Source organism: Euprymna scolopes, chromosome 12 (genome assembly GCF_053919585.1).
Source record: "Euprymna scolopes isolate OS-2025 chromosome 12, ASM5391958v1, whole genome shotgun sequence".
In the NCBI taxonomy this organism is placed as follows: domain Eukaryota; kingdom Metazoa; phylum Mollusca; class Cephalopoda; order Sepiida; family Sepiolidae; genus Euprymna; species Euprymna scolopes.
Window position 1 is genome coordinate 33789473 of NC_136493.1, and position 72089 is coordinate 33861561.

Below are 72089 nucleotides of genomic sequence, written 5' to 3' on the forward strand. Positions count from 1 at the left end.
TCAGCAAAAAATACCTAAGAATGACATTAAAAGCCTTGGATTTTATAGGAAACATTGAAAATAGACGATAAAAGAAGATACCAGTATATGCACATTCTATAAGGTCCGCGGTCATGAAAATTTGCCAATTTTTCAAGGTATTAATTTTGTCTTTATTTTATGTCTAAATCAAAGAAAGTCAGCCAAAAATACCTAAGAATAACATTAAAAGCTTTGGATTTGATAGGAAACATTGAAAATAGACAACAAAAGAAGATACCACAATACGCACATTCTGTAAGGTCCGCGGTCATGAAAATTTGCCAATTTTTCAAGGTAATAATTTTGTCTTTATTTTATGTCTAAATCAAAGAAAGTCAGCCAAAAATACCTAAGAATAACATTAAAAGCCTTTGATTTGATAGGAAACATTGAAAATAGACGATAAAGGAAGATACCAGTATCCGCACATTCTGTAAGATCCGTGGTCATGAAAATTTGCCAATTTTTCAAGGTATTAATTTTGTCTTTATTTTATGTCTAAATCAAAGAAAGTCAGCCAAAATTACCTAAGAATAACATTAAAAGCCTTTGATTCGATAGGAAACATTGAAAATAGACGATAAACGAAGATACCAGAATCAGCACATTCTGTAAGATCCGCGGTCATGAAAATTTGCCAATTTTTCAAGGTATTAATTTTGTCTTTATTTTATGTCTTAATCAAAGAATGTCAGCAAAAAATACCTAAGAATAACATTAAAAGCCTTGGATTTTATAGGAAACATTGAAAATAGACAATAAAAGAAGATACCAGTATCCGCACATTCTATAAGGTCCGCGGTCATGAAAATTTGCCAATTTTTCAAGGTATTAATTTTGTCTTTATTTTATGTCTAAATCAAAGAAAGTCAGCCAAAAATACCTAAGAATAACATTAAAAGCCTTTGATTTGATAGGAAACATTGAAAATAGACGATAAACGAAGATACCAGAATCCGCACATTCTGTAAGATCCGCGGTCATGAAAATTTGCCAATTTTTCAAGGTATTAATTTTGTCTTTATTTTATGTCTAAATCAAAGAAAGTCAGCGAAAAGTACCTAAGAATAACATTAAAAGCCTTTGATTCGATAGGAAACATTGAAAATAGACGATAAACGAAGATACCAGAATCCGCACATTCTGTAAGATCCGCGGTCATGAAAATTTGACAATTTTTCAAGGTATTAATTTTGTCTTTATTTTATGTCTAAATCAAAGAATGTCAGCGAAAAATACCTAAGAATAACATTAAAAGCCTTGGATTTTATAGGAAACATTGAAAATAGACGATAAAAGAAGATACCAGTATCCGCACATTCTATAAGGTCCGCGGTCATGAAAATTTGCCAATTTTTCAAGGTATTAATTTTGTCTTTATTTTATGTCTAAATCAAAGAAAGTCAGCCAAAAATACCTAAGAATAACATTAAAAGCCTTTGATTTGATAGGAAACATTGAAAATAGACAATAAAAGAAGATACCACAATACGCACATTCTGTAAGGTCCGCGGTCATGAAAATTTGCCAATTTTTCAAGGTATTAATTTTGTCTTTATTTTATGTCTAAATCACAGAAAGTCAGCCAAAAATACCTAAGAATAACATTAAAAGCCTTTGATTTTATAGGAAACATTGAAAATAGACGATAAAGGAAGATACCAGAATCCGCACATTCTGTAAGATCCGCGGTCATGAAAATTTGCCAATTTTTCAAGGTATTAATTTTGTCTTTATTTTATGTCTTAATCAAAGAATGTCAGCAAAAAATACCTAAGAATAACATTAAAAGCCTTGGATTTTATAGGAAACATTGAAAATAGACGATAAAAGAAGATACCAGTATCCGCACATGCTATAAGTCCACGGTCATGAAAATTTGCCAATTTTTCAAGGTATTAATTTTGTCTTTATTTTATGTCTTAATCAAAGAAAGTCAGCCAAAAATACCTAAGAATAACATTAAAAGCCTTTGATTTGATAGGAAACATTGAAAATAGACGATAAAAGAAGATACCAGAATCCGCACATTCTGTAAGATCCGCGGTCATGAAAATTTGCCAATTTTTCAAGGTATTAATTTTGTCTTTATTTTATGTCTTAATCAAAGAATGTCAGCAAAAATTGCCTAAGAATAACATTAAAAGCCTTGAATTTTATAGGAAACATTGAAAATAGACGATAAAAGAAGATACCAGTATCCGCACATTCTATAAGGTCCGCGGTCATGAAAATTTGCCAATTTTTCAAGGTATTAATTTTGTCTTTATTTTATGTCTAAATCAAAGAAAGTCAGCCAAAAATACCTAAGAATAACATTAAAAGCCTTTGATTCGATAGGAAACATTGAAAATAGACAACAAAAGAAGATACCACAATACGCACATTCTGTAAGATCCGCGGTCATGAAAATTTGCCAATTTTTCAAGGTAATAATTTTGTCTTTATTTTATGTCTAAATCAAAGAAAGTCAGCCAAAAATACCTAAGAATAACATTAAAAGCCTTTGATTTGATAGGAAACATTGAAAATAGACGATAAAGGAAGATACCAGAATCCGCACATTCTGTAAGATCCGTGGTCATGAAAATTTGCCAATTTTTCAAGGTATTAATTTTGTCTTTATTTTATGTCTAAATCAAAGAAAGTCAGCCAAAAATACCTAAGAATAACATTAAAAGCCTTTGATTTGATAGGAAACATTGAAAATAGACAACAAAAGAAGATACCACAATACGCACATTCTGTAAGGTCCGCGGTCATGAAAATTTGCCAATTTTTCAAGGTAATAATTTTGTCTTTATTTTATGTCTAAATCAAAGAAAGTCAGCCAAAAATACCTAAGAATAACATTAAAAGCCTTTGATCTGATAGGAAACATTGAAAATAGACGATAAAGGAAGATACCAGAATCCGCACATTCTGTAAGATCAGTGGTCATGAAAATTTGCCAATTTTTCAAGGTATTAATTTTGTCTTTATTTTATGTCTAAATCAAAGAAAGTCAGCCAAAATTACCTAAGAATAACATTAAAAGCCTTTGATTCGATAGGAAACATTGAAAATAGACGATAAACGAAGATACCAGAATCCGCACATTCTGTAAGATCCGCGGTCATGAAAATTTGCCAATTTTTCAAGGTATTAATTTTGTCTTTATTTTATGTCTTAATCAAAGAATGTCAGCAAAAAATACCTAAGAATAACATTAAAAGCCTTGGATTTTATAGGAAACATTGAAAATAGACAATAAAAGAAGATACCAGTATCCGCACATTCTATAAGGTCCGCGGTCATGAAAATTTGCCAATTTTTCAAGGTATTAATTTTGTCTTTATTTTATGTCTAAATCAAAGAAAGTCAGCCAAAAATACCTAAGAATAACATTAAAAGCCTTTGATTTGATAGGAAACATTGAAAATAGACGATAAACGAAGATACCAGAATCCGCACATTCTGTAAGATCCGCGGTCATGAAAATTTGCCAATTTTTCAAGGTATTAATTTTGTCTTTATTTTATGTCTAAATCAAAGAAAGTCAGCCAAAAGTACCTAAGAATAACATTAAAAGCCTTTGATTCGATAGGAAACATTGAAAATAGACGATAAACGAAGATACCAGAATCCGCACATTCTGTAAGATCCGCGGTCATGAAAATTTGCCAATTTTTCAAGGTATTAATTTTGTCTTTATTTTATGTCTTAATCAAAGAATGTCAGCAAAAATTGCCTAAGAATAACATTAAAAGCCTTGAATTTTATAGGAAACATTGAAAATAGACGATAAAAGAAGATACCAGTATCCGCACATTCTATAAGGTCCGCGGTCATGAAAATTTGCCAATTTTTCAAGGTATTAATTTTGTCTTTATTTTATGTCTAAATCAAAGAAAGTCAGCCAAAAATACCTAAGAATAACATTAAAAGCCTTTGATTCGATAGGAAACATTGAAAATAGACAACAAAAGAAGATACCACAATACGCACATTCTGTAAGATCCGCGGTCATGAAAATTTGCCAATTTTTCAAGGTAATAATTTTGTCTTTATTTTATGTCTAAATAAAAGAAAGTCAGCAAAAATACCTAAGAATAACATAAAAAGCCTTCGATTTGATAGGAAACTTGAAAATAGACGATAAAAGAGGTTACCAGAATCCGCACATTCTGTAAGGTCCGCGGTCATGAAAATGTGCCAATTTTTCAAGGTATTAATTTTGTCTTTATTTTATGTCTAAATCAAAGAAAGTCAGCCAAAAATACCTAAGAATAACATTAAAAGCCTTTGATTTGATAGGAAACATTGAAAATAGACGATAAAAGAAGATACCAGAATCCGCACATTCTGTAAGATCCGCGGTCATGAAAATTTGCCAATTTTTCAAGGTATTAATTTTGTCTTTATTTTATGTCTTAATCAAAGAATGTCAGCAAAAAATACCTAAGAATGACATTAAAAGCCTTGGATTTTATAGGAAACATTGAAAATAGACGATAAAAGAAGATACCAGTATCCGCACATTCTATAAGGTCCGCGGTCATGAAAATTTGCCAATTTTTCAAGGTATTAATTTTGTCTTTATTTTATGTCTAAATCAAAGAAAGTCAGCTAAAAATACCTAAGAATAACATTAAAAGCCGTTGATTTGATAGGAAACATTGAAAATAGACAACAAAAGAAGATACCACAATACGCACATTCTGTAAGGTCCGCGGTCATGAAAATTTGCCAATTTTTCAAGGTAATAATTTTGTCTTTATTTTATGTCTAAATCAAAGAAAGTCAGCCAAAAATACCTAAGAATAACATTAAAAGCCTTTGATTTGATAGGAAACATTGAAAATAGACGATAAAGGAAGATACCAGAATCCGCACATTCTGTAAGATCCGTGGTCATGAAAATTTGCCAATTTTTCAAGGTATAAATTTTGTCTTTATTTTATGTCTAAATCAAAGAAAGTCAGCCAAAAGTACCTAAGAATAACATTAAAAGCCTTTGATTCGATAGGAAACATTGAAAATAGACGATAAACGAAGATACCAGAATCCGCACATTCTGTAAGATCCGCGGTCATGAAAATTTGGCCAATTTTTCAAGGTATTAATTTTGTCTTTATTTTATGTCTTAATCAAAGAATGTCAGCAAAAAATACCTAAGAATAACATTAAAAGCCTTGGATTTTATAGGAAACATTGAAAATAGACGATAAAAGTTGATACCAGTATCCCCACATTCTATAAGGTCCGCGGTCATGAAAATTTGCCAATTTTTCAAGGTATTAATTTTGTCTTTATTTTATGTCTAAATCAAAGAAAGTCAGCCAAAAATACCTAAGAATAACATTAAAAGCCTTTGATTTGATAGGAAACATTGAAAATAGACAACAAAAGAAGATACCACAATACGCACATTCTGTAAGGTCCGCGGTCATGAAAATGTGCCAATTTTTCAAGGTAATAATTTTGTCTTTATTTTATGTCTAAATCAAAGAAAGTCAGCAAAAAATACCTAAGAATAACATTAAAAGCCTTTGATTTGATAGGAAACATTGAAAATAGACGATAAAGGAAGATACCAGAATCCGCACATTCTGTAAGATCCGTGGTCATGAAAATTTGCCAATTTTTCAAGGTATTAATTTTGTCTTTATTTTATGTCTAAATCAAAGAAAGTCAGCCAAAATTACCTAAGAATAACATTAAAAGCCTTTGATTCGATAGGAAACATTGAAAATAGACGATAAACGAAGATACCAGAATCCGCACATTCTGTAAGATCCGCGGTCATGAAAATTTGCCAATTTTTCAAGGTATTAATTTTGTCTTTATTTTATGTCTTAATCAAAGAATGTCAGCAAAAAATACCTAAGAATAACATTAAAAGCCTTGGATTTCATAGGAAACATTGAAAATAGACGATAAAAGAAGATACCAGTATCCGCACATTCTATAAGGTCCGCGGTCATGAAAATTTGCCAATTTTTCAAGGTATTAATTTTGTCTTTATTTTATGTCTAAATCAAAGAAAGTCAGCCAAAAATACCTAAGAATAACATAAAAAGCCTTCGATTAGATAGGAAACATTGAAAATAGACAATAAAAGAAGATACCACAATACGCACATTCTGTAAGATCCGCGGTCATGAAAATTTTCCAATTTTTCAAGGAATTAATTTTGTCTTTATTTTATGTCTAAATCACAGAAAGTCAGCAAAAAATACCTAAGAATAACATTAAAAGCCTTTGATTTTATAGGAAACATTGAAAATAGACGATAAAGGAAGATACCAGAATCCGCACATTCTATAAGGTCCGCGGTCATGAAAATTTGCCAATTTTTCAAGGTATTAATTTTGTCTTTATTTTATGTCTAAATCAAAGAAAGTCAGCCAAAAATACCTAAGAATAACATTAAAAGCCTTTGATTCGATAGGAAACATTGAAAATAGACAACAAAAGAAGATACCACAATACGCACATTCTGTAAGATCCGCGGTCATGAAAATTTGCCAATTTTTCAAGGTAATAATTTTGTCTTTATTTTATGTCTAAATAAAAGAAAGTCAGCAAAAATACCTAAGAATAACATAAAAAGGCTTTGATTTGATAGGAAACTTGAAAATAGACGATAAAAGAGGTTACCAGAATCCGCACATTCTGTAAGGTCCGCGGTCATGAAAATGTGCCAATTTTTCAAGGTATTAATTTTGTCTTTATTTTATGTCTAAATCAAAGAAAGTCAGCCAAAAATACCTAAGAATAACATTAAAAGCCTTTGATTTGATAGGAAACATTGAAAATAGACGATAAAAGAAGATACCAGAATCCGCACATTCTGTAAGATCCGCGGTCATGAAAATTTGCCAATTTTTCAAGGTATTAATTTTGTCTTTATTTTATGTCTTAATCAAAGAATGTCAGCAAAAAATACCTAAGAATGACATTAAAAGCCTTGGATTTTATAGGAAACATTGAAAATAGACGATAAAAGAAGATACCAGTATCCGCACATTCTATAAGGTCCGCGGTCATGAAAATTTGCCAATTTTTCAAGGTATTAATTTTGTCTTTATTTTATGTCTAAATCAAAGAAAGTCAGCCAAAAATACCTAAGAATAACATTAAAAGCCTTTGATTTGATAGGAAACATTGAAAATAGACAACAAAAGAAGATACCACAATACGCACATTCTGTAAGGTCCGCGGTCATGAAAATTTGCCAATTTTTCAAGGTAATAATTTTGTCTTTATTTTATGTCTAAATCAAAGAAAGTCAGCCAAAAATACCTAAGAATAACATTAAAAGCCTTTGATTTGATAGGAAACATTGAAAATAGACGATAAAGGAAGATACCAGAATCCGCACATTCTGTAAGGTCCGCGGTCATGAAAATGTGCCAATTTTTCAAGGTATTAATTTTGTCTTTATTTTATGTCTAAATCAAAGAAAGTCAGCCAAAAATACCTAAGAATAACATTAAAAGCCTTTGATTTGATAGGAAACATTGAAAATAGACGATAAAAGAAGATACCAGAATCCGCACATTCTGTAAGATCCGCGGTCATGAAAATTTGCCAATTTTTCAAGGTATTAATTTTGTCTTTATTTTATGTCTAAATCAAAGAAAGTAAGCCAAAAGTACCTAAGAATAACATTAAAAGCCTTTGATTCGATAGGAAACATTGAAAATAGACGATAAACGAAGATACCAGAATCCGCACATTCTGTAAGATCCGCGGTCATGAAAATTTGCCAATTTTTCAAGGTATTAATTTTGTCTTTATTTTATGTCTTAATCAAAGAATGTCAGCAAAAAATACCTAAGAATAACATTAAAAGCCTTGGATTTTATAGGAAACATTGAAAATAGACGATAAAAGAAGATACCAGTATCCGCACATTCTATAAGGTCCGTGGTCATGAAAATTTGCCAATTTTTCAAGGTATTAATTTTGTCTTTATTTTATGTCTAAATCAAAGAAAGTCAGCCAAAAATACCTAAGAATAACATTAAAAGCCTTTGATTTGATAGGAAACATTGAAAATAGACAACAAAAGAAGATACCACAATACGCACATTCTGTAAGGTCCGCGGTCATGAAAATTTGCCAATTTTTCAAGGTATTAATTTTGTCTTTATTTTATGTCTAAATCAAAGAAAGTCAGCAAAAATACCTAAGAATAACATAAAAAGCCTTCGATTAGATAGGAAACATTGAAAATAGACGATAAAAGAGGTTACCAGAATCCGCACATTCTGTAAGGTCCGCGGTCATGAAAATGTGCCAATTTTTCAAGGTATTAATTTTGTCTTTATTTTATGTCTAAATCAAAGAAAGTCAGGCAAAAATACCTAAGAATAACATTAAAAGCCTTTGATTTGATAGGAAACATTGAAAATAGACAATAAAAGAAGATACCACAATACGCACATTCTGTAAGGTCCGCGGTCATGAAAATTTGCCAATTTTTCAAGGTATTAATTTTGTCTTTATTTTATGTCTAAATCAAAGAAAGTCAGCCAAAAATACCTAAGAATAACATTAAAAGCCTTTGATTTGATAGGAAACATTGAAAATAGACGATAAAAGAAGATACCAGAATCCGCACATTCTGTAAGATCCGCGGTCATGAAAATTTGCCAATTTTTCAAGGTATTAATTTTGTCTTTATTTTATGTCTAAATCAAAGAATGTCAGCAAAAAATACCTAAGAATAACATTAAAAGCCTTGGATTTTATAGGAAACATTGAAAATAGACGATAAAAGAAGATACCAGTATCCGCACATTCTATAAGGTCCGCAGTCATGAAAATTTGCCAATTTTTCAAGGTATTAATTTTGTCTTTATTTTATGTCTAAATCAAAGAAAGTCAGCCAAAAATACCTAAGAATAACATTAAAAGCCTTTGATTTGATAGGAAACATTGAAAATAGACAATAAAGGAAGATAACAGAATCCGCACATTCTGTAAGATCCGCGGTCATGAAAATTTGCCAATTTTTCAAGGTATTAATTTTGTCTTTATTTTATGTCTAAATCAAAGAAAGTCAGCCAAAAGTACCTAAGAATAACATTAAAAGCCTTTGATTCGATAGGAAACATTGAAAATAGACGATAAACGAAGATACCAGAATCCGCACATTCTGTAAGATCCGCGGTCATGAAAATTTGCCAATTTTTCAAGTTAATAATTTTGTCTTTATTTTATGTCTTAATCAAAGAATGTCAGCAAAAAATACCTAAGAATAACATTAAAAGCCTTGGATTTTATAGGAAACATTGAAAATAGACGATAAAAGAAGATACCAGTATCCGCACATTCTATAAGGTCCACGGTCATGAAAATTTGCCAATTTTTCAAGGTATTAATTTTGTCTTTATTTTATGTCTAAATCAAAGAATGTCAGCCAAAAATACCTAAGAATAACATTAAAAGCCTTTGATTTGATAGGAAACATTGAAAATAGACAATAAAAGAAGATACCACAATACGCACATTCTGTAAGGTCCGCGGTCATGAAAATTTGCCAATTTTTCAAGGTAATAATTTTGTCTTTATTTTATGTCTAAATCAAAGAAAGTCAGCCAAAAATACCTAAGAATAACATTAAAAGCCTTTGATTTGATAGGAAACATTGAAAATAGACGATAAAGGAAGATACCAGAATCCGCACATTCTGTAAGATCCGCGGTCATGAAAATTTGCCAATTTTTCAAGGTATTAATTTTGTCTTTATTTTATGTCTAAATCAAAGAAAGTCAGCCAAAAATACCTAAGAATAACATTAAAAGCCTTTGATTTGATAGGAAACATTGAAAATAGACAATAAAAGAAGATACCAGAATCCGCAAATTCTGTAAGATCCGCGGTCATGAAAATTTGCCAATTTTTAAAGGTATTAATTTTGTCTTTATTTTATGTCTAAATCAAAGAAAGTCAGCCAAAAGTACCTAAGAATAACATTAAAAGCCTTTGATTCGATAGGAAACATTGAAAATAGACGATAAACGAAGATACCAGAATCCGCACATTCTGTAAGGTCCGCGGTCATGAAAATTTGCCAATTTTTCAAGGTATTAATTTTGTCTTATTTTATGTCTTAATCAAAGAAAGTCAGCAAAAAATACCGAAGAATAACATTAAAAGCCTTGGATTTGATAGGAAACATTGAAAATAGACGATAAACGAAGATACCAGAATCCGCACATTCTGTAAGGTCCGCGGTCATGAAAATTTGCCAATTTTTCAAGGTATTAATTTTGTCTTTATTTTATGTCTAAATAAAAGTAAGTCAGCCAAAAATACCTAAGAATAACATTAAAAGCCTTTGATTTGATAGGAAACATTGAAAATAGACGATAAAGGAAGATACCAGAATCCGCACATTCTGTAAGATCCGCGGTCATGAAAATTTGCCAATTTTTCAAGGTATTAATTTTGTCTTTATTTTATGTCTAAATCAAAGAAAGTAAGCCAAAAGTACCTAAGAATAACATTAAAAGCCTTTGATTCGATAGGAAACATTGAAAATAGACGATAAACGAAGATACCAGAATCCGCACATTCTGTAAGATCCGCGGTCATGAAAATTTGCCAATTTTTCAAGGTATTAATTTTGTCTTTATTTTATGTCTTAATCAAAGAATGTCAGCAAAAAATACCTAAGAATAACATTAAAAGCCTTGGATTTTATAGGAAACATTGAAAATAGACGATAAAAGAAGATACCAGTATCCGCACATTCTATAAAGTCCGCGGTCATGAAAATTTGCCAATTTTTCAAGGTATTAATTTTGTCTTTATTTTATGTCTAAATCAAAGAAAGTCAGCCAAAAATACCTAAGAATAACATTAAAAGCCTTTGATTTGATAGGAAACATTGAAAATAGACGATAAAAGAAGATACCAGAATCCGCACATTCTGTAAGATCCGCGGTCATGAAAATTTGCCAATTTTTCAAGGTATTAATTTTGTCTTTATTTTATGTCTAAATCAAAGAATGTCAGCAAAAAATACCTAAGAATAACATTAAAAGCCTTTGATTTGATAGGAAACATTGAAAATAGACAATAAAAGAAGATACCACAATACGCACATTCTGTAAGGTCCGCGGTCATGAAAATTTGCCAATTTTTCAAGGTATTAATTTTGTCTTTATTTTATGTCTAAATCAAAGAAAGTCAGCCAAAAATACCTAAGAATAACATTAAAAGCCTTTGATTTGATAGGAAACATTGAAAATAGACGATAAAAGAAGATACAAGAATCCGCACATTCTGTAAGATCCGCGGTCATGAAAATTTGCCAATTTTTCAAGGTATTAATTTTGTCTTTATTTTATGTCTAAATCAAAGAATGTCAGCAAAAAATACCTAAGAATAACATTAAAAGCCTTGGATTTTATAGGATACATTGAAAATAGACGATAAAAGAAGATACCAGTATCCGCACATTCTATAAGGTCCGCGGTCATGAAAATTTGCCAATTTTTCAAGGTATTAATTTTGTCTTTATTTTATGTCTAAATCAAAGAAAGTCAGCCAAAAATACCTAAGAATAACATTAAAAGCCTTTGATTTGATAGGAAACATTGAAAATAGACAATAAAGGAAGATACCAGAATCCGCACATTCTGTAAGATCCGCGGTCATGAAAATTTGCCAATTTTTCAAGGTATTAATTTTGTCTTTATTTTATGTCTAAATCAAAGAAAGTCAGCCAAAAGTACCTAAGAATAACATTAAAAGCCTTTGATTCGATAGGAAACATTGAAAATAGACGATAAACGAAGATACCAGAATCCGCACATTCTGTAAGATCCGCGGTCATGAAAATTTGCCAATTTTTCAAGTTAATAATTTTGTCTTTATTTTATGTCTTAATCAAAGAATGTCAGCAAAAAATACCTAAGAATAACATTAAAAGCCTTGGATTTTATAGGAAACATTGAAAATAGACGATAAAAGAAGATACCAGTATCCGCACATTCTATAAGGTCCACGGTCATGAAAATTTGCCAATTTTTCAAGGTATTAATTTTGTCTTTATTTTATGTCTAAATCAAAGAAAGTCAGCCAAAAATACCTAAGAATAACATTAAAAGCCTTTGATTTGATAGGAAACATTGAAAATAGACAATAAAAGAAGATACCACAATACGCACATTCTGTAAGGTCCGCGGTCATGAAAATTTGCCAATTTTTCAAGGTAATAATTTTGTCTTTATTTTATGTCTAAATCAAAGAAAGTCAGCCAAAAATACCTAAGAATAACATTAAAAGCCTTTGATTTGATAGGAAACATTGAAAATAGACGATAAAGGAAGATACCAGAATCCGCACATTCTGTAAGATCCGCGGTCATGAAAATTTGCCAATTTTTCAAGGTATTAATTTTGTCTTTATTTTATGTCTAAATCAAAGAAAGTCAGCCAAAAATACCTAAGAATAACATTAAAAGCCTTTGATTTGATAGGAAACATTGAAAATAGACGATAAAAGAAGATACCAGAATCCGCACATTCTGTAAGATCCGCGGTCATGAAAATTTGCCAATTTTTCAAGGTATTAATTTTGTCTTTATTTTATGTCTAAATCAAAGAATGTCAGCAAAAAATACCTAAGAATAACATTAAAAGCCTTGGATTTTATAGGATACATTGAAAATAGACGATAAAAGAAGATACCAGTATCCGCACATTCTATAAGGTCCGCGGTCATGAAAATTTGCCAATTTTTCAAGGTATTAATTTTGTCTTTATTTTATGTCTAAATCAAAGAAAGTCAGCCAAAAATACCTAAGAATAACATTAAAAGCCTTTGATTTGATAGGAAACATTGAAAATAGACAATAAAGGAAGATACCAGAATCCGCACATTCTGTAAGATCCGCGGTCATGAAAATTTGCCAATTTTTCAAGGTATTAATTTTGTCTTTATTTTATGTCTAAATCAAAGAAAGTCAGCCAAAAGTACCTAAGAATAACATTAAAAGCCTTTGATTCGATAGGAAACATTGAAAATAGACGATAAACGAAGATACCAGAATCCGCACATTCTGTAAGATCCGCGGTCATGAAAATTTGCCAATTTTTCAAGTTAATAATTTTGTCTTTATTTTATGTCTTAATCAAAAAATGTCAGCAAAAAATACCTAAGAATAACATTAAAAGCCTTGGATTTTATAGGAAACATTGAAAATAGACGATAAAAGAAGATACCAGTATCCGCACATTCTATAAGGTCCACGGTCATGAAAATTTGCCAATTTTTCAAGGTATTAATTTTGTCTTTATTTTATGTCTAAATCAAAGAAAGTCAGCCAAAAATACCTAAGAATAACATTAAAAGCCTTTGATTTGATAGGAAACATTGAAAATAGACAATAAAAGAAGATACCACAATACGCACATTCTGTAAGGTCCGCGGTCATGAAAATTTGCCAATTTTTCAAGGTAATAATTTTGTCTTTATTTTATGTCTAAATCAAAGAAAGTCAGCCAAAAATACCTAAGAATAACATTAAAAGCCTTTGATTTGATAGGAAACATTGAAAATAGACGATAAACGAAGATACCAGAATCCGCACATTCTGTAAGATCCGCGGTCATGAAAATTTGCCAGTTTTCAAGGTATTAATTTTGTCTTTATTTTATGTCTAAATCAAAGAAAGTTAGCCAAAAATACCTAAGAATAACATTAAAAGCCTTTGATTTGATAGGAAACATTGAAAATAGACAATAAAAGAAGATACCACAATACGCACATTCTGTAAGGTCCGTGGTCATGAAAATTTGCCAATTTTTCAAGGTAATAATTTTGTCTTTATTTTATGTCTAAATCAAAGAAAGTCAGCCAAAAATACCTAAGAATAACATTAAAAGCCTTTGATTTGATAGGAAACATTGAAAATAGACGATAAAGGAAGATACCAGAATCCGCACATTCTGTAAGATCCGCGGTCATGAAAATTTGCCAATTTTTAAAGGTATTAATTTTGTCTTTATTTGATGTCTAAATCAAAGAAAGTCAGCCAAAAGTACCTAAGAATAACATTAAAAGCCTTTGATTCGATAGGAAACATTGAAAATAGACGATAAACGAAGATACCAGAATCCGCACATTCTGTAAGATCTGCGGTCATGAAAATTTGCCAATTTTTCAAGGTATTAATTTTGTCTTTATTTTATGTCTTAATCAAAGAAAGTCAGCCAAAAGTACCTAAGAATAACATTAAAAGCCTTTGATTCGATAGGAAACATTGAAAATAGACGATAAACGAAGATACCAGAATCCGCACATTCTGTAAGATCCGCGGTCATGAAAATTTGCCAATTTTTCAAGGTATTAATTTTGTCTTTATTTTATGTCTTAATCAAAGAATGTCAGCAAAAAATACCTAAGAATAACATTAAAAGCCTTGGATTTTATAGGAAACATTGAAAATAGACGATAAAAGAAGATACCAGTATCCGCACATTCTATAAGGTCCACGGTCATGAAAATTTGCCAATTTTTCAAGGTATTAATTTTGTCTTTATTTTATGTCTAAATCAAAGAAAGTCAGCCAAAAATACCTAAGAATAACATTAAAAGCCTTTGATTTGATAGGAAACATTGAAAATAGACAATAAAAGAAGATACCACAATACGCACATTCTGTAAGGTCCGCGGTCATGAAAATTTGCCAATTTTTCAAGGTATTAATTTTGTCTTTATTTTATGTCTAAATCAAAGAAAGTCAGCCAAAAATACCTAAGAATAACATTAAAAGCCTTTGATTTGATAGGAAACATTGAAAATTGACGATAAAGGAAGATACCAGAATCCGCACATTCTGTAAGATCCGCGGTCATGAAAATTTGCCAATTTTTCAAGGTATTAATTTTGTCTTTATTTTATGTCTAAATCAAAGAAAGTCAGCCAAAAATACCTAAGAATAACATTAAAAGCCTTTGATTTTATAGGAAACATTGAAAATAGACAATAAAAGAAGATACCACAATATGCACATTCTGTAAGGTCCGCGGTCATGAAAATTTGCCAATTTTTCAAGGTAATAATTTTGTCTTTATTTTATGTCTAAATCAAAGAAAGTCAGCCAAAAATACCTAAGAATAACATTAAAAGCCTTTGATTTGATAGGAAACATTGAAAATAGACGATAAAGGAAGATACCAGAATCCGCACATTCTGTAAGATCCGCGGTCATGAAAATTTGCCAATTTTTAAAGGTATTAATTTTGTCTTTATTTGATGTCTTAATCAAAGAAAGTCAGCCAAAAGTACCTAAGAATAACATTAAAAGCCTTTGATTTGATAGGAAACATTGAAAATAGACGATAAACGAAGATACCAGAATCCGCACATTCTGTAAGGTCCGCGGTCATGAAAATTTGCCAATTTTTCAAGGTATTAATTTTGTCTTATTTTATGTCTTAATCAAAGAAAGTCAGCAAAAAATACCTAAGAATAACATTAAAAGCCTTTGATTTGATAGGAAACATTGAAAATAGACGATAAAGGAAGATACCAGAATCCGCACATTCTGTAAGGTCCGCGGTCATGAAAATTTGCCAATTTTTCAAGGTAATTATTTTGTCTTTATTTTATGTCTAAATAAAAGAAAGTCAGCCAAAAATACCTAAGAATAACATTAAAAGCCTTTGATTTGATAGGAAACATTGAAAATAGACGATAAAGGAAGATACCAGAATCCGCAAATTCTGTAAGATCCGCGGTCATGAAAATTTGCCAATTTTTCAAGGTATTAATTTTGTCTTTATTTTATGTCTAAATCAAAGAAAGTAAGCCAAAAGTACCTAAGAATAACATTAAAAGCCTTTGATTTGATAGGAAACATTGAAAATAGACGATAAACGAAGATACCAGAATCCGCACATTCTGTAAGATCCGCGGTCATGAAAATTTGCCAATTTTTCAAGGTATTAATTTTGTCTTTATTTTATGTCTTAATCAAAGAATGTCAGCAAAAAATACCTAAGAATAACATTAAAAGCCTTGGATTTTATAGGAAACATTGAAAATAGACGATAAAAGAAGATACCAGTATCCGCACATTCTATAAGGTCCACGGTCATGAAAATTTGCCAATTTTTCAAGGTATTAATTTTGTCTTTATTTTATGTCTTAATCAAAGAATGTCAGCAAAAAATACCTAAGAATAACATTAAAAGCCTTGGATTTTATAGGAAACATTGAAAATAGACGATAAAAGAAGATACCAGTATCCGCACATTCTATAAGGTCCGCGGTCATGAAAATTTGCCAATTTTTCAAGGTATTAATTTTGTCTTTATTTTATGTCTAAATCAAAGAAAGTCAGCCAAAAATACCTAAGAATAACATTAAAAGCCTTTGATTCGATAGGAAACATTGAAAATAGACAACAAAAGAAGATACCACAATACGCACATTCTGTAAGATCCGCGGTCATGAAAATTTGCCAATTTTTCAAGGTATTAATTTTGTCTTTATTTTATGTCTAAATCAAAGAAAGTCAGCCAAAAATACCTAAGAATAACATTAAAAGCCTTTGATTTGATAGGAAACATTGAAAATAGACAATAAAAGAAGATACCACAATACGCACATTCTGTAAGGTCCGCGGTCATGAAAATTTGCCAATTTTTCAAGGTAATAATTTTGTCTTTATTTTATGTCTAAATCAAAGAAAGTCAGCCAAAAATACCTAAGAATAACATTAAAAGCCTTTGATTTTATAGGAAACATTGAAAATAGACGATAAAGGAAGATACCAGAATCCGCACATTCTGTAAGATCCGCGGTCATGAAAATTTGCCAATTTTTAAAGGTATTAATTTTGTCTTTATTTGATGTCTAAATCAAAGAAAGTCAGCCAAAAGTACCTAAGAATAACATTAAAAGCCTTTGATTCGATAGGAAACATTGAAAATAGACGATAAACGAAGATACCAGAATCCGCACATTCTGTAAGGTCCGCGTTCATGAAAATTTGCCAATTTTTCAAGGTATTAATTTTGTCTTATTTTATGTCTTAATCAAAGAAAGTAAGCAAAAAATACCTAAGAATAACATTAAAAGCCTTGGATTTGATAGGAAACATTGAAAATAGACGATAAACGAAGATACCAGAATCCGCACATTCTGTAAGGTCCGCGGTCATGAAAATTTGCCAATTTTTCAAGGTATTAATTTTGTCTTTATTTTATGTCTAAATCAAAGAAAGTCAGCCAAAAATACCTAAGAATAACATTAAAAGCCTTTGATTTGATAGGAAACATTGAAAATAGACGATAAAGGAAGATACCAGAATCCGCACATTCTGTAAGATCCGCGGTCATGAAAATTTGCCAATTTTTCAAGGTATTAATTTTGTCTTTATTTTATGTCTAAATCAAAGAAAGTCAGCCAAAAATACCTAAGAATAACATTAAAAGCCTTTGATTTGATAGGAAACATTGAAAATAGACAATAAAAGAAGATACCACAATACGCACATTCTGTAAGGTCCGCGGTCATGAAAATTTGCCAATTTTTCAAGGTAATAATTTTGTCTTTATTTTATGTCTAAATCAAAGAAAGTCAGCCAAAAGTACCTAAGAATAACATTAAAAGCCTTTGATTTGATAGGAAACATTGAAAATAGACGATAAAGGAAGATACCAGAATCCGCACATTCTGTAAGATCCGCGGTCATGAAAATTTGCCAATTTTTCAAGGTATTAATTTTGTCTTTATTGTATGTCTAAATCAAAGAAAGTCAGCAAAAATACCTAAGAATAACATAAAAAGCCTTCGATTAGATAGGAAACATTGAAAATAGACGATAAAAGAGGTTACCAGAATCCGCACATTCTGTAAGGTCCGCGGTCATGAAAATTTGCCAATTTTTCAAGGTATTAATTTTGTCTTTATTTTATGTCTAAATCAAAGAAAGTCAGCAAAAATACCTAAGAATAACATAAAAAGCCTTCGATTAGATAGGAAACATTGAAAATAGACGATAAAAGAGGTTACCAGAATCCGCACATTCTGTAAGGTCCGCGGTCATGAAAATGTGCCAATTTTTCAAGGTATTAATTTTGTCTTTATTTTATGTCTAAATCAAAGAAAGTCAGCAAAAAATACCTAAGAATAACATTAAAAGCCTTTGATTTGATAGGAAACATTGAAAATAGACAATAAAAGAAGATACCACAATACGCACATTCTGTAAGGTCCGCGGTCATGAAAATTTGCCAATTTTTCAAGGTATTAATTTTGTCTTTATTTTATGTCTAAATCAAAGAAAGTCAGCCAAAAATACCTAAGAATAACATTAAAAGCCTTGGATTTTATAGGAAACATTGAAAATAGACGATAAAAGAAGATACCAGAATCCGCACATTCTGTAAGATCCGCGGTCATGAAAATTTGCCAATTTTTCAAGGTATTAATTTTGTCTTTATTTTATGTCTAAATCAAAGAATGTCAGCAAAAAATACCTAAGAATAACATTAAAAGCCTTGGATTTTATAGGAAACATTGAAAATAGACGATAAAAGAAGATACCAGTATCCGCACATTCTATAAGGTCCGCGGTCATGAAAATTTGCCAATTTTTCAAGGTAATAATTTTATCTTTATTTTATGTCTTAATCAAAGAATGTCAGCAAAAAATACCTAAGAATAACATTAAAAGCCTTGGATTTTATAGGAAACATTGAAAATAGACGATAAAAGAAGATACCAGTATCCGCACATTCTATAAGGTCCGCGGTCATGACAATTTGCCAATTTTTCAAGGTATTAATTTTGTCTTTATTTTATGTCTAAATCAAAGAAAGTCAGCCAAAAATACCTAAGAATAACATTAAAAGCCTTTGATTTCATAGGAAACATTGAAAATAGACAATAAAAGAAGATACCACAATACGCACATTCTATAAGGTCCGCGGTCATGAAAATTTGCCAATTTTTCAAGGTAATAATTTTGTCTTTATTTTATGTCTAAATCAAAGAAAGTCAGCCAAAAATACCTAAGAATAACATTAAAAGCCTTTGATTTGATAGGAAACATTTAAAATAGACGATAAAGGAAGATACCAGAATCCGCACATTCTGTAAGATCCGCGGTCATGAAAATTTGCCAATTTTTAAAGGTATTAATTTTGTCTTTATTTTATGTCTAAATCAAAGAAAGTAAGCCAAAAGTACCTAAGAATAACATTAAAAGCCTTTGATTCGATAGGAAACATTGAAAATAGACGATAAACGAAGATACCAGAATCCGCACATTCTGTAAGGTCCGCGGTCATGAAAATTTGCCAATTTTTCAAGGTATTAATTTTGTCTTATTTTATGTCTTAATCAAAGAAAGTCAGCAAAAAATACCTAAGAATAACATTAAAAGCCTTGGATTTGATAGGAAACATTGAAAATAGACGATAAACGAAGATACCAGAATCCGCACATTCTGTAAGGTCCGCGGTCATGAAAATTTGCCAATTTTTCAAGGTATTAATTTTGTCTTTATTTTATGTCTAAATCAAAGAAAGTCAGCCAAAAATACCTAAGAATAACAGTAAAAGCCTTGGATTTTATAGGAAACATTGAAAATAGACGATAAAAGAAGATACCAGTATCCGCACATTCTATAAGGTCCGCGGTCATGAAAATTTGCCAATTTTTCAAGGTAATAATTTTATCTTTATTTTATGTCTTAATCAAAGAATGTCAGCAAAAAATACCTAAGAATAACATTAAAAGCCTTGGATTTTATAGGAAACATTGAAAATAGACGATAAAAGAAGATACCAGTATCCGCACATTCTATAAGGTCCGCGGTCATGACAATTTGCCAATTTTTCAAGGTATTAATTTTGTCTTTATTTTATGTCTTAATCAAAGAAAGTCAGCCAAAAATACCTAAGAATAACATTAAAAGCCTTTGATTTCATAGGAAACATTGAAAATAGACAATAAAAGAAGATACCACAATACGCACATTCTATAAGGTCCGCGGTCATGAAAATTTGCCAATTTTTCAAGGTAATAATTTTGTCTTTATTTTATGTCTAAATCAAAGAAAGTCAGCCAAAAATACCTAAGAATAACATTAAAAGCCTTTGATTTGATAGGAAAAATTTAAAATAGACGATAAAGGAAGATACCAGAATCCGCACATTCTGTAAGATCCGCGGTCATGAAAATTTGCCAATTTTTAAAGGTATTAATTTTGTCTTTATTTTATGTCTAAATCAAAGAAAGTCAGCCAAAATTACCTAAGAATAACATTAAAAGCCTTGGATTTTATAGGAAACATTGAAAATAGACGATAAAAGAAGATACCAGTATCCGCACATTCTATAAGGTCCACGGTCATGAAAATTTGCCAATTTTTCAAGGTATTAATTTTGTCTTTATTTTATGTCTAAATCAAAGAAAGTCAGCCAAAAATACCTAAGAATAACATTAAAAGCCTTTGATTTGATAGGAAACATTGAAAATAGACAATAAAAGAAGATACCACAATACGCACATTCTGTAAGGTCCGCGGTCATGAAAATTTGCCAATTTTTCAAGGTATTAATTTTGTCTTTATTTTATGTCTAAATCAAAGAAAGTCAGCCAAAAATACCTAAGAATAACATTAAAAGCCTTTGATTTGATAGGAAACATTGAAAATTGACGATAAAGGAAGATACCAGAATCCGCACATTCTGTAAGATCCGCGGTCATGAAAATTTGCCAATTTTTCAAGGTATTAATTTTGTCTTTATTTTATGTCTAAATCAAAGAAAGTCAGCCAAAAATACCTAAGAATAACATTAAAAGCCTTTGATTTGATAGGAAACATTGAAAATAGACAATAAAAGAAGATACCACAATACGCACATTCTGTAAGGTCCGCGGTCATGAAAATTTGCCAATTTTTCAAGGTAATAATTTTGTCTTTATTTTATGTCTAAATCAAAGAAAGTCAGCCAAAAATACCTAAGAATAACATTAAAAGCCTTTGATTTGATAGGAAACATTGAAAATAGACGATAAAGGAAGATACCAGAATCCGCACATTCTGTAAGATCCGCGGTCATGAAAATTTGCCGATTTTTAAAGGTATTAATTTTGTCTTTATTTGATGTCTAAATCAAAGAAAGTCAGCCAAAAGTACCTAAGAATAACATTAAAAGCCTTTGATTTGATAGGAAACATTGAAAATAGACGATAAACGAAGATACCAGAATCCGCACATTCTGTAAGGTCCGCGGTCATGAAAATTTGCCAATTTTTCAAGGTATTAATTTTGTCTTATTTTATGTCTTAATCAAAGAAAGTCAGCAAAAAATACCTAAGAATAACATTAAAAGCCTTTGATTTGATAGGAAACATTGAAAATAGACGATAAAGGAAGATACCAGAATCCGCACATTCTGTAAGGTCCGCGGTCATGAAAATTTGCCAATTTTTCAAGGTATTAATTTTGTCTTTATTTTATGTCTAAATAAAAGAAAGTCAGCCAAAAATACCTAAGAATAACATTAAAAGCCTTTGATTTGATAGGAAACATTGAAAATAGACGATAAAGGAAGATACCAGAATCCGCAAATTCTGTAAGATCCGCGGTCATGAAAATTTGCCAATTTTTCAAGGTATTAATTTTGTCTTTATTTTATGTCTAAATCAAAGAAAGTCAGCCAAAAGTACCTAAGAATAACATTAAAAGCCTTTGATTTGATAGGAAACATTGAAAATAGACGATAAACGAAGATACCAGAATCCGCACATTCTGTAAGATCCGCGGTCATGAAAATTTGCCAATTTTTCAAGGTATTAATTTTGTCTTTATTTTATGTCTTAATCAAAGAATGTCAGCAAAAAATACCTAAGAATAACATTAAAAGCCTTGGATTTTATAGGAAACATTGAAAATAGACGATAAAAGAAGATACCAGTATCCGCACATTCTATAAGGTCCGTGGTCATGAAAATTTGCCAATTTTTCAAGGTATTAATTTTGTCTTTATTTTATGTCTAAATCAAAGAAAGTCAGCCAAAAATACCTAAGAATAACATTAAAAGCCTTTGATTTGATAGGAAACATTGAAAATAGACAATAAAAGAAGATACCACAATACGCACATTCTGTAAGGTCCGCGGTCATGAAAATTTGCCAATTTTTCAAGGTAATAATTTTGTCTTTATTTTATGTCTAAATCAAAGAAAGTCAGCCAAAAATACCTAAGAATAACATTAAAAGCCTTTGATTCGATAGGAAACATTGAAAATAGACGATAAACGAAGATACCAGAATCCGCACATTCTGTAAGATCCGCGGTCATGAAAATTTGCCAATTTTTCAAGGTATTAATTTTGTCTTTATTTTATGTCTAAATCAAAGAAAGTCAGCCAAAAGTACCTAAGAATAACATTAAAAGCCTTTGATTCGATAGGAAACATTGAAAATAGACGATAAACGAAGATACCAGAATCCGCACATTCTGTAAGATCCGCGGTCATGAAAATTTGCCAATTTTTCAAGTTAATAATTTTGTCTTTGTTTTATGTCTTAATCAAAGAATGTCAGCAAAAAATACCTAAGAATAACATTAAAAGCCTTGGATTTTATAGGAAACATTGAAAATAGACGATAAAAGAAGATACCAGTATCCGCACATTCTATAAGGTCCGCGGTCATGAAAATTTGCCAATTTTTCAAGGTATTAATTTTGTCTTTATTTTATGTCTAAATCAAAGAAAGTCAGCCAAAAATACCTAAGAATAACATTAAAAGCCTTTGATTCGATAGGAAACATTGAAAATAGACAACAAAAGAAGATACCACAATACGCACATTCTGTAAGATCCGCGGTCATGAAAATTTGCCAATTTTTCAAGGTATTAATTTTGTCTTTATTTTATGTCTAAATCAAAGAAAGTCAGCCAAAAATACCTAAGAATAACATTAAAAGCCTTTGATTTGATAGGAAACATTGAAAATAGACAATAAAAGAAGATACCACAATACGCACATTCTGTAAGGTCCGCGGTCATGAAAATTTGCCAATTTTTCAAGGTAATAATTTTGTCTTTATTTTATGTCTAAATCAAAGAAAGTCAGCCAAAAATACCTAAGAATAACATTAAAAGCCTTTGATTTTATAGGAAACATTGAAAATAGACGATAAAGGAAGATACCAGAATCCGCACATTCTGTAAGATCCGCGGTCATGAAAATTTGCCAATTTTTAAAGGTATTAATTTTGTCTTTATTTGATGTCTAAATCAAAGAAAGTCAGCCAAAAGTACCTAAGAATAACATTAAAAGCCTTTGATTCGATAGGAAACATTGAAAATAGACGATAAACGAAGATACCAGAATCCGCACATTCTGTAAGGTCTGCGTTCATGAAAATTTGCCAATTTTTCAAGGTATTAATTTTGTCTTATTTTATGTCTTAATCAAAGAAAGTAAGCAAAAAATACCTAAGAATAACATTAAAAGCCTTGGATTTGATAGGAAACATTGAAAATAGACGATAAACGAAGATACCAGAATCCGCACATTCTGTAAGGTCCGCGGTCATGAAAATTTGCCAATTTTTCAAGGTATTAATTTTGTCTTTATTTTATGTCTAAATCAAAGAAAGTCAGCCAAAAATACCTAAGAATAACATTAAAAGCCTTTGATTTGATAGGAAACATTGAAAATAGACGATAAAGGAAGATACCAGAATCCGCACATTCTGTAAGATCCGCGGTCATGAAAATTTGCCAATTTTTCAAGGTATTAATTTTGTCTTTATTTTATGTCTAAATCAAAGAAAGTCAGCCAAAAATACCTAAGAATAACATTAAAAGCCTTTGATTTGATAGGAAACATTGAAAATAGACAATAAAAGAAGATACCACAATACGCACATTCTGTAAGGTCCGCGGTCATGAAAATTTGCCAATTTTTCAAGGTAATAATTTTGTCTTTATTTTATGTCTAAATCAAAGAAAGTCAGCCAAAAGTACCTAAGAATAACATTAAAAGCCTTTGATTTGATAGGAAACATTGAAAATAGACGATAAAGGAAGATACCAGAATCCGCACATTCTGTAAGATCCGCGGTCATGAAAATTTGCTAAATTTTCAAGGTATTAATTTTGTCTTTATTGTATGTCTAAATCAAAGAAAGTCAGCAAAAATACCTAAGAATAACATAAAAAGCCTTCGATTAGATAGGAAACATTGAAAATAGACGATAAACGAAGATACCAGAATCCGCACATTCTGTAAGATCCGCGGTCATGAAAATTTGCCAATTTTTCAAGGTATTAATTTTGTCTTTATTTTATGTCTTAATCAAAGAATGTCAGCAAAAAATACCTAAGAATAACATTAAAAGCCTTGGATTTCATAGGAAACATTGAAAATAGACGATAAAAGAAAATACCAGTATCCGCACATTCTATAAGGTCCGTGGTCATGAAAATTTGCCAATTTTTCAAGGTATTAATTTTGTCTTTATTTTATGTCTAAATCAAAGAAAGTCAGCCAAAAATACCTAAGAATAACATTAAAAGCCTTTGATTTGATAGGAAACATTGAAAATAGACAATAAAAGAAGATACCACAATACGCACATTCTGTAAGGTCCGCGGTCATGAAAATTTGCCAATTTTTCAAGGTATTAATTTTGTCTTTATTTTATGTCTAAATCAAAGAAAGTCAGCAAAAATACCTAAGAATAACATAAAAAGCCTTCGATTAGATAGGAAACATTGAAAATAGACGATAAAAGAGGTTACCAGAATCCGCACATTCTGTAAGGTCCGCGGTCATGAAAATGTGCCAATTTTTCAAGGTATTAATTTTGTCTTTATTTTATGTCTAAATCAAAGAAAGTCAGCCAAAAATACCTAAGAATAACATTAAAAGCCTTTGATTTGATAGGAAACATTGAAAATAGACAATAAAAGAAGATACCACAATACGCACATTCTGTAAGGTCCGCGGTCATGAAAATTTGCCAATTTTTCAAGGTATTAATTTTGTCTTTATTTTATGTCTAAATCAAAGAAAGTCAGCCAAAAATACCTAAGAATAACATTAAAAGCCTTGGATTTTATAGGAAACATTGAAAATAGACGATAAAAGAAGATACCAGAATCCGCACATTCTGTAAGATCCGCGGTCATGAAAATTTGCCAATTTTTCAAGGTATTAATTTTGTCTTTATTTTATGTCTAAATCAAAGAATGTCAGCAAAAAATACCTAAGAATAACATTAAAAGCCTTGGATTTTATAGGAAACATTGAAAATAGACGATAAAAGAAGATACCAGTATCCGCACATTCTATAAGGTCCGCGGTCATGAAAATTTGCCAATTTTTCAAGGTAATAATTTTATCTTTATTTTATGTCTTAATCAAAGAATGTCAGCAAAAAATACCTAAGAATAACATTAAAAGCCTTGGATTTTATAGGAAACATTGAAAATAGACGATAAAAGAAGATACCAGTATCCGCACATTCTATAAGGTCCGCGGTCATGACAATTTGCCAATTTTTCAAGGTATTAATTTTGTCTTTATTTTATGTCTAAATCAAAGAAAGTCAGCCAAAAATACCTAAGAATAACATTAAAAGCCTTTGATTTCATAGGAAACATTGAAAATAGACAATAAAAGAAGATACCACAATACGCACATTCTATAAGGTCCGCGGTCATGAAAATTTGCCAATTTTTCAAGGTAATAATTTTGTCTTTATTTTATGTCTAAATCAAAGAAAGTCAGCCAAAAATACCTAAGAATAACATTAAAAGCCTTTGATTTGATAGGAAACATTTAAAATAGACGATAAAGGAAGATACCAGAATCCGCACATTCTGTAAGATCCGCGGTCATGAAAATTTGCCAATTTTTAAAGGTATTAATTTTGTCTTTATTTTATGTCTAAATCAAAGAAAGTAAGCCAAAAGTACCTAAGAATAACATTAAAAGCCTTTGATTCGATAGGAAACATTGAAAATAGACGATAAACGAAGATACCAGAATCCGCACATTCTGTAAGGTCCGCGGTCATGAAAATTTGCCAATTTTTCAAGGTATTAATTTTGTCTTTTTTTATGTCTTAATCAAAGAAAGTCAGCAAAAAATACCTAAGAATAACATTAAAAGCCTTGGATTTGATAGGAAACATTGAAAATAGACGATAAACGAAGATACCAGAATCCGCACATTCTGTAAGGTCCGCGGTCATGAAAATTTGCCAATTTTTCAAGGTATTAATTTTGTCTTTATTTTATGTCTAAATCAAAGAAAGTCAGCCAAAAATACCTAAGAATAACAGTAAAAGCCTTGGATTTTATAGGAAACATTGAAAATAGACGATAAAAGAAGATACCAGTATCCGCACATTCTATAAGGTCCGCGGTCATGAAAATTTGCCAATTTTTCAAGGTAATAATTTTATCTTTATTTTATGTCTTAATCAAAGAATGTCAGCAAAAAATACCTAAGAATAACATTAAAAGCCTTGGATTGTATAGGAAACATTGAAAATAGACGATAAAAGAAGATACCAGTATCCGCACATTCTATAAGGTCCGCGGTCATGACAATTTGCCAATTTTTCAAGGTATTAATTTTGTCTTTATTTTATGTCTTAATCAAAGAAAGTCAGCCAAAAATACCTAAGAATAACATTAAAAGCCTTTGATTTCATAGGAAACATTGAAAATAGACAATAAAAGAAGATACCACAATACGCACATTCTATAAGGTCCGCGGTCATGAAAATTTGCCAATTTTTCAAGGTAATAATTTTGTCTTTATTTTATGTCTAAATCAAAGAAAGTCAGCCAAAAATACCTAAGAATAACATTAAAAGCCTTTGATTTGATAGGAAAAATTTAAAATAGACGATAAAGGAAGATACCAGAATCCGCACATTCTGTAAGATCCGCGGTCATGAAAATTTGCCAATTTTTAAAGGTATTAATTTTGTCTTTATTTTATGTCTAAATCAAAGAAAGTCAGCCAAAAGTACCTAAGAATAACATTAAAAGCCTTTGATTCGATAGGAAACATTGAAAATAGACGATAAACGAAGATACCAGAATCCGCACATTCTGTAAGGTCCGCGGTCATGAAAATTTGCCAATTTTTCAAGGTATTAATTTTGTCTTATTTTATGTCTTAATCAAAGAAAGTCAGCCAAAAATACCTAAGAATAACATTAAAAGCCTTGGATTTGATAGGAAACATTGAAAATAGACGATAAACGAAGATACCAGAATCCGCACATTCTGTAAGATCCGCGGTCATGAAAATTTGCCAATTTTTCAAGGTATTAATTTTGTCTTTATTTTATGTCTAAATCAAAGAAAGTAAGCCAAAAGTACCTAAGAATAACATTAAAAGCCTTTGATTCGATAGGAAACATTGAAAATAGACGATAAACGAAGATACCAGAATCCGCACATTCTGTAAGATCCGCGGTCATGAAAATTTGCCAATTTTTCAAGTTAATAATTTTGTCTTTATTTTATGTCTTAATCAAAGAATGTCAGCAAAAAATACCTAAGAATAACATTAAAAGCCTTGGATTTTATAGGAAACATTGAAAATAGACGATAAAAGAAGATACCAGTATCCGCACATTCTATAAGGTCCGTGGTCATGAAAATTTGCCAATTTTTCAAGGTATTAATTTTGTCTTTATTTTATGTCTAAATCAAAGAAAGTCAGCCAAAAATACCTAAGAATAACATTAAAAGCCTTTGATTTGATAGGAAACATTGAAAATAGACAATAAAAGAACATACCACAATACGCACATTCTGTAAGGTCCGTGGTCATGAAAATTTGCCAATTTTTCAAGGTATTAATTTTGTCTTTCTTTTATGTCTAAATCAAAGAAAGTCAGCAAAAATACCTAAGAATAACATAAAAAGCCTTCGATTAGATAGGAAACATTGAAAATAGACGATAAAAGAGGTTACCAGAATCCGCACATTCTGTAAGGTCCGCGGTCATGAAAATGTGCCAATTTTTCAAGGTATTAATTTTGTCTTTATTTTATGTCTAAATCAAAGAAAGTCAGCCAAAAATACCTAAGAATAACATTAAAAGCCTTTGATTTGATAGGAAACATTGAAAATAGACAATAAAAGAAGATACCACAATACGCACATTCTGTAAGGTCCGCGGTCATGAAAATTTGCCAATTTTTCAAGGTATTAATTTTGTCTTTATTTTATGTCTAAATCAAAGAAAGTCAGCCAAAAATACCTAAGAATAACATTAAAAGCCTTTGATTTGATAGGAAACATTCAAAATAGACGATAAAAGAAGATACCAGAATCCGCATATTCTGTAAGATCCGCGGTCATGAAAATTTGCCAATTTTTCAAGGTATTAATTTTGTCTTTATTTTATGTCTAAATCAAAGAATGTCAGCAAAAAATACCTAAGAATAACATTAAAAGCCTTGGATTTTATAGGAAACATTGAAAATAGACGATAAAAGAAGATACCAGTATCCGCACATTCTATAAGGTCCGCGGTCATGAAAATTTGCCAATTTTTCAAGGTATTAATTTTGTCTTTATTTTATGTCTAAATCAAAGAAAGTCAGCCAAAAATACCTAAGAATAACATTAAAAGCCTTTGATTTGATAGGAAACATTGAAAATAGACGATAAAGGAAGATACCAGAATCCGCACATTCTGTAAGATCCGCGGTCATGAAAATTTGCCAATTTTTCAAGGTATTAATTTTGTCTTTATTGTATGTCTAAATCAAAGAAAGTCAGCAAAAATACCTAAGAATAACATAAAAAGCCTTCGATTAGATAGGAAACATTGAAAATAGACGATAAACGAAGATACCAGAATCCGCACATTCTGTAAGATCCGCGGTCATGAAAATTTGCCAATTTTTCAAGGTATTAATTTTGTCTTTATTTTATGTCTTAATCAAAGAATGTCAGCAAAAAATACCTAAGAATAACATTAAAAGCCTTGGATTTGATAGGAAACATTGAAAATAGACGATAAAAGAAAATACCAGTATCCGCACATTCTATAAGGTCCGTGGTCATGAAAATTTGCCAATTTTTCAAGGTATTAATTTTGTCTTTATTTTATGTCTAAATCAAAGAAAGTCAGCCAAAAATACCTAAGAATAACATTAAAAGCCTTTGATTTGATAGGAAACATTGAAAATAGACAATAAAAGAAGATACCACAATACGCACATTCTGTAAGGTCCGCGGTCATGAAAATTTGCCAATTTTTCAAGGTATTAATTTTGTCTTTATTTTATGTCTAAATCAAAGAAAGTCAGCAAAAATACCTAAGAATAACATAAAAAGCCTTCGATAAGATAGGAAACATTGAAAATAGACGATAAAAGAGGTTACCAGAATCCGCACATTCTGTAAGGTCCGCGGTCATGAAAATGTGCCAATTTTTCAAGGTATTAATTTTGTCTTTATTTTATGTCTAAATCAAAGAAAGTCAGCCAAAAATACCTAAGAATAACATTAAAAGCCTTTGATTTGATAGGAAACATTGAAAATAGACAATAAAAGAAGATACCACAATACGCACATTCTGTAAGGTCCGCGGTCATGAAAATTTGCCAATTTTTCAAGGTATTAATTTTGTCTTTATTTTATGTCTAAATCAAAGAAAGTCAGCCAAAAATACCTAAGAATAACATTAAAAGCCTTGGATTTTATAGGAAACATTGAAAATAGACGATAAAAGAAGATACCAGAATCCGCACATTCTGTAAGATCCGCGGTCATGAAAATTTGCCAATTTTTCAAGGTATTAATTTTGTCTTTATTTTATGTCTAAATCAAAGAATGTCAGCAAAAAATACCTAAGAATAACATTAAAAGCCTTGGATTTTATAGGAAACATTGAAAATAGACGATAAAAGAAGATACCAGTATCCGCACATTCTGTAAGGTCCGCGGTCATGAAAATTTGCCAATTTTTCAAGGTAATAATTTTATCTTTATTTTATGTCTTAATCAAAGAATGTCAGCAAAAAATACCTAAGAATAACATTAAAAGCCTTGGATTTTATAGGAAACATTGAAAATAGACGATAAAAGAAGATACCAGTATCCGCACATTCTATAAGGTCCGCGGTCATGACAATTTGCCAATTTTTCAAGGTATTAATTTTGTCTTTATTTTATGTCTAAATCAAAGAAAGTCAGCCAAAAATACCTAAGAATAACATTAAAAGCCTTTGATTTCATAGGAAACATTGAAAATAGACAATAAAAGAAGATACCACAATACGCACATTCTATAAGGTCCGCGGTCATGAAAATTTGCCAATTTTTCAAGGTAATAATTTTGTCTTTATTTTATGTCTAAATCAAAGAAAGTCAGCCAAAAATACCTAAGAATAACATTAAAAGCCTTTGATTTTATAGGAAACATTGAAAATAGACGATAAAAGAAGATACCAGTATCCGCACATTCTATAAGATCCGCGGTCATGAAAATTTGCCAATTTTTCAAGGTATTAATTTTGTCTTTATTTTATGTCTAAATCAAAGAAAGTCAGCAAAAAATACCTAAGAATAACATTAAAAGCCTTTGATTTGATAGGAAACATTGAAAATAGACAACAAAAGAAGATACCACAATACGCACATTCTGTAAGATCCGCGGTCATGAAAATTTGCCAATTTTTCAAGGTATTAATTTTGTCTTTATTTTATGTCTAAATCAAAGAAAGTCAGCCAAAAATACCTAAGAATAACATTAAAAGCCTTTGATTTGATAGGAAACATTGAAAATAGACAATAAAAGAAGATACCACAATACGCACATTCTGTAAGGTCCGCGGTCATGAAAATTTGCCAATTTTTCAAGGTAATAATTTTGTCTTTATTTTATGTCTAAATCAAAGAAAGTCAGCCAAAAATACCTAAGAATAACATTAAAAGCCTTTGATTTGATAGGAAACATTGAAAATAGACGATAAAGGAAGATACCAGAATCCGCACATTCTGTAAGATCCGCGGTCATGAAAATTTGCCAATTTTTAAAGGTATTTATTTTGTCTTTATTTGATGTCTAAATCAAAGAAAGTCAGCCAAAAGTACCTAAGAATAACATTAAAAGCCTTTGATTCGATAGGAAACATTGAAAATAGACGATAAACGAAGATACCAGAATCCGCACATTCTGTAAGGTCCGCGGTCATGAAAATTTGCCAATTTTTCAAGGTATTAATTTTGTCTTATTTTATGTCTTAATCAAAGAAAGTCAGCAAAAAATACCTAAGAATAACATTAAAAGCCTTGGATTTGATAGGAAACATTGAAAATAGACGATAAACGAAGATACCAGAATCTGCACATTCTGTAAGGTCCGCGGTCATGAAAATTTGCCAATTTTTCAAGGTATTAATTTTGTCTTTATTTTATGTCTAAATCAAAGAAAGTCAGCCAAAAATACCTAAGAATAACATTAAAAGCCTTTGATTTGATAGGAAACATTGAAAATAGACGATAAAGGAAGATACCAGAATCCGCACATTCTGTAAGATCCGCGGTCATGAAAATTTGCCAATTTTTCAAGGTATTAATTTTGTCTTTATTTTATGTCTAAATCAAAGAAAGTCAGCCAAAAATACCTAAGAATAACATTAAAAGCCTTTGATTTGATAGGAAACATTGAAAATAGACAATAAAAGAAGATACCACAATACGCACATTCTGTAAGGTCCGCGGTCATGAAAATTTGCCAATTTTTCAAGGTAATAATTTTGTCTTTATTTTATGTCTAAATCAAAGAAAGTCAGCCAAAAATACCTAAGAATAACATTAAAAGCCTTTGATTTGATAGGAAACATTGAAAATAGACGATAAAGGAAGATACCAGAATCCGCACATTCTGTAAGATCCGCGGTCATGAAAATTTGCCAATTTTTAAAGGTATTAATTTTGTCTTTATTTGATGTCTAAATCAAAGAAAGTCAGCCGAAAGTACCTAAGAATAACATTAAAAGCCTTTGATTCGATAGGAAACATTGAAAATAGACGATAAACGAAGATACCAGAATCCGCACATTCTGTAAGGTCCGCGGTCATGAAAATTTGCCAATTTTTCAAGGTATTAATTTTGTCTTATTTTATGTCTTAATCAAAGAAAGTCAGCAAAAAATACCTAAGAATAACATTAAAAGCCTTGGATTTGATAGGAAACATTGAAAATAGACGATAAACGAAGATACCAGAATCCGCACATTCTGTAAGGTCCGCGGTCATGAAAATTTGCCAATTTTTCAAGGTATTAATTTTGTCTTTATTTTATGTCTAAATAAAAGAAAGTCAGCCAAAAATACCTAAGAATAACATTAAAAGCCTTTGATTTGATAGGAAACATTGAAAATAGACGATAAAGGAAGATACCAGAATCCGCACATTCTGTAAGATCCGCGGTCATGAAAATTTGCCAATTTTTCAAGGTATTAATTTTGTCTTTATTTTATGTCTAAATCAAAGAAAGTAAGCCAAAAGTACCTAAGAATAACATTAAAAGCCTTTGATTCGATAGGAAACATTGAAAATAGACGATAAACGAAGATACCAGAATCCGCACATTCTGTAAGATCCGCGGTCATGAAAATTTGCCAATTTTTCAAGGTATTAATTTTGTCTTTATTTTATGTCTTAATCAAAGAATGTCAGCAAAAAATACCTAAGAATAACATTAAAAGCCTTGGATTTTATAGGAAACATTGAAAATAGACGATAAAAGAAGATACCAGTATCCGCACATTCTATAAGGTCCGTGGTCATGAAAATTTGCCAATTTTTCAAGGTATTAATTTTGTCTTTATTTTATGTCTAAATCAAAGAAAGTCAGCCAAAAATACCTAAGAATAACATTAAAAGCCTTTGATTTGATAGGAAACATTGAAAATAGACAATAAAAGAAGATACCACAATACGCACATTCTGTAAGGTCCGCGGTCATGAAAATTTGCCAATTTTTCAAGGTATTAATTTTGTCTTTATTTTATGTCTAAATCAAAGAAAGTCAGCAAAAATACCTAAGAATAACATAAAAAGCCTTCGATTAGATAGGAAACATTGAAAATAGACGATAAAAGAGGTTACCAGAATCCGCACATTCTGTAAGGTCCGCGGTCATGAAAATGTGCCAATTTTTCAAGGTATTAATTTTGTCTTTATTTTATGTCTAAATCAAAGAAAGTCAGCCAAAAATACCTAAGAATAACATTAAAAGCCTTTGATTTGATAGGAAACATTGAAAATAGACAATAAAAGAAGATACCACAATACGCACATTCTGTAAGGTCCGCGGTCATGAAAATTTGCCAATTTTTCAAGGTATTAATTTTGTCTTTATTTTATGTCTAAATCAAAGAAAGTCAGCCAAAAATACCTAAGAATAACATTAAAAGCCTTTGATTTGATAGGAAACATTCAAAATAGACGATAAAAGAAGATACCAGAATCCGCATATTCTGTAAGATCCGCGGTCATGAAAATTTGCCAATTTTTCAAGGTATTAATTTTGTCTTTATTTTATGTCTAAATCAAAGAATGTCAGCAAAAAATACCTAAGAATAACATTAAAAGCCTTGGATTTTATAGGAAACATTGAAAATAGACGATAAAAGAAGATACCAGTATCCGCACATTCTATAAGGTCCGCGGTCATGAAAATTTGCCAATTTTTCAAGGTATTAATTTTGTCTTTATTTTATGTCTAAATCAAAGAAAGTCAGCCAAAAATACCTAAGAATAACATTAAAAGCCTTTGATTTGATAGGAAACATTGAAAATAGACGATAAAGGAAGATACCAGAATCCGCACATTCTGTAAGATCCGCGGTCATGAAAATTTGCCAATTTTTCAAGGTATTAATTTTGTCTTTATTGTATGTCTAAATCAAAGAAAGTCAGCAAAAATACCTAAGAATAACATAAAAAGCCTTCGATTAGATAGGAAACATTGAAAATAGACGATAAACGAAGATACCAGAATCCGCACATTCTGTAAGATCCGCGGTCATGAAAATTTGCCAATTTTTCAAGGTATTAATTTTGTCTTTATTTTATGTCTTAATCAAAGAATGTCAGCAAAAAATACCTAAGAATAACATTAAAAGCCTTGGATTTGATAGGAAACATTGAAAATAGACGATAAAAGAAAATACCAGTATCCGCACATTCTATAAGGTCCGTGGTCATGAAAATTTGCCAATTTTTCAAGGTATTAATTTTGTCTTTATTTTATGTCTAAATCAAAGAAAGTCAGCCAAAAATACCTAAGAATAACATTAAAAGCCTTTGATTTGATAGGAAACATTGAAAATAGACAATAAAAGAAGATACCACAATACGCACATTCTGTAAGGTCCGCGGTCATGAAAATTTGCCAATTTTTCAAGGTATTAATTTTGTCTTTATTTTATGTCTAAATCAAAGAAAGTCAGCAAAAATACCTAAGAATAACATAAAAAGCCTTCGATTAGATAGGAAACATTGAAAATAGACGATAAAAGAGGTTACCAGAATCCGCACATTCTGTAAGGTCCGCGGTCATGAAAATGTGCCAATTTTTCAAGGTATTAATTTTGTCTTTATTTTATGTCTAAATCAAAGAAAGTCAGCCAAAAATACCTAAGAATAACATTAAAAGCCTTTGATTTGATAGGAAACATTGAAAATAGACAATAAAAGAAGATACCACAATACGCACATTCTGTAAGGTCCGCGGTCATGAAAATTTGCCAATTTTTCAAGGTATTAATTTTGTCTTTATTTTATGTCTAAATCAAAGAAAGTCAGCAAAAAATACCTAAGAATAACATTAAAAGCCTTGGATTTTATAGGAAACATTGAAAATAGACGATAAAAGAAGATACCAGTATCCGCACATTCTATAAGGTCCGCGGTCATGAAAATTTGCCAATTTTTCAAGGTAATAATTTTATCTTTATTTTATGTCTTAATCAAAGAATGTCAGCAAAAAATACCTAAGAATAACATTAAAAGCCTTGGATTTTATAGGAAACATTGAAAATAGACGATAAAAGAAGATACCAGTATCCGCACATTCTATAAGGTCCGCGGTCATGACAATTTGCCAATTTTTCAAGGTATTAATTTTGTCTTTATTTTATGTCTAAATCAAAGAAAGTCAGCCAAAAATACCTAAGAATAACATTAAAAGCCTTTGATTTCATAGGAAACATTGAAAATAGACAATAAAAGAAGATACCACAATACGCACATTCTATAAGGTCCGCGGTCATGAAAATTTGCCAATTTTTCAAGGTAATAATTTTGTCTTTATTTTATGTCTAAATCAAAGAAAGTCAGCCAAAAATACCTAAGAATAACATTAAAAGCCTTTGATTTGATAGGAAACATTGAAAATAGACAATAAAAGAAGATACCACAATACGCACATTCTGTAAGGTCCGCGGTCATGAAAATTTGCCAATTTTTCAAGGTTATAATTTTGTCTTTATTTTATGTCTAAATCAAAGAAAGTCAGCCAAAAATACCTAAGAATAACATTAAAAGCCTTTGATTTGATAGGAAACATTAAAAATAGACGATAAAGGAAGATACCAGAATCCGCACATTCTGTAAGATCCGCGGTCATGAAAATTTGCCAATTTTTCAAGGTATTAATTTTGTCTTTATTTTATGTCTAAATCAAAGAAAGTCAGCCAAAAATACCTAAGAATAACATTAAAAGCCTTTGATTTGATAGGAAACATTGAAAATAGACAATAAAAGAAGATACCACAATACGCACATTCTGTAAGGTCCGCGGTCATGAAAATTTGCCAATTTTTCAAGGTAATAATTTTGTCTTTATTTTATGTCTAAATCAAAGAAAGTCAGCCAAAAATACCTAAGAATAACATTAAAAGCCTTTGATTTGATAGGAAACATTGAAAATAGACGATAAAGGAAGATACCAGAATCCGCACATTCTGTAAGATCCGCAGTCATGAAAATTTGCCAATTTTTAAAGGTATTAATTTTGTCTTTATTTGATGTCTAAATCAAAGAAAGTCAGCCAAAAGTACCTAAGAATAACATTAAAAGCCTTTGATTCGATAGGAAACATTGAAAATAGACGATAAACGAAGATACCACAATACGCACATTCTGTAAGGTCCGCGGTCATGAAAATTTGCCAATTTTTCAAGGTATTAATTTTGTCTTATTTTATGTCTTAATCAAAGAAAGTCAGCAAAAAATACCTAAGAATAACATTAAAAGCCTTTGATTTGATAGGAAACATTGAAAATAGACGATAAAAGAAGATACCAGAATCCGCACATTCTGTAAGGTCCGCGGTCATGAAAATTTGCCAATTTTTCAAGGTATTAATTTTGTCTTTATTTTATGTCTAAATCAAAGAAAGTCAGCCAAAAATACCTAAGAATAACATTAAAAGCCTTTGATTTGATAGGAAACATTGAAAATAGACGATAAAGGAAGATACCAGAATCCGCACATTCTGTAAGATCCGCGGTCATGAAAATTTGCCAAATTTTCAAGGTATTAATTTTGTCTTTATTGTATGTCTAAATCAAAGAAAGTCAGCAAAAATACCTAAGAATAACATAAAAAGCCTTCGATTAGATAGGAAACATTGAAAATAGACGATAAACGAAGATACCAGAATCCGCACATTCTGTAAGATCCGCGGTCATGAAAATTTGCCAATTTTTCAAGGTATTAATTTTGTCTTTATTTTATGTCTTAATCAAAGAATGTCAGCAAAAAATACCTAAGAATAACATTAAAAGCCTTGGATTTGATAGGAAACATTGAAAATAGACGATAAAAGAAAATACCAGTATCCGCACATTCTATAAGGTCCGTGGTCATGAAAATTTGCCAATTTTTCAAGGTATTAATTTTGTCTTTATTTTATGTCTAAATCAAAGAAAGTCAGCCAAAAATACCTAAGAATAACATTAAAAGCCTTTGATTTGATAGGAAACATTGAAAATAGACAATAAAAGAAGATACCACAATACGCACATTCTGTAAGGTCCGCGGTCATGAAAATTTGCCAATTTTTCAAGGTATTAATTTTGTCTTTATTTTATGTCTAAATCAAAGAAAGTCAGCAAAAATACCTAAGAATAACATAAAAAGCCTTCGATTAGATAGGAAACATTGAAAATAGACGATAAAAGAGGTTACCAGAATCCGCACATTCTGTAAGGTCCGCGGTCATGAAAATGTGCCAATTTTTCAAGGTATTAATTTTGTCTTTATTTTATGTCTAAATCAAAGAAAGTCAGCCAAAAATACCTAAGAATAACATTAAAAGCCTTTGATTTGATAGGAAACATTGAAAATAGACAATAAAAGAAGATACCACAATACGCACATTCTGTAAGGTTCGCGGTCATGAAAATTTGCCAATTTTTCAAGGTATTAATTTTGTCTTTATTTTATGTCTAAATCAAAGAAAGTCAGCCAGAAATACCTAAGAATAACATTAAAAGCCTTTGATTTGATAGGAAACATTGAAAATAGACGATAAAAGAAGATACCAGAATCCGCACATTCTTTAAGATCCGCGGTCATGAAAATTTGCCAATTTTTCAAGGTATTAATTTTGTCTTTATTTTATGTCTAAATCAAAGAATGTCAGCAAAAAATACCTAAGAATAACATTAAAAGCCTTGGATTTTATAGGAAACATTGAAAATAGACGATAAAAGAAGATACCAGTATCCGCACATTCTATAAGGTCCGCGGTCATGAAAATTTGCCAATTTTTCAAGGTAATAATTTTATCTTTATTTTATGTCTTAATCAAAGAATGTCAGCAAAAAATACCTAAGAATAACATTAAAAGCCTTGGATTTTATAGGAAACATTGAAAATAGACGATAAAAGAAGATACCAGTATCCGCACATTCTATAAGGTCCGCGGTCATGACAATTTGCCAATTTTTCAAGGTATTAATTTTGTCTTTATTTTATGTCTAAATCAAAGAAAGTCAGCCAAAAATACCTAAGAATAACATTAAAAGCCTTTGATTTCATAGGAAACATTGAAAATAGACAATAAAAGAAGATACCACAATACGCACATTCTGTAAGGTCCGCGGTCATGAAAATTTGCCAATTTTTCAAGGTAATAATTTTGTCTTTATTTTATGTCTAAATCAAAGAAAGTCAGCCAAAAATACCTAAGAATAACATTAAAAGCCTTTGATTTGATAGGAAACATTGAAAATAGACGATAAAGGAAGATACCAGAATCCGCACATTCTGTAAGATCCGCGGTCATGAAAATTTGCCAATTTTTCAAGGTATTAATTTTGTCTTTATTTTATGTCTAAATCAAAGAAAGTCAGCCAAAAATACCTAAGAATAACATTAAAAGCCTTTGATTTGATAGGAAACATTGAAAATAGACAATAAAAGAAGATACCACAATACGCACATTCTGTAAGGTCCGCGGTCATGAAAATTTGCCAATTTTTCAAGGTTATAATTTTGTCTTTATTTTATGTCTAAATCAAAGAAAGTCAGCCAAAAATACCTAAGAATAACATTAAAAGCCTTTGATTTGATAGGAAACATTAAAAATAGACGATAAAGGAAGATACCAGAATCCGCACATTCTGTAAGATCCGCGGTCATGAAAATTTGCCAATTTTTCAAGGTATTAATTTTGTCTTTATTTTATGTCTAAATCAAAGAAAGTCAGCCAAAAATACCTAAGAATAACATTAAAAGCCTTTGATTTGATAGGAAACATTGAAAATAGACAATAAAAGAAGATACCACAATACGCACATTCTGTAAGGTCCGCGGTCATGAAAATTTGCCAATTTTTCAAGGTAATAATTTTGTCTTTATTTTATGTCTAAATCAAAGAAAGTCAGCAAAAAATACCTAAGAATAACATTAAAAGCCTTTGATTTGATAGGAAACATTGAAAATAGACGATAAAGGAAGATACCAGAATCCGCACATTCTGTAAGATCCGCGGTCATGAAAATTTGCCAATTTTTAAAGGTATTAATTTTGTCTTTATTTGATGTCTAAATCAAAGAAAGTCAGCCAAAAGTACCTAAGAATAACATTAAAAGCCTTTGATTCGATAGGAAACATTGAAAATAGACGATAAACGAAGATACCACAATACGCACATTCTGTAAGGTCCGCGGTCATGAAAATTTGCCAATTTTTCAAGGTATTAATTTTGTCTTATTTTATGTCTTAATCAAAGAAAGTCAGCAAAAAATACCTAAGAATAACATTAAAAGCCTTTTATTTGATAGGAAACATTGAAAATAGACGATAAAAGAAGATACCAGAATCCGCACATTCTGTAAGGTCCGCGGTCATGAAAATTTGCCAATTTTTCAAGGTATTAATTTTGTCTTTATTTTATGTCTAAATAAAAGAAAGTCAGCAAAAAATACCTAAGAATAACATTAAAAGCCTTTGATTTGATAGGAAACATTGAAAATAGACGATAAAGGAAGATACCAGAATCCGCACATTCTGTAAGATCATCGGTCATGAAAATTTGCCAATTTTTCAAGGTATTAATTTTGTCTTTATTTTATGTCTAAATCAAAGAAAGTCAGCAAAAAATACCTAAGAATAACATTAAAAGCCTTTGATTCGATAGGAAACATTGAAAATAGACGATAAACGAAGATACCAGAATCCGCACATTCTGTAAGATCCGCGGTCATGAAAATTTGCCAATTTTTCAAGGTATTAATTTTGTCTTTATTTTATGTCTTAATCAAAGAATGTCAGCAAAAAATACCTAAGAATAACATTAAAAGCCCTGGATTTTATAGGAAACATTGAAAATAGACGATAAAAGAAGATACCAGTATCCGCACATTCTATAAGGTCCGTGGTCATGAAAATTTGCCAATTTTTCAAGGTATTAATTTTGTCTTTATTTTATGTCTAAATCAAAGAAAGTCAGCCAAAAATACCTAAGAATAACATTAAAAGCCTTTGATTTGATAGGAAACATTGAAAATAGACAACAAAAGAAGATACCACAATACGCACATTCTGTAAGGTCCGCGGTCATGAAAATTTGCCAATTTTTAAAGGTATTAATTTTGTCTTTATTTTATGTCTAAATCAAAGAAAGTCAGCCAAAAGTACCTAAGAATAACATTAAAAGCCTTTGATTTGATAGGAAACATTGAAAATAGACGATAAAAGAAGATACCAGAATCCGCACATTCTGTAAGGTCCGCGGTCATGAAAATTTGCCAATTTTTCAAGGTATTAATTTTGTCTTTATTTTATGTCTAAATAAAAGAAAGTCAGCCAAAAATACCTAAGAATAACATTAAAAGCCTTTGATTTGATAGGAAACATTGAAAATAGACGATAAAGGAAGATACCAGAATCCGCACATTCTGTAAGATCATCGGTCATGAAAATTTGCCAATTTTTCAAGGTATTAATTTTGTCTTTATTTTATGTCTAAATCAAAGAAAGTCAGCCAAAAATACCTAAGAATAACATTAAAAGCCTTTGATTTGATAGGAAACATTGAAAATAGACAATAAAAGAAGATACCACAATACGCACATTCTGTAAGGTCCGCGGTCATGAAAATTTGCCAATTTTTCAAGGTAATAATTTTGTCTTTATTTTATGTCTAAATCAAAGAAAGTCAGCCAAAAATACCTAAGAATAACATTAAAAGCCTTTGATTCGATAGGAAACATTGAAAATAGACGATAAACGAAGATACCAGAATCCGCACATTCTGTAAGGTCCGCGGTCATGAAAATGTGCCAATTTTTCAAGGTATTAATTTTGTCTTATTTTATGTCTTAATCAAAGAAAGTCAGCAAAAAATACCTAAGAATAACATTAAAAGCCTTTGATTTGATAGGAAACATTGAAAATAGACGATAAAAGAAGATACCAGAATCCGCACATTCTGTAAGGTCCGCGGTCATGAAAATTTGCCAATTTTTCAAGGTATTAATTTTGTCTTTATTTTATGTCTAAATAAAAGAAAGTCAGCCAAAAATACCTAAGAATAACATTAAAAGCCTTTGATTCGATAGGAAACATTGAAAATAGACGATAAACGAAGATACCAGAATCCGCACATTCTGTAAGATCCGCGGTCATGAAAATTTGCCAATTTTTCAAGGTATTAATTTTGTCTTTATTTTATGTCTTAATCAAAGAATGTCAGCAAAAAATACCTAAGAATAACATTAAAAGCCTTTGATTTGATAGGAAACATTGAAAATAGACAATAAAAGAAGATACCACAATACGCACATTCTGTAAGGTCCGCGGTCATGAAAATTTGCCAATTTTTCAAGGTAATAATTTTGTCTTTATTTTATGTCTAAATCAAAGAAAGTCAGCCAAAAATACCTAAGAATAACATTAAAAGCCTTTGATTCGATAGGAAACATTGAAAATAGACGATAAACGAAGATACCAGAATCCGCACATTCTGTAAGGTCCGCGGTCATGAAAATTTGCCAATTTTTCAAGGTATTAATTTTGTCTTATTTTATGTCTTAATCAAAGAAAGTCAGCAAAAAATACCTAAGAATAACATTAAAAGCCTTTGATTTGATAGGAAACATTGAAAATAGACGATAAAAGAAGATACCAGAATCCGCACATTCTGTAAGGTCCGCGGTCATGAAAATTTGCCAATTTTTCAAGGTATTAATTTTGTCTTTATTTTATGTCTAAATAAAAGAAAGTCAGCCAAAAATACCTAAGAATAACATTAAAAGCCTTTGATTCGATAGGAAACATTGAAAATAGACGATAAACGAAGATACCAGAATCCGCACATTCTGTAAGATCCGCGGTCATGAAAATTTGCCAATTTTTCAAGGTATTAATTTTGTCTTTATTTTATGTGTTAATCAAAGAATGTCAGCAAAAAATACCTAAGAATAACATTAAAAGCCCTGGATTTTATAGGAAACATTGAAAATAGACGATAAAAGAAGATACCAGTATCCGCACATTCTATAAGGTCCGTGGTCATGAAAATTTGCCAATTTTTCAAGGTATTAATTTTGTCTTTATTTTATGTCTAAATCAAAGAAAGTCAGCCAAAAATACCTAAGAATAACATTAAAAGCCTTTGATTTGATAGGAAACATTGAAAATAGACAACAAAAGAAGATACCACAATACGCACATTCTGTAAGGTCCGCGGTCATGAAAATTTGCCAATTTTTAAAGGTATTAATTTTGTCTTTATTTTATGTCTAAATCAAAGAAAGTCAGCCAAAAGTACCTAAGAATAACATTAAAAGCCTTTGATTTGATAGGAAACATTGAAAATAGACGATAAACGAAGATACCAGAATCCGCACATTCTGTAAGATCCGCGGTCATGAAAATTTGCCAATTTTTCAAGGTATTAATTTTGTCTTATTTTATGTCTTAATCAAAGAATGTCAGCAAAAAATACCTAAGAATAACATTAAAAGCCTTGGATTTGATAGGAAACATTGAAAATAGACAACAAAAGAAGATACCACAATATGCACATTCTGTAAGGTCCGCGGTCATGAAAATTTGCCAATTTTTCAAGGTAATAATTTTGTCTTTATTTTATGTCTAAATCAAAGAAAGTCAGCCAAAAATACCTAAGAATAACATTAAAAGCCTTTGATTTGATAGGAAACATTGAAAATAGACGATAAAAGAAGATACCAGAATCCGCACATTCTGTAAGATCCGCGGTCATGAAAATTTGCCAATTTTTCAAGGTATTAATTTTGTCTTTATTTTATGTCTTAATCAAAGAATGTCAGCAAAAAATACCTAAGAATAACATTAAAAGCCTTTGATTTGATAGGAAACATTGAAAATAGACGATAAAAGAAGATACCAGAATCCGCACATTCTGTAAGGTCCGCGGTCATGAAAATTTGCCAATTTTTCAAGGTATTAATTTTGTCTTTATTTTATGTCTAAATCAAAGAAAGTCAGCCAAAAATACCTAAGAATAACATTAAAAGCCTTTGATTTGATAGGAAACATTGAAAATAGACAATAAAAGAAGATACCACAATACGCACATTCTGTAAGGTCCGCGGTCATGAAAATTTGCCAATTTTTCAAGGTAATAATTTTGTCTTTATTTTATGTCTAAATCAAAGAAAGTCAGCCAAAAATACCTAAGAATAACATTAAAAGCCTTTGATTCGATAGGAAACATTGAAAATAGACGATAAACGAAGATACCAGAATCCGCACATTCTGTAAGGTCCGCGGTCATGAAAATGTGCCAATTTTTCAAGGTATTAATTTTGTCTTATTTTATGTCTTAATCAAAGAAAGTCAGCAAAAAATACCTAAGAATAACATTAAAAGCCTTTGATTTGATAGGAAACATTGAAAATAGACGATAAAAGAAGATACCAGAATCCGCACATTCTGTAAGGTCCGCGGTCATGAAAATTTGCCAATTTTTCAAGGTATTAATTTTGTCTTTATTTTATGTCTAAATAAAAGAAAGTCAGCCAAAAATACCTAAGAATAACATTAAAAGCCTTTGATTCGATAGGAAACATTGAAAATAGACGATAAACGAAGATACCAGAATCCGCACATTCTGTAAGATCCGCGGTCATGAAAATTTGCCAATTTTTCAAGGTATTAATTTTGTCTTTATTTTATGTCTTAATCAAAGAATGTCAGCAAAAAATACCTAAGAATAACATTAAAAGCCTTTGATTTGATAGGAAACATTGAAAATAGACAATAAAAGAAGATACCACAATACGCACATTCTGTAAGGTCCGCGGTCATGAAAATTTGCCAATTTTTCAAGGTAATAATTTTGTCTTTATTTTATGTCTAAATCAAAGAAAGTCAGCCAAAAATACCTAAGAATAACATTAAAAGCCTTTGATTCGATAGGAAACATTGAAAATAGACGATAAACGAAGATACCAGAATCCGCACATTCTGTAAGGTCCGCGGTCATGAAAATTTGCCAATTTTTCAAGGTATTAATTTTGTCTTATTTTATGTCTTAATCAAAGAAAGTCAGCAAAAAATACCTAAGAATAACATTAAAAGCCTTTGATTTGATAGGAAACATTGAAAATAGACGATAAAAGAAGATACCAGAATCCGCACATTCTGTAAGGTCCGCGGTCATGAAAATTTGCCAATTTTTCAAGGTATTAATTTTGTCTTTATTTTATGTCTAAATAAAAGAAAGTCAGCCAAAAATACCTAAGAATAACATTAAAAGCCTTTGATTCGATAGGAAACATTGAAAATAGACGATAAACGAAGATACCAGAATCCGCACATTCTGTAAGATCCGCGGTCATGAAAATTTGCCAATTTTTCAAGGTATTAATTTTGCCTTTATTTTATGTCTTAATCAAAGAATGTCAGCAAAAAATACCTAAGAATAACATTAAAAGCCCTGGATTTTATAGGAAACATTGAAAATAGACGATAAAAGAAGATACCAGTATCCGCACATTCTATAAGGTCCGTGGTCATGAAAATTTGCCAATTTTTCAAGGTATTAATTTTGTCTTTATTTTATGTCTAAATCAAAGAAAGTCAGCCAAAAATACCTAAGAATAACATTAAAAGCCTTTGATTTGATAGGAAACATTGAAAATAGACAACAAAAGAAGATACCACAATACGCACATTCTGTAAGGTCCACGGTCATGAAAATTTGCCAATTTTTAAAGGTATTAATTTTGTCTTTATTTTATGTCTAAATCAAAGAAAGTCAGCCAAAAGTACCTAAGAATAACATTAAAAGCCTTTGATTTGATAGGAAACATTGAAAATAGACGATAAACGAAGATACCAGAATCCGCACATTCTGTAAGATCCGCGGTCATGAAAATTTGCCAATTTTTCAAGGTATTAATTTTGTCTTATTTTATGTCTTAATCAAAGAATGTCAGCAAAAAATACCTAAGAATAACATTAAAAGCCTTGGATTTGATAGGAAACATTGAAAATAGACAACAAAAGAAGATACCACAATATGCACATTCTGTAAGGTCCGCGGTCATGAAAATTTGCCAATTTTTAAAGGTAATAATTTTGTCTTTATTTTATGTCTAAATCAAAGAAAGTCAGCCAAAAATACCTAAGAATAACATTAAAAGCCTTTGATTTGATAGGAAACATTGAAAATAGACGATAAAGGAAGATACCAGAATCCGCACATTCTGTAAGATCCGCGGTCATGAAAATTTGCCAATTTTTCAAGGTATTAATTTTGTCTTTATTTTATGTCTTAATCAAAGAATGTCAGCAAAAAATACCTAAGAATAACATTAAAAGCCTTTGATTTGATAGGAAACATTGAAAATAGACGATAAAAGAAGATACCAGAATCCGCACATTCTGTAAGGTCCGCGGTCATGAAAATTTGCCAATTTTTAAAGGTATTAATTTTGTCTTTATTTTATGTCTAAATCAAAGAAAGTCAGCCAAAAGTACCTAAGAACAACATTAAAAGCCTTTGATTCGATAGGAAACATTGAAAATAGACGATAAACGAAGATACCAGAATCCGCACATTCTGTAAGATCCGCGGTCATAAAAATTTGCCAATTTTTCAAGGAATTAATTTTGTCTTATTTTATGTCTTAATCAAAGAAAGTCAGCCAAAAATACCTAAGAATAACATTAAAAGCCTTTGATTTGATAGGAAACATTGAAAATAGACGATAAAAGAAGATACCAGAATCCGCACATTCTGTAAGGTCGGCGGTCATGAAAATTTGCCAATTTTTCAAGGTATTAATTTTGTCTTTATTTTATGTCTAAATCAAAGAAAGTCAGCCAAAAATACCTAAGAATAACATAAAAAGCCTTCGATTTAATAGGAAACTTTAAAATGGACGATAAAAGAGGTTACCAGAATCCTCACATTCTGTAAGGTCCGCGATCATGAAAATGTGCCAATTTTTCAAGGTATTAATTTTGTCTTTATTTTATGTCTAAATCAAAGAAAGTCAGCCAAAAATACCTAAGAATAACATTAAAAGCCTTTGATTCGATAGGAAACATTGAAAATAGACGATAAACGAAGATACCAGAATCCGCACATTCTGTAAGATCCGCGGTCATGAAAATTTGCCAATTTTTCAAGGTATTAATTTTGTCTTTATTTTATGTGTTAATCAAAGAATGTCAGCAAAAAATACCTAAGAATAACATTAAAAGCCCTGGATTTTATAGGAAACATTGAAAATAGACGATAAAAGAAGATACCAGTATCCGCACATTCTATAAGGTCCGTGGTCATGAAAATTTGCCAATTTTTCAAGGTATTAATTTTGTCTTTATTTTATGTCTAAATCAAAGAAAGTCAGCCAAAAATACCTAAGAATAACATTAAAAGCCTTTGATTTGATAGGAAACATTGAAAATAGACAACAAAAGAAGATACCACAATACGCACATTCTGTAAGGTCCGCGGTCATGAAAATTTGCCAATTTTTAAAGGTATTAATTTTGTCTTTATTTTATGTCTAAATCAAAGAAAGTCAGCCAAAAGTACCTAAGAATAACATTAAAAGCCTTTGATTTGATAGGAAACATTGAAAATAGACGATAAACGAAGATACCAGAATCCGCACATTCTGTAAGATCCGCGGTCATGAAAATTTGCCAATTTTTCAAGGTATTAATTTTGTCTTATTTTATGTCTTAATCAAAGAATGTCAGCAAAAAATACCTAAGAATAACATTAAAAGCCTTGGATTTGATAGGAAACATTGAAAATAGACAACAAAAGAAGATACCACAATATGCACATTCTGTAAGGTCCGCGGTCATGAAAATTTGCCAATTTTTCAAGGTAATAATTTTGTCTTTATTTTATGTCTAAATCAAAGAAAGTCAGCCAAAAATACCTAAGAATAACATTAAAAGCCTTTGATTTGATAGGAAACATTGAAAATAGACGATAAAGGAAGATACCAGAATCCGCACATTCTGTAAGATCCGCGGTCATGAAAATTTGCCAATTTTTCAAGGTATTAATTTTGTCTTTATTTTATGTCTTAATCAAAGAATGTCAGCAAAAAATACCTAAGAATAACATTAAAAGCCTTTGATTTGATAGGAAACATTGAAAATAGACGATAAAAGAAGATACCAGAATCCGCACATTCTGTAAGGTCCGCGGTCATGAAAATTTGCCAATTTTTCAAGGTATTAATTTTGTCTTTATTTTATGTCTAAATCAAAGAAAGTCAGCCAAAAATACCTAAGAATAACATTAAAAGCCTTTGATTTGATAGGAAACATTGAAAATAGACAATAAAAGAAGATACCACAATACGCACATTCTGTAAGGTCCGCGGTCATGAAAATTTGCCAATTTTTCAAGGTAATAATTTTGTCTTTATTTTATGTCTAAATCAAAGAAAGTCAGCCAAAAATACCTAAGAATAACATTAAAAGCCTTTGATTCGATAGGAAACATTGAAAATAGACGATAAACGAAGATACCAGAATCCGCACATTCTGTAAGGTCCGCGGTCATGAAAATGTGCCAATTTTTCAAGGTATTAATTTTGTCTTATTTTATGTCTTAATCAAAGAAAGTCAGCAAAAAATACCTAAGAATAACATTAAAAGCCTTTGATTTGATAGGAAACATTGAAAATAGACGATAAAAGAAGATACCAGAATCCGCACATTCTGTAAGGTCCGCGGTCATGAAAATTTGCCAATTTTTCAAGGTATTAATTTTGTCTTTATTTTATGTCTAAATAAAAGAAAGTCAGCCAAAAATACCTAAGAATAACATTAAAAGCCTTTGATTCGATAGGAAACATTGAAAATAGACGATAAACGAAGATACCAGAATCCGCACATTCTGTAAGATCCGCGGTCATGAAAATTTGCCAATTTTTCAAGGTATTAATTTTGTCTTTATTTTATGTCTTAATCAAAGAATGTCAGCAAAAAATACCTAAGAATAACATTAAAAGCCTTTGATTTGATAGGAAACATTGAAAATAGACAATAAAAGAAGATACCACAATACGCACATTCTGTAAGGTCCGCGGTCATGAAAATTTGCCAATTTTTCAAGGTAATAATTTTGTCTTTATTTTATGTCTAAATCAAAGAAAGTCAGCCAAAAATACCTAAGAATAACATTAAAAGCCTTTGATTCGATAGGAAACATTGAAAATAGACGATAAACGAAGATACCAGAATCCGCACATTCTGTAAGGTCCGCGGTCATGAAAATTTGCCAATTTTTCAAGGTATTAATTTTGTCTTATTTTATGTCTTAATCAAAGAAAGTCAGCAAAAAATACCTAAGAATAACATTAAAAGCCTTTGATTTGATAGGAAACATTGAAAATAGACGATAAAAGAAGATACCAGAATCCGCACATTCTGTAAGGTCCGCGGTCATGAAAATTTGCCAATTTTTCAAGGTATTAATTTTGTCTTTATTTTATGTCTAAATAAAAGAAAGTCAGCCAAAAATACCTAAGAATAACATTAAAAGCCTTTGATTCGATAGGAAACATTGAAAATAGACGATAAACGAAGATACCAGAATCCGCACATTCTGTAAGATCCGCGGTCATGAAAATTTGCCAATTTTTCAAGGTATTAATTTTGCCTTTATTTTATGTCTTAATCAAAGAATGTCAGCAAAAAATACCTAAGAATAACATTAAAAGCCCTGGATTTTATAGGAAACATTGAAAATAGACGATAAAAGAAGATACCAGTATCCGCACATTCTATAAGGTCCGTGGTCATGAAAATTTGCCAATTTTTCAAGGTATTAATTTTGTCTTTATTTTATGTCTAAATCAAAGAAAGTCAGCCAAAAATACCTAAGAATAACATTAAAAGCCTTTGATTTGATAGGAAACATTGAAAATAGACAACAAAAGAAGATACCACAATACGCACATTCTGTAAGGTCCACGGTCATGAAAATTTGCCAATTTTTAAAGGTATTAATTTTGTCTTTATTTTATGTCTAAATCAAAGAAAGTCAGCCAAAAGTACCTAAGAATAACATTAAAAGCCTTTGATTTGATAGGAAACATTGAAAATAGACGATAAACGAAGATACCAGAATCCGCACATTCTGTAAGATCCGCGGTCATGAAAATTTGCCAATTTTTCAAGGTATTAATTTTGTCTTATTTTATGTCTTAATCAAAGAATGTCAGCAAAAAATACCTAAGAATAACATTAAAAGCCTTGGATTTGATAGGAAACATTGAAAATAGACAACAAAAGAAGATACCACAATATGCACATTCTGTAAGGTCCGCGGTCATGAAAATTTGCCAATTTTTAAAGGTAATAATTTTGTCTTTATTTTATGTCTAAATCAAAGAAAGTCAGCCAAAAATACCTAAGAATAACATTAAAAGCCTTTGATTTGATAGGAAACATTGAAAATAGACGATAAAGGAAGATACCAGAATCCGCACATTCTGTAAGATCCGCGGTCATGAAAATTTGCCAATTTTTCAAGGTATTAATTTTGTCTTTATTTTATGTCTTAATCAAAGAATGTCAGCAAAAAATACCTAAGAATAACATTAAAAGCCTTTGATTTGATAGGAAACATTGAAAATAGACGATAAAAGAAGATACCAGAATCCGCACATTCTGTAAGGTCCGCGGTCATGAAAATTTGCCAATTTTTAAAGGTATTAATTTTGTCTTTATTTTATGTCTAAATCAAAGAAAGTCAGCCAAAAGTACCTAAGAACAACATTAAAAGCCTTTGATTCGATACGAAACATTGAAAATAGACGATAAACGAAGATACCAGAATCCGCACATTCTGTAAGATCCGCGGTCATAAAAATTTGCCAATTTTTCAAGGTATTAATTTTGTCTTATTTTATGTCTTAATCAAAGAAAGTCAGCCAAAAATACCTAAGAATAACATTAAAAGCCTTTGATTTGATAGGAAACATTGAAAATAGACGATAAAAGAAGATACCAGAATCCGCACATTCTGTAAGGTCGGCGGTCATGAAAATTTGCCAATTTTTCAAGGTATTAATTTTGTCTTTATTTTATGTCTAAATCAAAGAAAGTCAGCCAAAAATACCTAAGAATAACATAAAAAGCCTTCGATTTAATAGGAAACTTTAAAATGGACGATAAAAGAGGTTACCAGAATCCTCACATTCTGTAAGGTCCGCGATCATGAAAATGTGCCAATTTTTCAAGGTATTAATTTTGTCTTTATTTTATGTCTAAATCAAAGAAAGTCAGCCAAAAATACCTAAGAATAACATTAAAAGCCTTTGATTTGATAGGAAACATTGAAAATAGACGATAAAAGAAGATACCAGAATCCGCACATTCTGTAAGATCCGCGGTCATGAAAATTTGCCAATTTTTCAAGGTATTAATTTTGTCTTTATTTTATGTCTTAATCAAAGAATGTCAGCCAAAAATACCTAAGAATAACATTAAAAGCCTTGGATTTGATAGGAAACATTGAAAATAGACAACAAAAGAAGATACCACAATACGCACATTCTGTAAGGTCCGCGGTCATGAAAATTTGCCAATTTTTAAAGGTATTAATTTTGTCTTTATTTTATGTCTAAATCAAAGAAAGTCAGCCAAAAGTACCTAAGAATAACATTAAAAGCCTTTGATTTGATAGGAAACATTGAAAATAGACGATAAACGAAGATACCAGAATCCGCACATTCTGTAAGATCCGCGGTCATGAAAATTTGCCAATTTTTCAAGGTATTAATTTTGTCTTATTTTATGTCTTAATCAAAGAATGTCAGCAAAAAATACCTAAGAATAACATTAAAAGCCTTGGATTTGATAGGAAACATTGAAAATAGACAACAAAAGAAGATACCACAATATGCACATTCTGTAAGGTCCGCGGTCATGAAAATTTGCCAATTTTTAAAGGTAATAATTTTGTCTTTATTTTATGTCTAAATCAAAGAAAGTCAGCCAAAAATACCTAAGAATAACATTAAAAGCCTTTGATTTGATAGGAAACATTGAAAATAGACGATAAAGGAAGATACCAGAATCCGCACATTCTGTTAGATCCGCGGTCATGAAAATTTGCCAATTTTTCAAGGTATTAATTTTGTCTTTATTTTATGTCTTAATCAAAGAATGTCAGCAAAAAATACCTAAGAATAACATTAAAAGCCTTTGATTTGATAGGAAACATTGAAAATAGACGATAAAAGAAGATACCAGAATCCGCACATTCTGTAAGGTCCGCGGTCATGAAAATTTGCCAATTTTTAAAGGTATTAATTTTGTCTTTATTTTATGTCTAAATCAAAGAAAGTCAGCCAAAAGTACCTAAGAACAACATTAAAAGCCTTTGATTCGATAGGAAACATTGAAAATAGACGATAAACGAAGATACCAGAATCCGCACATTCTGTAAGATCCGCGGTCATAAAAATTTGCCAATTTTTCAAGGTATTAATTTTGTCTTATTTTATGTCTTAATCAAAGAAAGTCAGCCAAAAATACCTAAGAATAACATTAAAAGCCTTTGATTTGATAGGAAACATTGAAAATAGACGATAAAAGAAGATACCAGAATCCGCACATTCTGTAAGGTCGGCGGTCATGAAAATTTGCCAATTTTTCAAGGTATTAATTTTGTCTTTATTTTATGTCTAAATCAAAGAAAGTCAGCCAAAAATACCTAAGAATAACATAAAAAGCCTTCGATTTAATAGGAAACTTTAAAATGGACGATAAAAGAGGTTACCAGAATCCTCACATTCTGTAAGGTCCGCGATCATGAAAATGTGCCAATTTTTCAAGGTATTAATTTTGTCTTTATTTTATGTCTAAATCAAAGAAAGTCAGCCAAAAATACCTAAGAATAACATTAAAAGCCTTTGATTTGATAGGAAACATTGAAAATAGACGATAAAAGAAGATACCAGAATCCGCACATTCTGTAAGATCCGCGGTCATGAAAATTTGCCAATTTTTCAAGGTATTAATTTTGTCTTTATTTTATGTCTTAATCAAAGAATGTCAGCCAAAAATACCTAAGAATAACATTAAAAGCCTTGGATTTGATAGGAAACATTGAAAATAGACAACAAAAGAAGATACCACAATACGCACATTCTGTAAGGTCCGCGGTCATGAAAATTTGCCAATTTTTCAAGGTATTAATTTTGTCTTTATTTTATGTCTAAATCAAAGAAAGTCAGCCAAAAATACCTAAGAATAACATTAAAAGCCTTTGATTTGATAGGAAACATTGAAAATAGACGATAAAAGAAGATACCAGAATCCGCACATTCTGTAAGGTCCGCGGTCATGAAAATTTGCCAATTTTTCAAGGTATTAATTTTGTCTTTATTTTATGTCTAAATAAAAGAAAGTCAGCAAAAAATACCTAAGAATAACATTAAAAGCCTTTGATTCGATAGGAAACATTGAAAATAGACGATAAACGAAGATACCAGAATCCGCACATTCTGTAAGATCCGCGGTCATGAAAATTTGCCAATTTTTCAAGGTATTAATTTTGTCTTTATTTTATGTCTTAATCAAAGAATGTCAGCAAAAAATACCTAAGAATAACATTAAAAGCCTTTGATTTGATAGGAAACATTGAAAATAGACAATAAAAGAAGATACCACAATACGCACATTCTGTAAGGTCCGCGGTCATGAAAATTTGCCAATTTTTCAAGGTAATAATTTTGTCTTTATTTTATGTCTAAATCAAAGAAAGTCAGCCAAAAATACCTAAGAATAACATTAAAAGCCTTTGATTCGATAGGAAACATTGAAAATAGACGATAAACGAAGATACCAGAATCCGCACATTCTGTAAGGTCCGCGGTCATGAAAATTTGCCAATTTTTCAAGGTATTAATTTTGTCTTATTTTATGTCTTAATCAAAGAAAGTCAGCAAAAAATACCTAAGAATAACATTAAAAGCCTTTGATTTGATAGGAAACATTGAAAATAGACGATAAAAGAAGATACCAGAATCCGCACATTCTGTAAGGTCCGCGGTCATGAAAATTTGCCAATTTTTCAAGGTATTAATTTTGTCTTTATTTTATGTCTAAATAAAAGAAAGTCAGCCAAAAATACCTAAGAATAACATTAAAAGCCTTTGATTCGATAGGAAACATTGAAAATAGACGATAAACGAAGATACCAGAATCCGCACATTCTGTAAGATCCGCGGTCATGAAAATTTGCCAATTTTTCAAGGTATTAATTTTGTCTTTATTTTATGTGTTAATCAAAGAATGTCAGCAAAAAATACCTAAGAATAACATTAAAAGCCCTGGATTTTATAGGAAACATTGAAAATAGACGATAAAAGAAGATACCAGTATCCGCACATTCTATAAGGTCCGTGGTCATGAAAATTTGCCAATTTTTCAAGGTATTAATTTTGTCTTTATTTTATGTCTAAATCAAAGAAAGTCAGCCAAAAATACCTAAGAATAACATTAAAAGCCTTTGATTTGATAGGAAACATTGAAAATAGACAACAAAAGAAGATACCACAATACGCACATTCTGTAAGGTCCGCGGTCATGAAAATTTGCCAATTTTTAAAGGTATTAATTTTGTCTTTATTTTATGTCTAAATCAAAGAAAGTCAGCCAAAAGTACCTAAGAATAACATTAAAAGCCTTTGATTTGATAGGAAACATTGAAAATAGACGATAAACGAAGATACCAGAATCCGCACATTCTGTAAGATCCGCGGTCATGAAAATTTGCCAATTTTTCAAGGTATTAATTTTGTCTTATTTTATGTCTTAATCAAAGAATGTCAGCAAAAAATACCTAAGAATAACATTAAAAGCCTTGGATTTGATAGGAAACATTGAAAATAGACAACAAAAGAAGATACCACAATATGCACATTCTGTAAGGTCCGCGGTCATGAAAATTTGCCAATTTTTCAAGGTAATAATTTTGTCTTTATTTTATGTCTAAATCAAAGAAAGTCAGCCAAAAATACCTAAGAATAACATTAAAAGCCTTTGATTTGATAGGAAACATTGAAAATAGACGATAAAGGAAGATACCAGAATCCGCACATTCTGTAAGATCCGCGGTCATGAAAATTTGCCAATTTTTCAAGGTATTAATTTTGTCTTTATTTTATGTCTTAATCAAAGAATGTCAGCAAAAAATACCTAAGAATAACATTAAAAGCCTTTGATTTGATAGGAAACATTGAAAATAGACGATAAAAGAAGATACCAGAATCCGCACATTCTGTAAGGTCCGCGGTCATGAAAATTTGCCAATTTTTAAAGGTATTAATTTTGTCTTTATTTTATGTCTAAATCAAAGAAAGTCAGCCAAAAGTACCTAAGAACAACATTAAAAGCCTTTGATTTGATAGGAAACATTGAAAATAGACGATAAACGAAGATACCAGAATCCGCACATTCTGTAAGATCCGCGGTCATAAAAATTTGCCAATTTTTCAAGGTATTAATTTTGTCTTATTTTATGTCTTAATCAAAGAAAGTCAGCCAAAAATACCTAAGAATAACATTAAAAGCCTTTGATTTGATAGGAAACATTGAAAATAGACGATAAAAGAAGATACCAGAATCCGCACATTCTGTAAGGTCGGCGGTCATGAAAATTTGCCAATTTTTCAAGGTATTAATTTTGTCTTTATTTTATGTCTAAATCAAAGAAAGTCAGCCAAAAATACCTAAGAATAACATAAAAAGCCTTCGATTTAATAGGAAACTTTAAAATGGACGATAAAAGAGGTTACCAGAATCCTCACATTCTGTAAGGTCCGCGATCATGAAAATGTGCCAATTTTTCAAGGTATTAATTTTGTCTTTATTTTATGTCTAAATCAAAGAAAGTCAGCCAAAAATACCTAAGAATAACATTAAAAGCCTTTGATTTGATAGGAAACATTGAAAATAGACGATAAAAGAAGATACCAGAATCCGCACATTCTGTAAGATCCGCGGTCATGAAAATTTGCCAATTTTTCAAGGTATTAATTTTGTCTTTATTTTATGTCTTAATCAAAGAATGTCAGCCAAAAATACCTAAGAATAACATTAAAAGCCTTGGATTTGATAGGAAACATTGAAAATAGACAACAAAAGAAGATACCACAATACGCACATTCTGTAAGGTCCGCGGTCATGAAAATTTGCCAATTTTTCAAGGTAATAATTTTGTCTTTATTTTATGTCTAAATCAAAGAAAGTCAGCCAAAAATACCTAAGAATAACATTAAAAGCCTTTGATTTGATAGGAAACATTGAAAATAGACGATAAACGAAGATACCAGAATCCGCACATTCTGTAAGATCCGCGGTCATGAAAATTTGCCAATTTTTCAAGGTATTAATTTTGTCTTTATTTTATGTCTTAATCAAAGAATGTCAGCAAAAAATACCTAAGAATAACATTAAAAGCCTTTGATTTGATAGGAAACATTGAAAATAGACGATAAAAGAAGATACCAGAATCCGCACATTCTGTAAGGTCCGCGGTCATGAAAATTTGCCAATTTTTAAAGGTATTAATTTTGTCTTTATTTTATGTCTAAATCAAAGAAAGTCAGCCAAAAGTACCTAAGAATAACATTAAAAGCCTTTGATTCGATAGGAAACATTGAAAATAGACGATAAACGAAGATACCAGAATCCGCACATTCTGTAAGATCCGCGGTCATAAAAATTTGCCAATTTTTCAAGGTATTAATTTTGTCTTATTTAATGTCTTAATCAAAGAAAGTCAGCCAAAAATACCTAAGAATAACATTAAAAGCCTTTGATTTGATAGGAAACATTGAAAATAGACGATAAAAGAAGATACCAGAATCCGCACATTCTGTAAGGTCGGCGGTCATGAAAATTTGCCAATTTTTCAAGGTATTAATTTTGTCTTTATTTTATGTCTAAATCAAAGAAAGTCAGCCAAAAATACCTAAGAATAACATAAAAAGCCTTCGATTTGATAGGAAACTTTAAAATGGACGATAAAAGAGGTTACCAGAATCCTCACATTCTGTAAGGTCCGCGATCATGAAAATGTGCCAATTTTTCAAGGTATTAATTTTGTCTTTATTTTATGTCTAAATCAAAGAATGTCAGCAAAAAATACCTAAGAATAACATTAAAAGCCTTTGATTTGATAGGAAACATTGAAAATAGACGATAAAAGAAGATACCAGAATCCGCACATTCTGTAAGATCCGCGGTCATGAAAATTTGCCAATTTTTCAAGGTATTAATTTTGTCTTTATTTTATGTCTTAATCAAAGAATGTCAGCCAAAAATACCTAAGAATAACATTAAAAGCCTTGGATTTTATAGGAAACATTGAAAATAGACAACAAAAGAAGATACCACAATACGCACATTCTGTAAGGTCCGCGGTCATGAAAATTTGCCAATTTTTCAAGGTAATAATTTTGTCTTTATTTTATGTCTAAATCAAAGAAAGTCAGCCAAAAATACCTAAGAATAACATTAAAAGCCTTTGATTTGATAGGAAACATTGAAAATAGACGATAAAGGAAGATACCAGAAACCGCACATTCTGTAAGATCCGCGGTCATGAAAATTTGCCAATTTTTCAAGGTATTAATTTTGTCTTTATTTTATGTCTTAATCAAAGAATGTCAGCAAAAAATACCTAAGAATAACATTAAAAGCCTTTGATTTGATAGGAAACATTGAAAATAGACGATAAAAGAAGATACCAGAATCCGCACATTCTGTAAGGTCCGCGGTCATGAAAATTTGCCAATTTTTAAAGGTATTAATTTTGTCTTTATTTTATGTCTAAATCAAAGAAAGTCAGCCAAAAGTACCTAAGAATAACATTAAAAGCCTTTGATTCGATAGGAAACATTGAAAATAGACGATAAACGAAGATACCAGAATCCGCACATTCTGTAAGATCCGCGGTCATAAAAATTTGCCAATTTTTCAAGGTATTAATTTTGTCTTATTTTATGTCTTAATCAAAGAAAGTCAGCCAAAAATACCTAAGAATAACATTAAAAGCCTTTGATTTGATAGGAAACATTGAAAATAGACGATAAAAGAAGATACCAGAATCCGCACATTCTGTAAGGTCCGCGGTCATGAAAATGTGCCAATTTTTCAAGGTATTAATTTTGTCTTTATTTTATGTCTAAATCAAAGAAAGTCAGCCAAAAATACCTAAGAATAACATTAAAAGCCTTTGATTTGATAGGAAACATTGAAAATAGACGATAAAAGAAGATACCAGAATCCGCACATTCTGTAAGATCCGCGGTCATGAAAATTTGCCAATTTTTCAAGGTATTAATTTTGTCTTTATTTTATGTCTTAATCAAAGAATGTCAGCCAAAAATACCTAAGAATAACATTAAAAGCCTTTGATTTGATAGGAAACATTGAAAATAGACAACAAAAGAAGATACCACAATACGCACATTCTGTAAGGTCCGCGGTCATGAAAATTTGCCAATTTTTCAAGGTAATAATTTTGTCTTTATTGTATGTCTAAATCAAAGAAAGTCAGCCAAAAATACCTAAGAATAACATTAAAAGCCTTTGATTTGATAGGAAACATTGAAAATAGACGATAAAGGAAGATACCAGAATCCGCACATTCTGTAAGATCCGTGGTCATGAAAATTTGCCAATTTTTCAAGGTATTAATTTTGTCTTTATTTTATGTCTAAATAAAAGAAAGTCAGCCAAAATTACCTAAGAATAACATTAAAAGCCTTTGATTCGATAGGAAACATTGAAAATAGACGATAAACGAAGATATCAGAATCCGCACATTCTGTAAGATCTGCGGTCATGAAAATTTGCCAATTTTTCAAGGTATTAATTTTGTCTTTATTTTATGTCTTAATCAAAGAATGTCAGCAAAAAATACCTAAGAATAACATTAAAAGCCTTGGATGTTATAGGAAACATTGAAAATAGACAATAAAAGAAGATACCAGTATCCGCACATTCTATAAGGTCCGCGGTCATGAAAATTTGCCAATTTTTAAAGGTATTAATTTTGTCTTTATTTTATGTCTAAATCAAAGAAAGTCAGCCAAAAATACCTAAGAATAACATTAAAAGCCTTTGATTTCATAGGAAACATTGAAAATAGACAATAAAAGAAGATACCACAATACGCACATTCTGTAAGGTCCGCGGTCATGAAAATTTGCCAATTTTTAAAGGTATTAATTGTGTCTTTATTTTATGTCTAAATCAAAGAAAGTCAGCCAAAAATACCTAAGAATAACATTAAAAGCCTTTGATTTGATAGGAAACATTGAAAATAGACGATAAAAGAAGATACCAGAATCCGCACATTCTGTAAGATCCGCGGTCATGAAAATTTGCCAATTTTTCAAGGTATTAATTTTGTCTTTATTTTATGTCTAAATCAAAGAATGTCAGCAAAAAATACCTAAGAATAACATTAAAAGCCTTAGATTTTATAGGAAACATTGAAAATAGACGATAAAAGAAGATACCAGTATCCGCACATTCTATAAGGTCCGCGGTCATGAAAATTTGCCAATTTTTCAAGGTATTAATTTTGTCTTTATTTTATGTCTAAATCAAAGAAAGTCAGCCAAAAATACCTAAGAATAACATTAAAAGCCTTTGATTTGATAGGAAACATTGAAAAAAGACAACAAAAGAAGATACCACAATACGCACATTCTGTAAGGTCCGCGGTCATGAAAATTTGCCAATTTTTCAAAGTAATAATTTTGTCTTTATTTTATGTCTAAATCAAAGAAAGTCAGCTAAAAATACCTAAGAATAACATTAAAAGTCTTCGATTAGATAGGAAACATTGAAAATAGACGATAAAGGAAGATACCAGAATCCGCACATTCTGTAAGATCCGCGGTCATGAAAATTTGCCAATTTTTCAAGGTATTAATTTTGTCTTTATTTTATGTCTAAATCAAAGAAAGTCAGCCAAAAGTACCTTAGAATAACATTAAAAGCCTTTGATTCGATAGGAAACATTGAAAATAGACGATAAACGAAGATACCAGAATCCGCACATTCTGTAAGATCCGCGGTCATGAAAATTTGCCAATTTTTCAAGGTATTAATTTTGTCTTTATTTTATGTCTTAATCATAGAATTTCAGCAAAAAATACCTAAGAATAACATTAAAAGCCTTTGATTTGATAGGAAACATTGAAAAAAGACGATAAAGGAAGATACCAGAATCCGCACATTCTGTAAGATCCGCGGTCATGAAAATTTGCCAATTTTTCAAGGTATTAATTTTGTCTTTATTTTATGTCTTAATCAAAGAATGTCAGCAAAAAATACCTAAGAATAACATTAAAAGCCTTTGATTTGATAGGAAACATTGAAAATAGACGATAAAAGAAGATACCAGAATCCGCACATTCTGTAAGGTCCGCGGTCATGAAAATTTGCCAATTTTTAAAGGTATTAATTTTGTCTTTATTTTATGTCTAAATCAAAGAAAGTCAGCCAAAAGTACCTAAGAATAACATTAAAAGCCTTTGATTCGATAGGAAACATTGAAAATAGACGATAAACGAAGATACCAGAATCCGCACATTCTGTAAGATCCGCGGTCATAAAAATTTGCCAATTTTTCAAGGTATTAATTTTGTCTTATTTTATGTCTTAATCAAAGAAAGTCAGCCAAAAATACCTAAGAATAACATTAAAAGCCTTTGATTTGATAGGAAACATTGAAAATAGACGATAAAAGAAGATACCAGAATCCGCACATTCTGTAAGGTCCTCGGTCATGAAAATTTGCCAATTTTTCAAGGTATTAATTTTGTCTTTATTTTATGTCTAAATCAAAGAAAGTCAGCCAAAAATACCTAAGAATAACATAAAAAGCCTTCGATTTGATAGGAAACTTTAAAATAGACGATAAAAGAGGTTACCAGAATCCGCACATTCTGTAAGGTCCGCGGTCATGAAAATGTGCCAATTTTTCAAGGTATTAATTTTGTCTTTATTTTATGTCTTAATCAAAGAAAGTCAGCCAAAAATACCTAAGAATAACATTAAAAGCCTTTGATTTGATAGGAAACATTGAAAATAGACGATAAAAGAAGATACCAGAATCCGCACATTCTGTAAGATCCGCGGTCATGAAAATTTGCCAATTTTTCAAGGTATTAATTTTGTCTTTATTTTATGTCTTAATCAAAGAAAGTCAGCCAAAAATACCTAAGAATAACATTAAAAGCCTTTGATTTGATAGGAAACATTGAAAAAAGACAACAAAAGAAGATACCACAATACGCACATTCTGTAAGGTCCGCGGTCATGAAAATTTGCCAATTTTTCAAGGTAATAATTTTGTCTTTATTTTATGTCTAAATCAAAGAAAGTCAGCCAAAAATACCTAAGAATAACATTAAAAGTCTTCGATTAGATAGGAAACATTGAAAATAGACGATAAAGGAAGATACCAGAATCCGCACATTCTGTAAGATCCGCGGTCATGAAAATTTGCCAATTTTTCAAGGTATTAATTTTGTCTTTATTTTATGTCTAAATCAAAGAAAGTCAGCCAAAAGTACCTAAGAATAACATTAAAAGCCTTTGATTCGATAGGAAACATTGAAAATAGACGATAAACGAAGATACCAGAATCCGCACATTCTGTAAGATCCGCGGTCATGAAAATTTGCCAATTTTTCAAGGTATTAATTTTGTCTTTATTTTATGTCTTAATCATAGAATTTCAGCAAAAAATACCTAAGAATAACATTAAAAGCCTTTGATTTGATAGGAAACATTGAAAAAAGACGATAAAGGAAGATACCAGAATCCGCACATTCTGTAAGATCCGCGGTCATGAAAATTTGCCAATTTTTCAAGGTATTAATTTTGTCTTTATTTTATGTCTTAATCAAAGAATGTCAGCAAAAAATACCTAAGAATAACATTAAAAGCCTTTGATTTGATAGGAAACATTGAAAATAGACGATAAAAGAAGATACCAGAATCCGCACATTCTGTAAGGTCCGCGGTCATGAAAATTTGCCAATTTTTAAAGGTATTAATTTTGTCTTTATTTTATGTCTAAATCAAAGAAAGTCAGCCAAAAGTACCTAAGAATAACATTAAAAGCCTTTGATTCGATAGGAAACATTGAAAATAGACGATAAACGAAGATACCAGAATCCGCACATTCTGTAAGATCCGCGGTCATAAAAATTTGCCAATTTTTCAAGGTATTAATTTTGTCTTATTTTATGTCTTAATCAAAGAAAGTCAGCCAAAAATACCTAAGAATAACATTAAAAGCCTTTGATTTGATAGGAAACATTGAAAATAGACGATAAAAGAAGATACCAGAATCCGCACATTCTGTAAGGTCCTCGGTCATGAAAATTTGCCAATTTTTCAAGGTATTAATTTTGTCTTTATTTTATGTCTAAATCAAAGAAAGTCAGCCAAAAATACCTAAGAATAACATAAAAAGCCTTCGATTTGATAGGAAACTTTAAAATAGACGATAAAAGAGGTTACCAGAATCCGCACATTCTGTAAGGTCCGCGGTCATGAAAATGTGCCAATTTTTCAAGGTATTAATTTTGTCTTTATTTTATGTCTAAATCAAAGAAAGTCAGCCAAAAATACCTAAGAATAACATTAAAAGCCTTTGATTTGATAGGAAACATTGAAAATAGACGATAAAAGAAGATACCAGAATCCGCACATTCTGTAAGATCCGCGGTCATGAAAATTTGCCAATTTTTCAAGGTATTAATTTTGTCTTTATTTTATGTCTTAATCAAAGAAAGTCAGCCAAAAATACCTAAGAATAACATTAAAAGCCTTTGATTCGATAGGAAACATTGAAAATAGACAACAAAAGAAGATACCACAATACGCACATTCTGTAAGGTCCGCGGTCATGAAAATTTGCCAATTTTTCAAGGTAATAATTTTGTCTTTATTTTATGTCTAAATCAAAGAAAGTCAGCCAAAAATACCTAAGAATAACATTAAAAGCCTTTGATTTGATAGGAAACATTGAAAATAGACGATAAAAGAAGATACCAGAATCCGCCCATTCTGTAAGATCCGTGGTCATGAAAATTTGCCAATATTTCAAGGTATTAATTTTGTCTTTATTTTATGTCTAAATAAAAGAAAGTCAGCCAAAATTACCTAAGAATAACATTAAAAGCCTTTGATTCGATAGGAAACATTGAAAATAGACGATAAACGAAGATATCAGAATCCGCACATTCTGTAAGATCCGCGGTCATGAAAATTTGCCAATTTTTCAAGGTATTAATTTTGTCTTTATTTTATGTCTTAATCAAAGAATGTCAGCAAAAAATACCTAAGAATAACATTAAAAGCCTTGGATTTTATAGGAAACATTGAAAATAGACAATAAAAGAAGATACCAGTATCCGCACATTCTATAAGGTCCGCGGTCATGAAAATTTGCCAATTTTTCAAGGTATTAATTTTGTCTTTATTTTATGTCTAAATCAAAGAAAGTCAGCCAAAAATACCTAAGAATAACATTAAAAGCCTTTGATTTGATGGGAAACATTGAAAATAGACAATAAAAGAAGATACCACAATACGCACATTCTGTAAGGTCCGCGGTCATGAAAATTTGCCAATTTTTCAAGGTGTTAATTGTGTCTTTATTTTATGTCTAAATCAAAGAAAATCAGCCAAAAATACCTAAGAATAACATTAAAAGCCTTTGATTTGATAGGAAACATTGAAAATAGACGATAAAAGAAGATACCAGAATCCGCACATTCTGTAAGATCCGCGGTCATGAAAATTTGCCAATTTTTCAAGGTATTAATTTTGTCTTTATTTTATGTCTAAATCAAAGAATGTCAGCAAAAAATACCTAAGAATAACATTAAAAGCCTTAGATTTTATAGGAAACATTGAAAATAGACGATAAAAGAAGATACCAGTATCCGCACATTCTATAAGGTCCGCGGTCATGAAAATTTGCCAATTTTTCAAGGTATTAATTTTGTCTTTATTTTATGTCTAAATCAAAGAAAGTCAGCCAAAAATACCTAAGAATAACATTAAAAGCCTTTGATTTGATAGGAAACATTGAAAATAGACAACAAAAGAAGATACCACAATACGCACATTCTGTAAGGTCCGCGGTCATGAAAATTTGCCAATTTTTCAAGGTAATAATTTTGTCTTTATTTTATGTCTAAATCAAAGAAAGTCAGCCAAAAATACCTGAGAATAACATTAAAAGTCTTCGATTAGATAGGAAACATTGAAAATAGACGATAAAGGAAGATACCAGAATCCGCACATTCTGTAAGATCCGCGGTCATGAAAATTTGCCAATTTTTCAAGGTATAAATTTTGTCTTTATTTTATGTCTTAATCATAGAATGTCAGCAAAAAATACCTAAGAATAACATTAAAAGCCTTGGATTTGATAGGAAACATTGAAAATAGACGATAAAAGAAGATACCAGTATCCGCACATTCTATAAGGTCCGCGGTCATGAAAATTTGCCAATTTTTCAAGGTATTAATTTTGTCTTTATTTTATGTCTAAATCAAAGAAAGTCAGCCAAAAATACCTAAGAATAACATTAAAAGCCTTTGATTTGATAGGAAACATTGAAAATAGACGATAAAAGAAGATACCAGAATCCGCACATTCTGTAAGATCCGCGGTCATGAAAATTTGCCAATTTTTCAAGGTATTAATTTTGTCTTTATTTTATGTCTTAATCAAAGAATGTCAGCAAAAAATACCTAAGAATAACATTAAAAGCCTTTGATTTGATAGGAAACATTGAAAATAAACGATAAAAGAAGATACCAGTATCCGCACATTCTATAAGGTCCGCGGTCATGAAAATTTGCCAATTTTTCAAGGTATTAATTTTGTCTTTATTTTATGTCTAAATCAAAGAAAGTCAGCCAAAAATACCTAAGAATAACATTAAAAGCCTTGGATTTGATAGGAAACATTGAAAATAGACAACAAAAGAAGATACCACAATACGCACATTCTGTAAGGTCCGCGGTCATGAAAATTTGCCAATTTTTCAAGGTAATAATTTTGTCTTTATTTTATGTCTAAATCAAAGAAAGTCAGCCAAAAATACCTAAGAATAACATTAAAAGCCTTTGATTTGATAGGAAACATTGAAAATAGACGATAAAGGAAGATACCAGTATCCGCACATTCTGTAAGGTCCGCGGTCATGAAAATTTGCCAATTTTTCAAGGTAATAATTTTGTCTTTATTTTATGTCTAAATCAAAGAAAGTCAGCCAAAAATACCTGAGAATAACATTAAAAGTCTTCGATTAGATAGGAAACATTGAAAATAGACGATAAAGGAAGATACCAGAATCCGCACATTCTGTAAGATCCGCGGTCATGAAAATTTGCCAATTTTTCAAGGTATTAATTTTGTCTTTATTTTATGTCTAAATCAAAGAAAGTCAGCCAAAAATACCTAAGAATAACATTAAAAGCCTTTGATTTGATAGGAAACATTGAAAATAGACGATAAAAGAAGATACCAGAATCCGCACATTCTGTAAGATCCGCGGTCATGAAAATTTGCCAATTTTTCAAGGTATTAATTTTGTCTTTATTTTATGTCTTAATCAAAGAATGTCAGCAAAAAATACCTAAGAATAACATTAAAAGCCTTGGATTTTATAGGAAACATTGAAAATAGACGATAAAAGAAGATACCAGTATCCGCACATTCTATAAGGTCCGCGGTCATGAAAATTTGCCAATTTTTCAAGGTATTAATTTTGTCTTTATTTTATGTCTAAATCAAAGAAAGTCAGCCAAAAATACCTAAGAATAACATTAAAAGCCTTGGATTTGATAGGAAACATTGAAAATAGACAACAAAAGAAGATACCACAATACGCACATTCTGTAAGGTCCGCGGTCATGAAAATTTGCCAATTTTTCAAGGTAATAATTTTGTCTTTATTTTATGTCTAAATCAAAGAAAGTCAGCCAAAAATACCTAAGAATAACATTAAAAGCCTTTGATTTGATAGGAAACATTGAAAATAGACGATAAAGGAAGATACCAGTATCCGCACATTCTATAAGGTCCGCGGTCATGAAAATTTGCCAATTTTTCAAGGTATTAATTTTGTCTTTATTTTATGTCTAAATCAAAGAAAGTCAGCCAAAAATACCTAAGAATAACATTAAAAGCCTTGGATTTGATAGGAAACATTGAAAATAGACAACAAAAGAAGATACCACAATACGCACATTCTGTAAGGTCCGCGGTCATGAAAATTTGCCAATTTTTCAAGGTAATAATTTTGTCTTTATTTTATGTCAAAATCAAAGAAAGTCAGCCAAAAATACCTAAGAATAACATTAAAAGCCTTTGATTTGATAGGAAACATTGAAAATAGACGATAAAGGAAGATACCAGTATCCGCACATTCTATAAGGTCCGCGGTCATGAAAATTTGCCAATTTTTCAAGGTATTAATTTTGTCTTTATTTTATGTCTAAATCAAAGAAAGTCAGCCAAAAATACCTAAGAATAACATTAAAAGCCTTTGATTTGATAGGAAACATTGAAAATAGACGATAAAAGAAGATACCAGAATCCGCACATTCTGTAAGATCCGCGGTCATGAAAATTTGCCAATTTTTCAAGGTATTAATTTTGTCTTTATTTTATGTCTAAATCAAAGAAAGTCAGCCAAAAATACCTAAGAATAACATTAAAAGCCTTTGATTTGATAGGAAACATTGAAAATAGACGATAAAGGAAGATACCAGAATCCGCACATTCTGTAAGATCCGCGGTCATGAAAATTTGCCAATTTTTCAAGGTATTAATTTTGTCTTTATTTTATGTCTTAATCAAAGAATGTCAGCAAAAAATACCTAAGAATAACATTAAAAGCCTTTGATTTGATAGGAAACATTGAAAATAGAAGATAAAAGAAGATACCAGAATCCGCACATGCTGTAAGGTCCGCGGTCATGAAAATTTGCCAATTTTTAAAGGTATTAATTTTGTCTTTATTTTATGTCTAAATCAAAGAAAGTCAGCCAAAAGTACCTAAGAATAACATTAAAAGCCTTTGATTCGATAGGAAACATTGAAAATAGACGATAAACGAAGATACCAGAATCCGCACATTCTGTAAGATCTGCGGTCATGAAAATTTGCCAATTTTTCAAGGTATTAATTTTGTCTTATTTTATGTCTTAATCAAAGAATGTCTGCAAAAAATACCTAAGAATAACATTAAAAGCCTTGGATTTGATAGGAAACATTGAGAATAGACGACAAAAGAAGATACCACAATACGCACATTCTGTAAGGTCCGCGGTCATGAAAATTTGCCAATTTTTCAAGGTAATAATTTTGTCTTTATTTTATGTCTAAATCAAAGAAAGTCAGCCAAAAATACCTAAGAATAACATTAAAAGCCTTTGATTTGATAGGAAACATTGAAAATAGACGATAAAGGAAGATACCAGAATCCGCACATTCTGTAAGATCCGCGGTCATGAAAATTTGCCAATTTTTCAAGGTATTAATTTTGTCTTTATTTTATGTCTTAATCAAAGAATGTCAGCAAAAAATACCTAAGAATAACATTAAAAGCCTTGGATTTTATAGGAAACATTGAAAATAGACGATAAAAGAAGATACCAGAATCCGCACATTCTGTAAGGTCCGCGGTCATGAAAATTTGCCAATTTTTCAAGGTATTAATTTTGTCTTTATTTTATGTCTAAATCAAAGAAAGTCAGCCAAAAGTACCTAAGAATAACATTAAAAGCCTTTGATTCGATAGGAAACATTGAAAATAGACGATAAAAGAAGATACCAGAATCCGCACATTCTGTAAGGTCCGCGGTCATGAAAATTTGCCAATTTTTCAAGGTATTAATTTTGTCTTATTTTATGTCTTAATCAAAGAAAGTCAGCCAAAAATACCTAAGAATAACATTAAAAGCCTTTGATTTGATAGGAAACATTGAAAATAGACGATAAAAGAAGATACCAGAATCCGCACATTCTGTAAGGTCCGCGGTCATGAAAATTTGCCAATTTTTCAAGGTAATTATTTTGTCTTTATTTTATGTCTAAATCAAAGAAAGTCAGCCAAAAATACCTAAGAATAACATTAAATGCCTTTGATTCGATAGGAAACATTGAAAATAGACGATAAACGAAGATACCAGAATCCGCACATTCTGTAAGATCCGCGGTCATGAAAATTTGCCAATTTTTCAAGGTATTAATTTTGTCTTTATTTTATGTCCTTATCAAAGAATGTCAGCAAAAAATACCTAAGAATAACATTAAAAGCCTTGGATTTTATAGGAAACATTGAAAATAGACAATAAAAGAAGATACCAGTATCCGCACATTCTATAAGGTCCGCGGTCATGAAAATTTGCCAATTTTTCAAGGTATTAATTTTGTCTTTATTTTATGTCTAAATCAAAGAAAGTCAGCCAAAAATACCTAAGAATAACATTAAAAGCCTTTGATTTGATAGGAAACCTTGAAAATTGACAATAAAAGAAGATACCACAATACGCACATTCTGTAAGGTCCGCGGTCATGAAAATTTGCCAATTTTTCAAGGTAATAATTTTGTCTTTATTTTATGTCTAAATCAAAGAAAGTCAGCCAAAAATACCTAAGAATAACATTAAAAGCCTTTGATTTGATAGGAAACATTGAAAATAGACGATAAAGGAAGATACCAGAATCCGCACATTCTGTAAGATCCGCGGTCATGAAAATTTGCCAATTTTTCAAGGTATTAATTTTGTCTTTATTTTATGTCTAAATCAAAGAAAGTCAGCCAAAAATACCTAAGAATAACATTAAAAGCCTTTGATTTGATAGGAAACATTGAAAATAGACAATAAAGGAAGATACCAGAATCCGCACATTCTGTAAGATCCGCGGTCATGAAAATTTGCCAATTTTTAAAGGTATTAATTTTGTCTTTATTTTATGTCTAAATAAAAGAAAGTCAGCCAAAAGTACCTCAGAATAACATTAAAAGCCTTTGATTCGATAGGAAACATTGAAAATAGACGATAAACGAAGATACCAGAATCCGCACATTCTGTAAGATCCGCGGTCATGAAAATTTGCCAATTTTTCAAGGTATTAATTTTGTCTTTATTTTATGTCTTAATCAAAGAATGTCAGCAAAAAATACCTAAGAATAACATTAAAAGCCTTGGATTTTATAGGAAACATTGAAAATAGACGATAAAAGAAGATACCAGTATCCGCACATTCTATAAGGTCCGTGGTCATGAAAATTTGCCAATTTTTCAAGGTATTAATTTTGTCTTTATTTTATGTCTAAATCAAAGAAAGTCAGCCAAAAATACCTAAGAATAACATTAAAAGCCTTTGATTTGATAGGAAACATTGAAAATAGACAATAAAAGAAGATACCACAATACGCACATTCTGTAAGGTCCGCGGTCATGAAAATGTGCCAATTTTTCAAGGTATTAATTTTGTCTTTATTTTATGTCTAAATCAAAGAAAGTCAGCCAAAAATACCTAAGAATAACATTAAAAGCCTTTGATTTGATAGGAAACATTGAAAATAGACGATAAAAGAAGATACCAGAATCCGCACATTCTGTAAGATCCGCGGTCATGAAAATTTGCCAATTTTTCAAGGTATTAATTTTGTCTTTATTTTATGTCTTAATCAAAGAATGTCAGCTAAAAATACCTAAGAATAACATTAAAAGCCTTGGATTTTATAGGAAACATTGAAAATAGACGATAAAAGAAGATACCAGTATCCGCACATTCTATAAGGTCCGCGGTCATGAAAATTTGCCAATTTTTCAAGGTATTAATTTTGTCTTTATTTTATGTCTAAATCAAAGAAAGTCAGCCAAAAATACCTAAGAATAACATTAAAAGCCTTTGATTTGATAGGAAATATTTGAAATAGACAATAAAAGAAGATACCACAATACGCACATTCTGTAAGGTCCGCGGTCATGAAAATTTGCCAATTTTTCAAGGTAATAATTTAGTCTTTATTTTATGTCTAAATCAAAGAAAGTCAGCCAAAAATACCTAAGAATAACATTAAAAGCCTTTGATTTGATAGGAAACATTGAAAATAGACGATAAAGGAAGATACCAGAATCCGCACATTCTGTAAGGTCCGCGGTCATGAAAATTTGCCAATTTTTCAAGGTATTAATTTTGTCTTTATTTTATGTCTAAATCAAAGAAAGTCAGCCAAAAGTACCTAAGAATAACATTAAAAGCCTTTGATTCGATAGGAAACATTGAAAATAGACGATAAAGGAAGATACCAGAATCCGCACATTCTGTAAGATCCGCGGTCATGAAAATTTGCCAATTTTTCAAGGTATTAATTTTGTCTTATTTTATGTCTTAATCAAAGAAAGTCAGCCAAAAATACCTAAGAATAACATTAAAAGCCTTTGATTTGATAGGAAACATTGAAAATAGACGATAAAAGAAGATACCAGAATCCGCACATTCTGTAAGGTCCGCGGTCATGAAAATTTGCCAATTTTTCAAGGTATTAATTTTGTCTTTATTTTATGTCTAAATCAAAGAAAGTCAGCCAAACATACCTAAGAATAACATTAAATGCCTTTGATTCGATAGGAAACATTGAAAATAGACGATAAACGAAGATACCAGAATCCGCACATTCTGTAAGATCCGCGGTTATGAAAATTTGCCAATTTTTCAAGGTATTAATTTTGTCTTTATTTTATGTCTTAACCAAAGAATGTCAGCAAAAAATACCTAAGAATAACATTAAAAGCCTTGGATTTTATAGGAAACATTGAAAATAGACGATAAAAGAAGATACCAGTATCCGCACATTCTATAAGGTCCGCGGTCATGAAAATTTGCCAATTTTTCAAGGTATTAATTTTGTCTTTATTTTATGTCTAAATCAAAGAAAGTCAGCAAAAAATACCTAAGAATAACATTAAAAGCCTTTGATTTGATAGGAAACATTGAAAATAGACAACAAAAGAAGATACCACAATACGCACATTCTGTAAGGTCCGCGGTCATGAAAATTTGCCAATTTTTCAAGGTAATAATTTTGTCTTTATTTTATGTCTAAATCAAAGAAAGTCAGCCAAAAATACCTAAGAATAACATTAAAAGCCTTTGATTTGATAGGAAACATTGAAAATAGACGATAAAGGAAGATACCAGAATCCGCACATTCTGTAAGATCCGCGGTCATGAAAATTTGCCAATTTTTCAAGGTATTAATTTTGTCTTTATTTTATGTCTAAATCAAAGAAAGTCAGCCAAAAATACCTAAGAATAACATTAAAAGCCTTTGATTTTATAGGAAACATTGAAAATAGACAATAAAAGAAGATACCACAATACGCACATTCTGTAAGGTCCGCGGTCATGAAAATTTGCCAATTTTTCAAGGTAATAATTTTGTCTTTATTTTATGTCTAAATAAAAGAAAGTCAGCAAAAAATACCTAAGAATAACATTAAAAGCCTTTGATTTGATAGGAAACATTGAAAATAGACGATAAAGACAGATACCAGAATCCGCACATTCTGTAAGATCCGCGGTCATGAAAATTTGCCAATTTTTCAAGGTATTAATTTTGTCTTTATTTTATGTCTAAATCAAAGAAAGTCAGCCAAAAGTACCTAAGAATAACATTAAAAGCCTTTGATTCGATAGGAAACATTGAAAATAGACGATAAACGAAGATACCAGAATCCGCACATTCTGTAAGATCCGCGGTCATGAAAATTTGCCAATTTTTCAAGGTATTAATTTTGTCTTTATTTTATGTCTTAATCAAAGAATGTCAGCAAAAAATACCTAAGAATAACATTAAAAGCCTTGGATTTTATAGGAAACATTGAAAATAGACGATAAAAGAAGATACCAGTATCCGCACATTCTATAAGGTCCGTGGTCATGAAAATTTGCCAATTTTTCAAGGTATTAATTTTGTCTTTATTTTATGTCTAAATCAAAGAAAGTCAGCCAAAAATACCTAAGAATAACATTAAAAGCCTTTGATTTGATAGGAAACATTGAAAATAGACAATAAAAGAAGATACCACAATACGCACATTCTGTAAGGTCCGCGGTCATGAAAATGTGCCAATTTTTCAAGGTATTAATTTTGTCTTTATTTTATGTCTAAATCAAAGAAAGTCAGCCAAAAATACCTAAGAATAACATTAAAAGCCTTTGATTTGATAGGAAACATTGAAAATAGACAATAAGGGAAGATACCACAATACGCACATTCTGTAAGGTCCGCGGTCATGAAAATTTGCCAATTTTTCAAGGTATTAATTTTGTCTTTATTTTATGTCTAAATCAAAGAAAGTCAGCCAAAAATACCTAAGAATAACATTAAAAGCCTTTGATTTGATAAGAAACATTTAAAATAGACGATAAAAGAAGATACCAGAATCCGCACATTCTGTAAGATCCGCGGTCATGAAAATTTGCCAATTTTTCAAGGTAATAATTTTGTCTTTATTTTATGTCTAAATCAAAGAATGTCAGCAAAAAATACCTAAGAATAACATTAAAAGCCTTTGATTTTATAGGAAACATTGAAAATAGACGATAAAAGCAGATACCAGTATCCGCACATTCTATAAGGTCCGCGGTCATGAAAATTTTCCAATTTTTCAAGGTATTAATTTTGTCTTTATTTTATGTCTAAATCAAAGAAAGTCAGCCAAAAATACCTCAGAATAACATTAAAAGCCTTTGATTTGATAGGAAACATTGAAAATAGACAACAAAAGAAGATACCACAATACGCACATTCTGTAAGGTCCGCGGTCATGAAAATTTGCCAATTTGTCAAGGTAATAATTTTGTCTTTATTTTATGTCTAAATCAAAGAAAGTCAGCAAAAAATACCTAAGAATAACATTAAAAGCCTTTGATTTGATAGGAAACATTGAAC